This window comes from Chiloscyllium plagiosum, chromosome 4 (genome assembly GCF_004010195.1).
Source record: "Chiloscyllium plagiosum isolate BGI_BamShark_2017 chromosome 4, ASM401019v2, whole genome shotgun sequence".
Taxonomy (NCBI): Eukaryota; Metazoa; Chordata; class Chondrichthyes; order Orectolobiformes; family Hemiscylliidae; genus Chiloscyllium; species Chiloscyllium plagiosum.
Genome location: NC_057713.1, coordinates 36,726,945 through 36,799,033, shown reverse-complemented (window position 1 = coordinate 36,799,033; position 72,089 = coordinate 36,726,945). Strand labels below are relative to the sequence as shown.

Below are 72,089 nucleotides of genomic sequence, written 5' to 3'. Positions count from 1 at the left end.
TCTTTTTTGTTCCCTCAGCATCTGCTGCAGACCCAGTCTCATAGCTGCATCTTTTAGAACAACTCAGTTAGTAGGGGTGCTTTTAAGCCACTCTTGGTGATGCACATTAAAGTCCTCCACCTTGAGTATATTCTATGCTCTTCCCACCCCCTCAGTGCTTCCTACAAGAATGTTCAATTCGGAGGAGCACTGATTCATCAGCAGTGTGAGGGCTGATCAGTGGCAAATGGAATTTGATCCAGATAAATGTGAGGTGATGTTTTGGGCAGGCAAAGGAATATATGGTGAATAATAGGACCCTAGGAAACACTGAGGATCGGATGGACCTTGGTGTGCATGTATACTCATCTCTTAAAGTTTCATGACAGGTGGACAAAGTGGTTAAGAAGGCATATGGAATATTTGCCTTTATTGACTGAGGCATAAAGTTTATGAGCAGGGAGGTTCTTCTAGGAGTGTATAAAATGTGTAGGCCTGAGATAGAATGTTGTGTGCAGTTCTGTAATTCATATTTTAGGAAGGATGTAACTGCACTGAAGGGGGTAAAGGACATTTACTGGGATGTTGCCTGGGATAGACAGTTTCTGTAATGAAGACAGATTGGGGTTATTTTCCTTAGAAGAGAGGAGACTGAGAAGAGTAATTACCATAGAATTATTGTAGAATCCCTACAGTGTGGAAACAGATCATTTGGACCATTGAGTCCCATACCTACCCTCCGAAGAACATCCCAATCCCCACCCTACCCCTGTTACCCTGCATTTTCCTTGGCTAATCCTCCTAACCTGCATATCTTTGGACTATGGGAGGAAGTCAGAGCACCCTGAGGAACTTATGAAGACACAGGGAGAACGTGCAAACTTCACACAGTCATCTGAGGCTGGAATCAAACCTGGGTGCCTGGTGGTCTGGGGCAGCAGTGCTAACCACTGAGCCACCCCTAAGTAAAATCACCACAGAAGCAAGCTATCTAATAGACTGGTGGTGGCTTAACCCAAGTGACACCAGGTTTCAGGCAAGGGGAGAGGTTGTGAAGGAGAGTCCTTCATGGTAATCCCAGCCAGTGTGGGAATTGAACCCACACTGGTGGCAGTGCTCTGTATTGTAAACCAGCCATCCAACCAACTGAGCTAACCAACTCCCAATTGAGAGAGGACATGACTGAGATGTATATCTATGACAGGCATAGATAGGGTGTACAGGAAGAATCCTTTCATCTTGATGGAGGGATCAGTGACTGATGGTATCAATTTAAAGTAAGACGCAGAGGGTCTAGAGGAGATGTGAGGAAAAACAGGGTGGGGGAAATCTAGAACTTGCTGCCTTGAAGGTGATAGAAGCAAAATCCCTCGTAACATTTAAGAAAAGTTTAGAACCCAAACTGATAGGGTTATTAGGAAGCCGTATGGTGTTTTGGCTTTCATTAACAGAGGGATTGAGTTTAAGAGCCATGAGGTTTTGCTATAGTTTTGTAAAACCCTGGTTAGACCACCCTTAGAATATTGTGTCCAGTTCTGGTTGGCTCATTATAGGAAGGATGTAGATGCTTTAGAGAGGGTGCAGAGGAGATTTACCAGGATGCTGCCTGGATTGGAGGGCTTGTCTTATTAAGAGAGATTGACTGAGCTCGGCCTTTTCACAGTGGAGAGAAGAAGGAAGAGAGGTGACTTGATAGAGGTGTACAAGGTAATGAGAGGCATAGATAGAGTAGATAGCCAGCGACTTTTCCCCAGGGCAGAAATGACTGTCTGAAAATGTGTTGCTAGAAAAGCGCAGCAGGTCAGGCAGCATCCAAGGAACAGGAGAATCAACGTTTCAGGCATAAGCCCTTCTTCAGGAAGGGCTTATGCCCAAAACATCGATTCTCATGTTCCATAGATGCTAGCTGACCTGCTGCACTTTTCCAGCAACACATTTTCAGCTCTGATCTCCAGCATCTGCAGTCCTCACTTTCTCCTCAGAAATGACTGTCACAAGGGTCATAATTTTAAGGTGATTGGAGGAAGATATAGGGGAGATGTCAGAGGTAAGTTCTTTACGCAGAGAGTGGTGGGTGCATGGAATGCACCGCTAGCAGTGGTAGTAGAGTCAGAGACATTAGGGACATTTAAGTGACTGCTGGACAAGCACATGGATGGCAATAGGTTGAGGGGTGTCTAGGTTAGGTTGATCTTAGATTAAGGTAAATGCTCAGCACAACATCATGGGCTGAAGGGCCTGTACTGTGCTGTACTGTTCTATGTGCAATGTCAAGGCTATGGGCCATGTTCTGGAAATTGCAATTAAAACAGCTAGATGCTTTGGTTTGACGATCACCGACATGATGGGCTGAAGGACATTTTTCCTGTGCTGTAAATCTCTATGACATCACACGTAGGTCAGACCAAGCCAAATGTCCTAGATTAAACTGATGGATTTTTACAACAATTAACAGTAGCTGCATGGTGACAATTAGATTAGCTTTTCTGATTCCAAATTTAGTAACAATTCAAATTTCACCATTTGTTGTGGTGGGATTTGAACCAGCATCCCTAAAGTATTAGCCAATAGCTCTGGATTTCTAGTCCAGATACATAGCTATCCTGAGCAGAGGAGCCATATAAGGCAGGTACTTTCATTGACAGAGTTGAGGCTTCAGCTGTTCACCACATTTAAAAATGACTTAGATGATGGAAAAGAAAGACAGATTTCCTAATTTGCTGACAAACAGAGGCAGTATTTTAAGCAACATAGAATGAAGCTTAAATTACAGAAATATTGATAAATTAATTATTCCACAGGTTACCTGCAATGTTCTGGATGCTATGGCAACCTATTGTTGCTCATTAGGAAAGATTCTGCAAAACTCCAGAGAATCATTTTAAAATTTATTCTTGAAAGGTGAAAGTTGCTTGCCAAACCAGCATTTTCCTAATTCTTCTGAGAAGGTGCAGTGTGTTGTCTTATGAACCACTACACGTGCACAACCACAGAGCTGTTCGGAAAGCTATTCAGGATTTTGTCCCAGTGACAGTGAAGAGTGGCAATATAATTCAAGTCAAGCATAACTTCAGGATGCCAATCTAACTTTGCAGCCTGTATGATTTACCTTGGATCGACTCTTGCTTTTGACTCAACATTTTTATCTTCCAAGCAGTAACAAGAAGAGCAACAAAAATTTGCAATTAAGAAGTACCTCTAGCATATTGAAACTTCTCAAGGTTTTGCATAGGAAACTGCTCAAAGAACATTTGCCACCAAAGTACATGTTCTGCACGATATTTAGGCATCTTTGTTTGTATTCTTCTTATGCCATCAATTACTAATTAGATGCAAATCTAGATCTTTCACTGAAATTGTTAACTGACATGGTAATGACTAGTTTATCTGAGAGTCTGTTCCATTTGTTGGTCTGTGGAGACAGAAAAGGCCTTCTAATCTTCATGCTATATTTAGTGCTTGTTAATTTTAGAATCTGTCCTCTTGCTTTGTGCTCAGAGACCCAGTTAAATCATTTACTTGCATTTACATTCTTCTCATATACCAAAATAACTGGGATCATGTCTCCATCATCCACCTATTCTCTAGAATCAGTTCAATTCTGTGGGTCTCTCCTTACAACTTGAGAGCATTGAATCCAAGTCCCTGCACTCTCTGAACTCTGATATATGGAAGGTTTTCTCAAAGGCTAACATGTTCAAAACTGCACAGAACATCGGGTTCAAATATACATGTCCCAGGAAATCTTGCAGCATGAAAACACATTTCAAAAGGTTGAACCAGCCAGCCCTCGCAGCAGGATTAAGCTGAAGACGTAAACATTTTTAAGTCTCTTTCAGCTCAACGTGATGTCACATCAAAGTCATTTACAGACAGCTGGAATCATCAAAATGTTGGCACAAGATGCTTCTTCTCTCTCCTTCCCTCCTTCAGTATCTGTGACATGCCTGATGAAAGCTGTTTAAATAGCTTGTTTCATAAACTCAGACCAATTCTGGACTTCCCCCAGGAGGCACCTGGCATTTGTCCTCTGAAAGGCATTGAGATTGATGACAACAGTGGTTACTCCCCCACCCTCACTGCAAATGACCTTTGATTTTAAATAGAATATTCTAGACCTTATTCTGCCAACAGGTCTGTCTTGTCCAAAGAACTGAATAGATTGGAAGAAAAGAATTTAACACCGATAGATTCCTCCAGACTTTTTAAAATTATTTCTTACTTTTGTTGGTGCTATAGTTATAATTCCTCTGAGCTTTTTAATCCTGTTAAGTTTCAAATAGCTCAAGTCATAACTTCTGCTGTCTTTTTTAAGATAGCAGCTTATGTTAATGATTCTATTATTTTGCATTTATAACCCCTGTATACCTATATTTTCTTCTAGCAGCATCTGTGGCTAGACAATTATGACTGGCTAACTAATTAACTAACTGCAGCAACCCTTAGAGAATGAAACTTGTTTATCCTAGATTTCAACTGAGAGGAAATTAATTTTAACAGTAAATAGTATATTAATGCTAAGCACAAAGTTGTTGCGATGTTAGAGAGAGATTAATTTTTCCTAACAATACAAAACCCGTTAAAATTCCATTACTCCCTGAATTCCAAAGTTGACACTGTCCATTTGTACTTAGTGACCCTCATACTACAGCCTTCTGATTTCTAGATTCTCCCATGAATGGGATAATCCTATCTACCCTCTCAAGCCCATTCAAGATTTTATACGTTTCAATACAATCACCTCTCATTCTTCCAAATTCCACTAAGTTTAAGCCTATTGGTGCTCAAGCTTTCCTTATGAGACAAACCCCATACCCCAGGAATCAGCCTTGTGAACCTGTTTCCAGTTCAAGTGCAATATGTAATATGTTAAATCATTCACAGGACTTGGAAATTGCTGGATAGTACAGCATTTATTAACCATCTCCAGTTGCCCTTGAGAGGTGCTGCTGAGCTGCAGGATGGAGAAATGACAGATGGAGTTTAATCCAGGTAAGTGTGAGGTGCTTTTCAATCCACAATGCTTTTCAGTCCTGAACACTCCTTAAGGTAGCCAAAACTGCACTATAGGTGTGGTCTCACCAATGTCATGTGCAGTTGTTTTCCCTAACTTTATACCCCATCCTCTTATGAAAAGGCTAACTTACCATTTTCACTTCTTAATTATTTGTTGCATATGCATTTGTGATTCAAGTACAAGAACATGCAGGTTCCCCTATACTGCAGGACCCTGCAGTCCCTCTCCTTTTAAGAAATATTCTGCTTTTTTGTTTTTCGTGCATATTTTCCCACATTATACTCCATCTATCACTACTAATCAATCCCTTTGGTGACATTTTGTATCTTCTCACAATCTGTCAAGCAACCATCTCCTTTATATCCAAATTGACCCTGCTTCATCCTAGAAGAACTGCTAATGGGGAAAAAAGACCATTACATTCAAAAGTTAATCACATCATGAGGTCAATATTAGATAAGGAGGTGCTGTTATCACTGACTATTAGAAATGAAAGTGGAATGGGTATACAGATGGCCAAACTACCTGCATCTGCTGTGAGTGAAGAATCTTCTCTTATTCCATGATACTGAGTGACTTGATCAACAGCCAAGTCAGAAAGTGACACCATACACATTGCCTAATAAGGAAAGAAACTGTAAAGCTGTTAACTATGAAAGTTTGTTCAATTTGGTTTTGTGACTGAAAATACACTTGAAATAGTATCTAGTGCAGAAACAGAGCAGGAAAGGACATTGACAATTTATATTTATAGAGTGCATCTGGTGTCATAAAATGTCCCAAGGTGTTTTACAAGAATGTTATAAAACAAAATATGACACTGAGGTAGATAGGGAGATATTAGAAGTAAACAAGTTAGGTCTTTAGAGCTGAGGAAAGGAATGTCATACCATCTGCCCGGGAACAGAAGTGGTACATAATATAGCTCCAATCTCGACATAATCACTCTTGCTTAGACATTAAATGTACAAATTTGGGCTCTGTGTGCTGGCAGTTTTGAGTGTTTCCAGTGCCTTGCAGGGACCAAAACTACATTCAGTGTCTACGTGTCAGTAAGATTTCTGTCGGTAAGTGTCATACAATCGATATGGCTGTTGCAGCAGAATAGCTGGAAGTGTATGTGGGTTGTGAGATGAGTGTGTGGCTTGCAGCAGGGGTCCATGTGAAATGTATAAATGTCAGTTATCAGTCCTATTTGATAGAACGCTTTGGTAAGTGAGTGTGAATTGAATGGATTGAGGGTGCTGATGTAATTGATGGAATTTGGCATTTGAAGTTGCATTCACTGAACTCAACCATTTGTGTGAGCTCATTGTACTTCTAAGGAATTGTGAATGGAGTTGATATATCGTGCAATCAGCAGTGAGCAGTCTTACTCCTAATGAAGAGAGGCCATTGATGAAATAGTCAGTTATAGTTGTGCCATAGAAAATTAATCATTCTGCTTGTGATCCTGAAGCAAGAATTTAGAAGATGGATAATTGAACTGTACAGCACAAGAAATTGATCCTTGATGTTGTGAAGAACATTACACCAAATGAAACCAATTCCTTCTGCCTGCCCTTGGTCCATTCCTTGCATATTCATGTGCTAACCTAAAAGTCCCTTAAATGCCCTTATTGTTTCTGCCTCCACCATCAGCACATTCCAGTCTGTGTAATAAATCTGTCCCTTACAACTCCTTTGACCTTGCCCCCACTCACCTTAAATGCATATTAGACATTTCAACTCTGGGATAAAGATTCTGACCGTCAATCCTACCGATGCATCTCATCATTTTATAAACTTCTGTCAAGTCTCCCCTCAGCCTCCGCTGCTTAAGAGAAAACAATTTGCATTTTTCTAGTCTTTCCTTATAGCTTATACCCTCTAATTTAAGCAGCATCCTGGTAAATCTCTTCTGCACCCTTTCGATATCTTTCTTGTAATGTGGCGACCAGAACTGAATGCAATTCTCTAAGTATGGCCATACCAAACTCTGCTCAAGCTGCAACATGACATCCTGACTCTTGCACTCATTCCCTGACCACTAAAGGCAAGCATACCATACATCTTCTTTACCTCTCAATCTGCTTGCGTGGCCACTTTCAGGGAACTATGGACTTGAACCCCAAGATCCTTCCGTACATCAATATTGTTCAGAGGGCTGCCAGTAACTGTATACTTTTCCTTAACATTTGACCGCCCAAAGTGCAGCACCTCACACTGACCTGGATTAGACTCCATCTGCCATTTCTCCGCCCATATCTGCAACTGATCTATATCCTGCTGTATCCTTTAACAACCTTCTACACTATCCACAACTCCACTGATCTTTGTATCATCTGCAAATTTACTAAGACCACCCTACCTACATTTTCATCTCTAGGTCATTTATATATATCACAAACGGCAGAGGTCCCAGTACAGACCATTGCAGAACACCACTAGTGTTAGCCTGAAAAACACTATTCCACCATGACTCTCTTCTATGGGCAAGCCAATTCTGAAACCAGGTGGCCATGTCACTGTGGATTCCATGCATCTTAATCTTCTGGATGAGCCTACCATGAGGAGCCTTGTTGAAATTGTTACCAAAATCCATGTAAACAGCATCCACTGCTCTACCCTTATTGCCAACATTTGTCACCTCCTTGAAACATTTAATCAAGTTAGTAAGACATGACCTGCCTGCACAAAGCCATGCTGACTATCCCTAATTAGGCCATATTTTTCCAAATGTGCATAAATCCTTTCCCTAAGAATTCTCTCCAATAGCTTCCCAACCACCGATGTGAGACTCACTAGTCAATGTTTCCTGTATTATCCCTATTTCCATTCTTGAACAGAGGACCAACATTAGCTACTCACCATGCCTCTGGGACCTTTCCAGTGGCTAGTGAAGATACAAAGATCTTAGTCAAGACCCCAGCAATCTCTTCTCTTACCTCTCTCAATAGCCTAAGGTAGACACCATCAGGTACTGGGGACTCATCTACCTTAATGGTCTTCAAGAGATCCAACACCACTTCTTTCTTGACCTCAAATTGCCCTAACTATTAGCATGCTCCACAGAAATCTCACTATTCTCCATATCCATTTCCTGGGTGAATACCAATGCAAAGTACTGATTTAGAATCTCATCCACATCCTCTGCCTTCAAGCACAAGTTCCCTCTTTTATCCTTGAGTGGGTCCTATCTTCTCCCTAGTTATCCTTTATTTATGGTTGATGGGTGTTTATATGGCTGAAAAGTTGTTTGCAGTAGGGTCCCATGGGGTTAGTACTGGTTCACCTCAGTTTTGTGATTGATATCAAACATATTTTCTTAATATGGGGGGAGGATTAAGAATTTTGCAGATGACATAAAAATTGCTGTGTGGCTAATAATGAGGAATAAAGCTGTCAACTGCAAGAAGATAGAATAGAAATTTATTGTCACGTGTACAATACAGTGAAAAATACAGTGAAAAATTTTATAAGTCACCACAACATGGCACCTACATCAATGACAGAAGTCATACATAATAATAAGAAAAATGTAAAATTAAGACAAAGTTCATCACAGTTCAGTTAACAGCTCCTGGCTCAGGATAAGCCGACTGAGAAACAATGGAAGACCCTGAAGACATCAATCTTGAAGATATCAGTGGACTGGTCGGGTGGGCAGAAAGTGGTAGTCCCTGAGGGTAGCATGACAGGTCGATATTATTTCCTTTAATGGTTGATGCATATACTATAGCAGGAGAGGGGTTACTGTAAGACTGTATAAAACACAGTCAGGGTACTGCACACACCATGTGATCTGCTATGTATCAATTGTGTCCACTTGCTAACCAGAAGAACATAGATATTTTAATTGAGTGGCAAAGGTCTGGCAGATGGAATACAATGTTAATAAATGTGAAGTCATCCATTTTGGTAGGAGTAAGAGTAAAAGGGATTATTACTTGAATGGTAAAAAGTTGCAGCTTGCTGCTATGCAGAGGAACCTGGATGTCCTTGTGCATGAATTACAGAAGGTTGATCTGTAATTCATGTAATTACAACAAGTAATTCAGAAGGAAAATGAAATTTTGTCCTTCATTGCTAAAGGGATTAAGCTTAAAAGCAGGGAGGTAATCTTATAGCTGTACAAGGTGCTGGTGAGGTCACACCTGGAGTACTGTGTGCAGTTTTGGTCTCCTTACTTGAGAAATGATGTAGTGACACTAGAGAGGGTGCAGAGGAGGTTCACTAGGCTGATTCCGGAGTTGAGGGGGTTGGTTTATGAGGAGAAACTGAGTAGACTGGGATTATATTCATTGGAATTTAGAAGAATGAGGGAGGAGATCTTATAGGAACATATAGAATTATGAAGGGAATAGGTAAGATAGAAGTAGAGAGGATGTTTCCACTGACAGGTGAAGCTAGGTCAAGAGGGCATAGCCTCAAAATTAGGGGGAGCAGATTTAGGACTGAATTGAGAAAGAACTTCTTCACCCAGAGATTTGTAAATCTATGGAATTACCTGCTCAGTGAAGTAGTTGATGCTACTTCAGAAAACATTTTTAAAGCTAAGATAGCTTTTTTTGAACAATAAAGGAATTAAGGGGTACAGTGAGAGGTACAGTAAGTGGAGCTGAAGCCACAAAAAAATCAGCCATGATCTTACTGAGTGGCAGAGCAGACTCGAAGGGCCAGATGGCCTACTCCTGCTCCTAGTTCTTATGTTCTTATATTCAACAGCACTTTCTTCTCATACAGTGTTAGCACGTTGTTCCCCTTTGCATTGATATGTTTGTGAATTGTCTGATGAGTGTAAGACAAAACATTTTAACAAGAAGAACTGTAATATTGAACTTTTTAACTTTATGTCTTATTTTACCTTAATATTCTACATTTTGGTTTACTTTCTATGTTTTTAAGATGGCGCTGAATAGTGGTGACAGCACTTTAATAAATATGTGACAATAAATAAATCTATCAATCATCTGGACATACACGTATGTACATCAATCACTGGACAGTTATCCCTGACAAGACTTGACAATTATTTTATCCTGCCTGACTAAGGAGCTCTGAAAACTACTGTAGCTCAACAAAGGCGAGACTGAACAGGCCGGGGCTGTTTTCCCTGGAGCGTCGGAAGCTGAGGGGTGACCTTATAGAGGTTTACAAAATTATGAGGGGCATGGATAGGATAAATAGACAAAGTCTTTTCCCTGGGGTCGGAGAGTCCAGAACTAGAGGGCATAGGTTTAGGGTGAGGCGAATGATAGTTGGACCGAAGGGTCTGTTTCCATGCTGTACATCTCTATGACTCTATGACTCTAAAGGCAATACAGACCAGAAAATAGCGAGAGTTGACTTTTCCAGAAATTGCTGGATTGAACTTAACAGAACTGACAGCATCTGTGGAATAAAGAAGTAGAGTTAATATTTGAATTGAACCTAACTTTTGTAATTTCCAATAGTATGGTGGTTTTCATCACCTTTGGTATCTTAAAGATGTTTGCAGCCAGTAATGTAATATAATGTATCATACACAGAAAACATAACAGTCAATTTGAAATGAGAAAAACAATAAGAAATAGGAGAAGAAGTAGGTCATTTGGCCCTATGGGACTGCTCCACCATTCAATAAAGTCATGGCTCACTGTTTACCTCCATTCCACTTTCCTGCACAAGTAATACTGGTATCAACAAGCAACCGTGGTGTAACAGGTTAAGGCCCAATGCAGAAAAGATAAAGGTAGAATCTTATATGGTCTGAGTGACGTATGCTGTGGTGAGGTGTGTAGCAGAATCAAACAAGAAGTGAGGTGAGCCCCATTTTGACATTGGGAGGTTTTCACAACATATTTTGTGGGCGGCACAGTGGCACAGTGGTTAGCACTGCTGCCTCACAGCGCCAGAGACCCGGGTTCAATTCCCTCCTCAGGCGACCGACTGTGTGGAGTTTGCACATTCTCCCCGTGTCTGCGTGGGTTTCCTCCGGGCGCTCCGGTTTCCTCCCACACTCCAAAAATGTGCAGGTTAGGTGAATTGGCCACGCTAAATTGCCTGTAGTGTTAGGTGCAGGGGTAAATGTAGGGGAATGGGTCTGGGTGGGTGCGCTTCGGCGGGTCGGTGTGGACTTGTTGGGCCGAAGGGCCTGTTTTCACACTGTAAGTAATCTAATCTAATTTTCTGTTTCTTCACAAGTGGCATGCTGAGTTTTTCACCAGCCAACGGTGGGTTGCCAATTGATGATGATTATTGTTTGTAAAACACCTCGCTTAGAGCTCATCCAGTCTTACTAATATTCAGCCTCCCATCTTACCAAACTCACCAAATAAACTTGATAACTGGAAAACTCAAGACAGTTGCTCTGAACAATCTCCGTGTTGGAAACTGGGTATCAACATCCCTGGGCACAGTCCGTAAGCATCAACTAACACACATCCCACGTCCATGGACATTGGCATTTAACATGTGCCAGGCTCACACTTCTGCATCTTGATGCTGCACCAGCAACTGTCATTATAGTGCCACAACGAGGGCACTATGATTGGGGACACACACCCAGCTCCTGGACTGTACCAGGCTGCACCGTGGGCTCTTCACTTACTGTCATAGAGCACACTCACTCTAAGCCTACCTGGATGCTCACAGCTCCCCTGCCTCATGTTGCCTTGCCTTTTTACGCCTCGCCCCTTCAACCAGAGATACCGCCTCTTACTCCGGCTGTCCTGCTGTGCTGTGAAGCATAGATACAAAATCAGGAATATTGTTATGCTATCAGCAGTAATCAGTTAAACTAAGGGAGATAACCTTTACTCAGGAGGGAAGTCAAGGGCAGACTCCGATACCAGTCCATGGCCTTCTCAGGATGATTTGAGTTAGGATCTTCCCCAACTAAGAGGTCAGGAACCAATTGTCAGGCAACCCACCAGCTGTCTTGACTATTTCTATCCTACCCTGGACTCTTTACCTCCTGAGAGAGACAAATAATATGAAAGATGACAGCGGGTGGCACAGCTATTACTTTTGGTGCAGGTGAGGAGATGTCCTGAGCGAGTGGATAAGCAGCACAGAGAGCAGTGCTGTTGGTGTTGGGAAGACTGAGGTAGGTGTTGCAGGCAATAGAGAAACTGGTAGAGCATGAGCATAGGTGCAAAAGCTACAGGAGCAGCAATAGAGAGATTGGGAGGTATCAAAGAGAAGATGGTGGCACGTACATTGGCAGCATGGAGAAGGTCATTGACCTTCTTCCTACAGTGTGGGCATTCTTCCACTCAGCTGAGACCACTTTAATCTAGGTGGCACCTTCAGACTACACTGACATGGTCTGGTTGTGGTCTCCACTGCTGGTCCGGGGAGAGGAGAAAGTTCCGTATGTGCACCACCTGTTCAGCAGGACCTCCAAGACACTGCTAATGAAGTGGATGCAGATCTCCCCCACTATCTGTGGCATGGTGGCTCAGTGGTTAGCACCAGGGACTTGTGTTCGATTCCAGCCTTGGGCAACTGTCTGTGTGGAGTTTGCATATTCTTTCCATATCTGTGTGGGTGTCCTTCAAGTGCTCTGATTTCCTCCCACAGTCCAAAGGTTTGCAGGTTAGGTGGATTGGTTGTACTGAATTGCTTCATAGTATCCAGGGATGTGCAGGCTAGGTGATTCTGTGGGAAATGCAGGGTTACAGGAATACAGTAGGGGGTGGGTCTGAGTGGGACGCTCTTTGGAGGTCGGTATGGACTCAATGGGCTGAATGGCCTGCTTCCACACTGTAGGGGTTCTATGATTCTATGATCTGCCATGTCGATGGTAAATGTTAGGAACCATGCAGGGCAGCTCTGGACTGAAAGTGCTGTGGAGGTGTACTATTGAATTTCAAAGATGGAACAGGCTGAAGGGAAGCTGTTTTGTTTTGGTGGATATCTGCTGAGTGGTGAGTTACTCCAGGAGCAGTATGTGGTACGGTGGGATGAAAATCAGATGTGAAAAATGCCATTGGAGCATGATGGGTAATTAGTGATGTGAGCTTTGGCAAGAGGCGCCACAGCGAGAAACTCTCTAAAAGTCTTGATGCAACTCAGACATAGCCAAAAATATGTAAGCTTCATCTTGAAACCTGATTTATCCAGGTAATTCAACCTCTGTCTATGTTCAGCTAAAGCAGAATTTCTAAAGGTAGCCTAGCATCACTGGTGCATTTGTGTGCATGTATACTTGTGTGTTTTAACTACAAACTACACTGCTTTTAGATGAATTTGTTCCTCTTCAACTAACTTATCACCATATTTTATTGTAAATATTTCTGTTGAATCATCTTTGCTCCTCATCTACATTATGTGTGCATGGAAGTCTCACTATATGAAGGGTTTGTAAATCATCAACAAGGCTACATTTGATAGCGCTCCAAAACCATTCGGTTAATTAAAGAATGGACTCTTCTTTAGAGCTAAGAACATTTTGGGCATTATAACATGAAGGCCAACATCAAGAGGTAAAAATACAGAATGAGGCAATCCTTGGACACACAAAAAAACAATTTTGCTAATTGAACTTAGCCTTAGTATGGCCAAACAAATAACCGTCTTGTTCCCAAAAGGCAAAAGTTATGTCTTTCAAAGCAATAACATTGGAGGTACATTTCACCACTAAACTGTAACAGTATCATGACACATTTGGATGCTCAAGACTCACTATTCCGGGGTCATCACAAAACAGTCTACTGCCTGACAGATTCAGGTTAACAGAAAATACCGACCACGTTCCTGTGCTTATTTATTACAAAGCATCAGCTCTAACCACAGGAAAACAAATATGAATGAACTTATGAAGATCTGGACTCCTCCAGAGAGGCCCCCTTGGTTCGAGATTGGTCAAAAGAATCACTAGGAGTACCGTCTGTTTTAAAGCAAAGTTACCCAGTTTAATAAATTAAAGCAGCCTGGCACAGATTTGTCCAGCAACACGGATGTTAAAAGCTTCTGTGTTCTGTGGAGAAATGGCACAATTACATTTGAAAATTACACAGTATTTATATATTTTTAAAGAAATAGTACAGCCTTAATTACAAGAAAAGACCAATCACATATAATAAGGTGACATTATTGACAACAGACTAATCCAATGATATTTCCTGGGAAACAGATTGTTATACACACAGAATCACCCCATGTTTACTCGTTCAAGGTAGTTCAAATACCAAATCACTGTCTTATAATTCATATTATGAAAAATCCATTGTATTCTCTCATCTTCTATTTAGTTTAGCTCAGCAAAGCAGCAGCACAAATTCACAGAGTCAAATCATTACTTTCAGCCATTTTGTTGTGTTATTTTAAATTGAAAAGCCATTTTGTGGTTAATAAAAAATTACATATACTTGTTGCTTCTGACAACAGCCTAAATTCAAATTTTAGTTCCTCACTTATAACTCTGTTATCTTAAGATATATCTCCTTCCTAAATCCCTTGATACCCATACAGGAAGTCGCAGACAAACAAACATAGATGTTAGGGAGGGAGGCAAATAGTCCAGGGAAACAGTTCACTCGCACTAGTCCACAGGATTCAATTTGGTGTCACTTCCAAGTCCTTCTAATCTCTGATTCCCTTAGCTCCACATTCATTCAGTTCTTTGCTGAAGCTGCAGTGTGGTTAATACATAATTAATTGTTCAGATTTTCATGTCACAGTTTATAGCAAATGGCGGTATAGGATTCTGGGTTGCAGTTATTTCTGCTTTTTAAGTCTCACACCTCGAACTCCTGGACTCATTTCGGGAATGTGAAGTGAAAAGGGTAGTAGATGGTGTTTTCAGGGCAAAAGAATCTCTGAATTTATTTAAAATACAAAAGGTAATAATAATGTAAGAAATATAGGTAAATGTAATAAACAGGGAAATTGACGCAATCAACTGCACACAGGACATTACTAAATTGGCTAGATTAAACACTATTAGAAGCTAAAAACAACAGTTTAATTACAGAAACTTTAATCAGAATTCCTAGCTTTAGAACATAGAACAATACAGCACAGAACAGGCCCTTCGGCCCACGATGTTGTGCCGAACATTTGTCCTAGCTTAAGCACCCATCCATGTACCTATCCAATTGCCGCTTAAAGGTCACCAATGATTCTGACTCTGCCACTCCCACAGGCAGCACATTCCATGCCCCCACCACTCTCTGGGTAAAGAACCTACCCCTGACATCCCCCCTATATCTTCCACCCGTCACCTTAAATTTATGTCCCCTTGTAATACTCTTTGGGGTCCCAATGCACCGTCATCACCCTCCTTCCACTCCCTGCTGGCGAGGTTGGAAATTTGGGGGTCTCGGAAGTTTCAGCTCATCCCTGAGGAAAGCATCATTTTGAAATATGCTTGGCTGTTCTGGAGCCTGGAGGAAGACTTCAGACGGCGGAGGCTTTTCAGTTTGGGTTGAGTCTGCTGATGTATTGGATCTATTGGGTAAGTACCTAGTTTTCTTTACTTTCTGATGGTTTTGTGGGTCTGGTTTTCACCTCAGGATGTGTCTGAGGCCTGGTGGTCTTCGTCGGGTCAGTTAGTTATGGTCATCCTACCTAAGAAAGGATATATTGCCACAGGTGAAGTGCAGTGGAGGGTCACAACGCTGACACTGGGGACTGTTTTATAAAGAGAGATTGGTTTGACTGATCCTGTATTCAGTAGAGTTTAGAAAGTTGAGAAACATGTACATTTCTAAGAGGGCTGGGTAGTCTAAAAACAGGGTGGATGTTTTCCCTGTTTGGGAGTCTAGAACCAGGGGACAGTCTCAGGATGCAAGGTAAATCATTTAGGACTGACATGAGGAATGAATTCTTCACTCAAAGGGTAGTAAATCTATAGAATTCTCTACCACAGAAGGTTTTGGAGATCAATTCACAGAGTATATTCAAAAAAAGAGACAGATATTTCTTAGATTTTAATGGCATTAAGGGCTACAAGGAGAAGGGGGGAATATGCCATTGATGGGGAGGATCGGCCATGATCATAAGCTCAAAGGGCCAACTAGTTCCTAATTTCTGTGTTTCTAAAGGGAGCTTGAAAACGTTAAAAGTAACCAAGAGTTGGAGAGATCCAGCTGCCCTAAAGAAACAGCTGAACTACTCAACCCAGATAGCAGTCACACAATGCAGTCTCTGGGCCAACACAGCTGAAGTCTTGAGAACTTTTACCAGTCTATGAGACACAGCTGGGAAAACTGTGAGCTTTTCTTAGAATTCTGTGAGGAAAAAATCACTGAGTTATCCTGTACCTGTGTGTCTCATGGAGAGACATTTACAAAGAGAATCACATCTAGTAAATATGCAGAAAGTTGCTGAAAAGAAATGCTTGCAACATCAGCAATTGAGTAAGAAATTAAAAATTGAAGATAGGAGTGATACTTCACTGGCATTCCATCTAAAGGATATTGCTGGGAAATGGTCTAAATCCTTTTATTTGTTGTTTATGATAACATACTTTCAAATTGTCGATTTTTTTTCTTTTCCGTCTGTAAGAAATTTTAACAATGTACTTTTGTTAAAAGTACATTGGCAGCCTCATCTGAGTATGCTCAGTGACTGATCATCACAGTAAGCAAATTGCAATAATAACACAATCTGCTAAGCCAAGTTTCATTTTAGATCTTGAATTGTCCACTGTTCCTATGAGCTCAGATTATAAAGTATAGTTATTGGGTGTATCACAGAATTGTTAAGGTGCAGAAGGAGGCCATTCAATCCATTGTGTCTGTACCGGCTCTCTGAATGAACATTATTACTTAGTATTATTCTCCTGCCTTTTACCCATATTAGTGCACATTATTTGAATAAAAGCAATGATCAAATACCCTCTTGAAGCCTCAATTGAACCCGCCCCCTAGCACACTTCCAGGTAATACGGTCCAGACCCAACTACTCATTGAAAGAAAGAAGTTTTTCTCACATCGCATTTGATTCTTTTGCTAATGACTTTAAATGTGTAGCCCTTTATTATCAATCTTTTTACAAGTGGGAACAGTTTCTCTCTATCAACCCCATCCAGACCCCTTATGATATTGAAAATTTATAACAAACCTCCCTTCTTACCATCTCAGTTCTAACTTCTCCTGTCTCTTGTCATAACTGAATTTTCTCATTCCTGGAACCATACATTTAAATTTTTTCTTCACTGTCTCTAATGTATTCGCATCCTACCTGAACTGTGCAACCCAGAACAGTGTGTGTAACTAATATCTCATACAAGTTCAGCAGAACTCTCCTTGCTTCTACACTGTAAGCCCCCATTAGTAAATCCTACAATAGGTTATGCACTATTAACCACTTTTTCAATTTGTCCTGTTACTTCTAATGACTTATGTACAAATATAGCTCCATCTCTCTGGTCCTGTACACACTTTACAATAGTACCCTTGATCTTAAAGTGTCACCTTTTTTTTCTACCAAAATATATCAGTTCTCATTTCTTTGCATTAAACTCATCTGGCAACTCCACCAACATGTCTGTCCTTTTGAAGTCCTACACTGTTCTTTTCACAGTTTACAAAAATTTCAATTTTTGTACCATCCACAGACCTTGCTGACACAATTTCCAGTCTTACATGCTTCCACATCTTTGGGTGTATCTCACCCAGTCCAGATACCTTGTCAACCTTAAGTACTACCTACCTAATATCCCTTTCTTATCAATTTTGAATACTTCCAGTGACTGAATTCTCCTGGATCACCATGGCTTGGGTAGCTTCTGCTTCCTAAGTAAAGACGGATGCAAATACCTCAGCTATGCCCTACCACCCTTTGTTTTCATATGTGCATCCCCTTTTTAGACCCTAATCAGCCCATCTCCATCTTTTAGAGCCTTTTTCTATTTATGTGCCTATAGAAGACTTTCAGATTCCCTTTTATGTCTCCTGACAGTCTCTTTTCATAATCTATTTTTGCTTAGGTTCTTTATTTCACCTCCCTTCTGAACCTTTTGTATTCAGCTTGGTTCTCAGTTGTATTTTCTATCTTTTAATTTAAATTTCTACCTTTGTTTTCAACCAGATAACTTTGGATTTGTTTGGATTACCTTCCCCTTTTGAAAGAATATGCCTCGATTATGCCTGAACTCCCATCATTTCTTTGTTCAGCTACAGTTTTCCCTGCCAACCTTTAGTTCCAGCTAGTCTGCCCAGCTCTGTTCTTACCCCATCAAAGTTGGCTATTCCCAGGTAATTATTCATTCTCTGGACCATTCTTTGCTCTTTACAAGGACCTGAAGCATCCTAAATACCTCCCCACTGACACTTGATCTACTTGACCCACCTCATTCCTAAGAATCAAATCTAGCAATGTCTCCTATCTCATTGGCCCATATTGTGCTCGAAAATTCTCCTGAACATAATTAAAGAACAGAATAAAAATTGCATGGCATAAGATGCATATTTTTAAAGAATAAAGGGATCTGCTTTACACATACCTCATAGCCATTCGAAAATGCATCAAAACAAAGCACAGGAAAGAAAGTATGGTTTGTTCTTGAAGCAAACAAAATGCTTTTGGTTTAAAAGGGGGAATCAGCGTAATACATTCATGTATCATGTAAATGAGATATCAGAGTTAGTACAGTATGCAACGAGGCAAGAAACTTAAAAGTGATTTGGCTGTTCTTTGTCTTTATTTGTACCAATAAATATCTGAGAGTAGCAAAGAAATGTGAATAACTGACATCTTCTGGCAGAATATGGTCATTGCAACATCATGTGTGATTTGTAATGAAGTGATCAGGTGCATACTGATCACAGGCGAAAGTGAGGACTGCAGATGCTGGAAATGAGAGTCGAGAGTGCAGTGCTGGAAAAACACAGCAGGTCAGTTAGCACCAGAGGAGCAGGAGAATCAACGTTTCAAGCAAAAGCCCTTCATAACAAGTAACTTTATTTGCTCTATGAGCTTTGCCATGGCATAATTGCAATGTTTTAGTCAAAATGTTTTAGTTGGCGAAGATATTGCCTGTTTTCTCATCATATCACACCCCTTGGTGTGTACATTTCCTATATTTCCATGTTGTAATCTGGTGTTATTTACAAAATCTGTAATTGATTAGATACTGGCCTTTCACTCCTGTATTTAAATCCAGTCTACATAACAAATATCTTGGCAATTTTCAGTAAGGGATTTGGAGATTTTGAGAGTTGGAACTGTCAATCCATTCCTGAGAGTACAAATTTTGATCCTACATCAAACCAACTAGTAATTCTTTCAGGAACCAAAGAACAGTGGGTGAGAGAAAAATTGGAACAGGTCTGAAAAGTGAACACTCTTCTCAAACTATGATAGGACACATTGCTGGAACAATGTAGTTTAACCCTTGCTGTACCTGGCGTGGAATATTTTATCAAGCAGTGTACTAAGAGTTCTACTTTGTATCTAAGCTGCACTGTGCCTGGCTGGGAACATTACATAATGCTTTCAGCTGGAGGATTAAAAGAGATACATTCTAAGAATAATTAGGGAAGACCGAGGGGCTAATCAGCTGCAACTGAACTCAGAACTGTAATACATTGCTACTTTTACTTGCTGTGCACGTTAGTTAATAAATACTATAAAGCTGTATGTAGCAACTTCATTCCTGGCACAGACACAAAGCTCCAAGTTTGTTTTTCTAGCACTTTACTGCATTGTGAATGGACTCATTACATTTTGTCACCACTGATTTGCCATACCTTCTGCAGTTCTTCCAACTTCTAGGGGAGAAAAATATTTATGTACAAGTACCTTTTATCAGTACCTCTAGAAAGGACTGTTAGTCTATATCCCAATCTAGCACGCTCACTCATGACTTTAAAGATTATCCATGAATTTAGCCTCAACATATTTTGTGTTCATAAACCCTTAGCACAGAAACAGGTGCAAATTCTCAATTGGAAGATTGAGATCAGAATTAGAGTCATACGTAACAACTTGTATTAATATAACATTGTTAAAATGCCCAAGCCAGGAGCGTCAGAAAACAAATTTGACAGCTTGCTACTATTTCTTATTCACATGGGCATTGTTGGCTGGACTAGCATTTATTTCTGGCCCTAGTTACCCTTGAGAAGGTGATGCTGAATTGACTTCTTGAGCCAGTGGAATCCATATGCAGTAGGTAGACCCATACTGCCATTAGGGAAGGAATTCCACGATTTTGACTCTACATCACTGCAGGAGGGGAACTTGGAAGTCGTGGGTGTTCCTTGTACCTGCTGCTGTTACTCTTCCAGCTAGCAATGGTCATGGGTTTAGAACATTCTGTCTCAGGATCTCTGAAGAATTTCTGCCGTGCATCTTGTACATCTAGGCAAGTGGGGAGCATTCCAACATAGTCCTTGCTTCTGCCTTGTAGATAGTGGAAAGGCTTTAGGGAATCAAGAGGGGAGTTACTCATTGCAGTATTCATACTCTGAATGCTCTTGTAGCCACTGTATTTATGTGGCGAGTCCTGTTGAGTTTCTGTCAATGGTAACCCCAGATGCTGATAGTGAGGGATTGAGTGATGATATCACCACTGAATGTCAAGGAGTGATGGTAAGATTGCCTCTTATTGGAGATGGTCATTGGCTTACACTTATCTCACACAAATATTACTTGTCACTTTTCACACCAGATCTTTGTACATTGAGACATGAACAGCTTGAGTATCTGAGTCGTCATGAATAGTGCTGAGCATTCCACAATCATTGGCAAATATCCCCACTCCTGACCTCATGCCAGAGGGAAGGTCATTGATGAAGGAGCTGAAGATGGACACTACCGTGGGTGTCACTGAGGCTATTACTGAACAGGTGCTGCTTGACAACACTGTTGCTGATACCTTCCAAACTTTTACTGATGATTAAGAGTAGACTAATGGGGCAGTAATTACCAGCTTGGATTTGCCCTGCTTGTGTACAGGACATACTTGGGTGATTTTCACATTGTCAGGTAGATGCCAATCAAGAACAGCTTGGCAAATGGTGCAGCAAGTCTTGGAGCACAAGTCTTCAGTTTTATTGCTGAAGTATTATTAGGGACTGTAGTTTTTCCAGTATCAGTGCCTCTAATTATTTCTTGATATTACATGGAGCAAATAAAACTGGCTGAAGACTGACGTCTGTGATGCTGGTCACCTCTTGAGGTGGATCATCCACTCAGCCTGCCTAAATGAAATTATGAATGCTTCAACTTTACCATACAAAGGTGGCCAAAACTTTGATCAAAGAGAGACTTTTTTAGGAGCTTTCTCAAAGAAAGGAGATAAAGAGAAAGATGCAGGGAGGGAATTCCAGAATATAGGCAGCTCTACCAAAGGTTAAATGATTAAAATGAATGAGTTCACAAAGTCAGAATTAAATGTACACAGGTATTTAAGGGTTGTAGGGGTAGAAGAGGTTTCAAAGAGAGGTTTGGATCATGGAAGGATGTACAAAGCCAGTATATTTACAACAGAACTCCTTGACAGGAAGTTATTCCCATGGTTGCTAACCTGCATTATGAGTGACTGAAATCAGAGTGCCACTAAGGACACATTCAGTAGCTGTCTCGAGTATACAGAAGGTTACATGTGGAGAACAGTCAGGGTTATGTTGGAATAGTCAAATCCAGAATTAATTAAGCCATGAATAGATGTTGCAATAGATGAGGCAGAACCAGAGTAATGTTACAAAATGTATACATTGGACATAGAGATGATGTGGATGGGTGGTCAGAAACTCATCAAGATCTAATAAGATAACAAGGTGGTACTCCTGCAAAAAGAATGAATTACAAAGCTAGATGCAAATCGAAATAAATAACGTTTGTTAATTCTTCAAAAAATACACTGCAACATGTTTTATTGTTTAATGTTAGTTGAAATCTTGTACAATAATGAAAGAACAAAATGGCTGAAAATGCCCACGAAGAAATGTACTAGAATGTCTCTCCACTAGCCTGATCTTGAAAAGATTACAACAGAATCAATCCTTGAAATTCATCGGAATGCTCTAAAATGACAATAGCAATCACTAGTTGCAGCTGCTTTATACAACAAAAATATCTAGTCTTGCAAAGAATCAGGGTTCTGAATTTCCTGTGGTTCAACAGTGTCCAAAACGAAAGCCAACATTATGCCTCAATGACATAAGGGTGAAACCAATGAAAATTTGGCATACCTAGCAATTAAATGCTAAAAAAATACAGAATATTCAAGTCAAATGGACCGGGAAATGATATACAGAGGAGGAATGATGCTAAAATTAAAACACCTAAAATGATCCAGAGTGAAATCCTTATGGTGTTATTATAGTGCCATAATCAACATGATTCAAGAGGGATTCAATGAACTTTTTATGACAAATGCCAAAGATAATAACTTTAATTTTTAAAATGTTATAATTGTACAAATAGTGTAGAACTACTTCATTAAATAACATTTAACACTGCTTCAATTTAGACTACCAGTGATATGGTTTTTGTCACTGTTCAAATGGAGACCATCTAGACCAATACTAGTGGTTCACATTTTACACAACATATATGTTGGTCCTGTCTTTGGAAGAATTTCTTGAAGCTTCAAAACATTGGCTTCAATGTTGTCATCTCTGGTAAATAACTAAAATAAATATGATAGAAAACTGATAGAGGCCCACTGTACAAGTCACCAGTTAATGTTGTTGTGTAGATCTATTGGTGAATTATAAGAACAAATCACAAGCAGCATGTCTCCGAGAGTTCTGGAGAGAGAAGGAAGAGCATCTTGGATCCAAAACTAGCTCAGTGGCAAGAAGCAAATAGTAACTCTGATTGGAAGGATTATGTACTGAGGGATGCAGTAAATATTGGGTCAACTTCCAATAAAGATCAATAGAATCCCTACATTGTGAAAGCAGGCCATTTGGCCCATTGAGTCCTCAAAGATCAGCTCACTCCCCTGTAACCCTGCATTCCCCACGGCTAAGCCACAGCCCGCACACCTTTGGACTGTGGGAGGAAACCCACGCAGACACAGAGAACATGCAAACTCCACACAGGCAGTTGTCCAAGGTTGGAATTGAACCAGAGTCCTTGGCACTGTGAGACAACAGTGCTGACCACTGAGCCACCATGCTGCCCCAAACCAAAGTTTTTGAGAAATGACCTGCAAACACAACTACATCATAGGCAGTAGTGGGATTTGAACCCATGCTTCTAATCGTGATCAGAACTTGAATCCAGTGCCTTAGACCGCTCAGCCAAGTCACCGACAGGCAGACAGAGACAGGTAGACACAAAATATGGAATGGAAACCATGGCAAACAAGAATAAATATTATAAACTGTAATAAGTGTAGTGAAACACCAAAGAGTCCCACATCCGTGTTGAATGAAACTGATCTTTGTAGCTTTGGACAAGAGATGTATTCTTAATCAGTAACATTTTTTTGAAAAAAAAACTAAACTGGAGGGCTGTTTCCAGTGAGACACTGCAAAACCGTCATAAATTCCTTACTTTCAGACAATGATTTAAACTCATTACTGAGCACAATTTTAAAATTTGCATATGATAATCATAAAATAAATACATAATAAAATGCTAGGATACTAAAAAACAGGAAGAGATATTGGAGTGTGCAGCTACAGATTCCTGAAGGTAGCAGGTTGCAATAAGTAGATAAATTAAAGCAAGCACACATTTTCCTTGAATAGTTAGCCACAGAATTGTATAAAGCATTACTTAAGTCACAGCAAGTATACTGTATACAGTTGGTCACTGCAATACTGGAAGAATACAAACTGTACAGAAGAGTGCTGCCAGGAATGGAGAATTTTAACTATAAGGAAAGATTGTGGAGTTTGGAAGTCTGAAAATAAAACATGTTTTTTGAACAGAGGAATTAGAGGAGATATACCTATGGCAAGAGAGGCCTAGAAAGTGTGGATAGTATTTTCCTTAACAAATAATCAGGGATACAAAGAAGGATTACAGGAGCACTGAGCACCTTTTTCACCCAAACGGTGGTGGAAGTTTGGAATTCACTACTTGAAAGGACAGTAGAGCAGATACCCTCTTCACCTTTAAAAGAAAATTATTGGGTATACCCTGGATATATTATTTGCAGACAACACAGACATTGGCCAAATAGGCTCCTTCTTAGGTGTAATTTTTTAAATGAAATTCATGGCACTGCACATGCGTGATGCAATCGGTGTGCAGAAATTGATATACAGCTGACTATCAGGCAGTAATGTTGGGCATATCTTGTAGCCTCGCAGCTACATTGCAGAGTCAGCAACTAAAGTTGCAACATGACCCACCTAACCAGCAAATGGCATAAAAGGCAAAGTCGTTAACATGATAACATCAACAGAGTACTTTGTGTTTTTGAAGCTCAAACACAACCTTCAAAGTAAGTTACTCCAAAGGTTGTGAGTTAGAGTGTCATAAAACCACTGAAAATTAGGAACTTTGTTCTGCTATTTTTGATACCAAAGGTATACATGAGCACTGTAAGAGGCAAGCAGTCACATGTAGACCTCTGCAGGTATTTTGTAAGTTGTATACAATGGGAGAATATTCAACTTTTAACTTAATCAACAAGAAAGTCCAATTAACTGGTTGGCTTCACAGTCTTGGTAACTTCCACGTATTGATAACTTCCACATATTTATAAATGAAATGCAAACTCTGAATCGGTTCTGTAGGAATGTACATAATTTAATACAACTTTACATTAAAAACATTCAAGTGTTCCAAAGTAACCTGGTAATAAAATATTGTGTACACTTCAGAGACAGCACATAGAATATGTACCACTGATACACAAAGGTTCGACCTATCACTTACTGTAACAGATGGATGGATAGAAGTAGATTTTCATGATTACCTGTTTTCTGATAGTAATCTACACAAGGGGTTGAATGGCCAACTCCTGTGTCTTATTCTTGCCAAGTTAGGAATCTAGGTTTCACATTTGATATTGTAAAAAGGATAGATATCTAGGGGCTCAATTCTCCTCCTTTCCTTCCCCTATTAGAATAATGATTCTTCTGTGGAGAGAGAGTCAGCCTAACAGTTTTAAGTTAATGTCAAAGACCTAGCCAGCATAAATCATCTCATGGCAATAACCATTGCCTATAACAAGTTGCATTTATGTAGTACCATGAATAGAAACAATGTCCAAAGCTGTAGAGCTCAAATTCAAAATTCAGGACATTTGAGGAGGGCAGGACAAACTTAAAAGGACTTGGATGCACTGATTCTTCACCAATCCCAATGGAGCCAAACAGAAATCAATCTCATAACTGGGGCTTAGTGGAAATTACTTTGGGACACTGCCTCTTCTTTACTTATATTAAGAGACAAAGTACTCAAGAAACTGGCTCACAGGGTTTAAACTGAAGAACACATATATAGATTCCCCAAGTCTGTGATAAGCATATGTTTTAGCTGATTAAACAAGTGCAGCTGGGATTCTCAGACAGATTTGGAGACAACATTCTGGCTTCACATCAGAAATCAATTTGTGCAGAAAATGAGCACCATTCAATCAGTGGATTTGATATATGATCTCTTGGCTTGGTAATTGGTTCCAGGAATAATTCAGCAGACAGCAAATGCTTTACTTCCCCAGTTATTCCACATTGCTGTGACTTTGGCAGACGTTTTACCCCACTTTGTTTTTTGGGACAGTGAAACAGTTTCAGATTTTTTAACTGACCAGTAAAGTGAATGAGCGAGCCTGTGCCATTGAAGTCATGTTGACTAAATAAATAATTTGTTTCTAATTTTTGTTTTATTTGGGAATTAAGTTTATAAATTGGAGAAAAAAATATACATGGGTCTAGTAAAAGAGCAGGGCAGTGGGTCAAGAGCAGAAAAATCCATACTGGGGCAAATGGCATGCTTCATTGGTGCAAGATTTTGAAAAAAGTGATATTATTCAACAATGCAGTATTTGGCTGTAGTTTATTTAAATATGGCTCAGTTAACTCATTCAAGCATCATAACCTGGAACACATGACCCATGTAGTGTAAATTAATTATATTTCTAGCCCTCCCTAATGAGTCATTAAAACACGAGCACTCCGGTTTCTCAGTTGTGCCAGCAGTAGGAGCCTGCAGTTACCTCAGTACTATTATAATAGGGAGATGGCTATCCATTGATTTCTGCTGTAAAATGTCAAGGAGCAGGAGAACAGAATATGCTTCCACATCAAATAATCAGGTGAGATTTAATTCCTACATACATAATTAATGGTTACTTGTTGATAATAGTAGATTACAGTTTCTAATTAGAGAACTGTACTACACAGAAAACCAACTGTAAAGCAAGGAGAATAGCACACAAAAGCAATTTCAACACAACTTCATTTGCAGCTCTCAGTCTGGATGCTACGTAAAACATGTGCACCTTCTGGTTCATTTCTCTGGGTACCCATTATATTCTATGGACTATATAAACAGAGAATCCTCTTGCCTTACATTCCAGTCAACGAATCAATGTCAGGTGTCTGCTATGCTACACTGGAATCTAATTACGTGTTCAATCTTAACACACCCCAAATCATCTTTTCGATTCTAGCTTGTATTTCCATCTTGGATCTTTATTACTCTACTTACATAAAAAAAATTCACGGTGAGATTCTATTCTCCAACTGACTCCTAGGTGTCTTTTATTCTATATGCAAACTGTGCAAACCCCAACACCGTCCCCAGCTAAATGTCTACCCAGTAAATGACATTTATAGTTTATTAACATACAGTAGCTACCAACATAATATTGAGAATAAAATGTCATTTTAAATCACATTTAATATTGTGCAATACTTTCCTTCTGTCACACTCCCAAAGGCAAACCCACATCAACCAACATTTCACTGTTCAGATCAATGCTGTCTTCAATTGCTTGGAAGAACAAAATTGTACAGTTTGGTGTTCTCCATGGTGCAGCAGGCAGACTTTACACATTCCCCCAGTTGTGGCATAACCACTAATTGCATTCTGTAATTCTCTCCCAGATATCCATTACTCTTGATAAACAAAGTACTGATAAGTAAAGACCCACATCACCAGCAGGTAGTCTCCCTACCTTGATTACCGTAAACTTTAAAAAAAAAAATCACGATATTATAATTATGTCTATAAGCTCCTAAGGACAAACAGCACTTGGAAGGAGAGAATGTAGAATAAGGAGCAGGACCAGGAGGAAAATGACCAGAAGGAGTGGTTTTACCTGGGTTGGAAACAGCAGCAAACTGCACTATCATAGTATACAAAGAACGATTATACCGTCCTGGAAATGTAAAACCATTAGAACTTTTCATATTCATACACTCACTCAACTATCCCAAGACAAAGTACTATTCAACACATTACTTAGACCAATAAGAAGATAAATATACACATTGACTGATCAGCCTTGCAGGAATGGTAGACAGGCCACCAAGTAGGCCATGAAGCGAATGCTCGACCTGGTCTTTACAGCCAGGTGAGGGGTTGTTAATTCCAGGAACACTCCTTTTGCAGACATCTAGTTCCAGCAGCAAGTACTCAAGAACAAGGTGCATAGATCAGATGCAAAACAATGTACAACAGGACTGTCAGTATCTCAGCTTTCTATTTTCACACATTAAAATCTACATCCCAATGGTGAAAGGGAAGTCCCTAACTCATGGTAACACTCAGTCAGACACTGGCTTTTACTGATATGCTGATGTGAATTTGGTTAATCATGGACACAAACTATTAAAAACACCTGGTTATTTATGAAAGTGTAATATATAAAGTACTTATAATTTTAATTAAAGGGCTGCCTTTAAAAATACCACAGATTCTACTGATAGTGACAGAGTACTGATAAGTTACCAGTCTCTGTTGGAAAGACGTAATTGTCACTGTGTCATCTTTGGCCACGGACAATGATCAACAGACACTGAAAACTGGGCTCCCATAAATATACCATTGTTTCCATATTTCTACTAAATGCTCGAATTCCCCGACGAGGGGAACGATGACTGTCTTACACACTGAGGAGGGGAATGCACCCTACACCAACCCCACCTTCATGACACACCATGGGGGCCATAAACGTCCAGCGATTTGTATCAACGTCATACATCTCCATTGAGTTCAAGTTGTACTGTCCATCATAGCCACCGATGGCATAGAGGCGGCCACAGCTTGACACGAGAGACACCCGGCTGCGACGAGTATTCATAGGAACAAGTGGATACCACTGGTCCGAAGAAGAATTGTAAACTTCCACAATACTCAAGAAACCCGAGCCATCGTAACCACCGCAGACGTACATCTGGCTGCCTAGTGATGCAGCCCCATGCCGACAGCGTTTATTCAGCATACTCGGCACGGGGTACCAGGTAGTGGTGTGATGATTATAACATTCAACCTGTTTCCAAAAAAAAAGTGAATTTAAGAACAAAATTAAAACAAGTACATGTCATTTGGTCCATTTTACTGTGCTCATCTAGATTGAACTTGAACTCAACTCATTACCCAGATCATCGGTAAACGGTTTAATTCTTTGCCTGCACAAAGAGTCCCTGGTGTGGAGAATCTCACGTTTGTCAAACTATGATTTTTACATTCATTTCTGGTATATCCAAGCTGATGATAAGACTAACAATCATTGCTTATCCCTAGTTTCCCACAAAAAGGTGGTAGTTGTGGTTTTTTTTTGAAACGAGTCAAGGATTTTACTCCAGTAGCTATGAAAGAACAGTGATACTTGTTCAAATCAGGTGGTGTGCACCTTGGAACTGATGCTACTTTCATGCATCAGCTTATCCTGATCTTTATAGTTTTTGAAGATTGAGAGTTTCCAAGTTAACACCAGAAAATCTTCAGGTGACTTGCTACATTGTACACTCCATTCCACCCTTACCAACAGGCCAGGGATCAACCTTGGTTTGAAGAGGAGTGCAGGAGGGCATGCCAGGAGTGGCATTAGTCCTATCTAAAACAGAGATGTCAACCTGGTGAAGCTACAAAACAGAACTTCATAATCTTATACATCTTATGAGGTCCCTCCCTGCCTTCTCTGCTCTAAAAGGAAACAATCCAAGCTTATACAACTTGCCAAGTTAGCTTATCAGTTTCCCACATTGGACCTTGTCAAAGACTTTGCTGAAGTCCACAAACTACATCAACTGCACTACCCTCATCTGCATACCTCAAAAATTCAATCAAATTTGTTAGGCGTGACCTCTTCTCAGGATGTCACTCACTGATCTTTAACTTGCTGGTTTATCTCCAAAACCCTAATTGTTGCATTAGCTGTTGTCCAGTCTAAGACCATAAGAAATAGTAACAGCAGTAGGCCATTCGGCCCTCGAGTCTGCTCCATCATTCAATAGGATCATGGCTGATCTGACATTCTTCACATCCACTTTAGTGTGCTTTCCCCGTAACACTCTACTCACCTACTGATCAACAATCTATCTCAGTCTTAAATAAACACCAGGGCTCTTCCCCCATAGCTCTGTAACAAGGAGTTCCAAAGACACTCAAACTTCTGAGAGGAGAAATTCCTCCTCAACTCGGTCTTAAATTGGTGCCCCTTGATCTGTGACTGTGCCCTCTGGTCCTAGACACTTGCATGAGTGGAAACATCCTGTCAGCATTTACCCCTTAAGAATCCTACATGTTTCAACGAGATCACCTCTCATTCTTCTAAACTGCAGTGAGTACAGTCCAAATCTGTTTAGCATTTGTTCACCCCTTCACAACTTCCCTGAACTGCCTCTAACGATATGATATCTGTTCTTAAATAAGGGACCCAAAACTGCTCATAGTAGTCTAGATGCGGTCTCACCAGCACCTTACACAGTTGCAGTAAGACACCCCTTATTCTTTTACTTCAACTCGATTGAAATAAGGGCCAATATTCCATTAGTCTTCCAGATTACCTGCTGCACCTGTGTGCTAGCTGTCTGTATTTCACGCACATACACCCCCCAAGTCTCTTTATGTTGCAGCTTTCTGCAGCTTTTCTCCATTTAAATAATCTGTTCTTTTGTTTCCCTATCAAAATAAATAAGTTTGCATTTGTCAACGTTATACTCCATTTACCAACTTTTTGCCAGCTTTTTAATCTATCTCTATCTCTCAGACGACCTGTCTTTCCATCTGTTTTGATGTCATTTGCAAATGTAGCTACAGTACATTTGTTTCCTTCCTCCAAGTTATTAATATATTTTGTAAACAGTTGTGGTTCCAGCACTGACCCCTGTGAAACCCTACTAATCACAGGTTGCCCACCTAAAAAGAGAACTCCTTAACCCCACTGACTGTTTCCTGTCAATGAGCCAATTCTCTATCCATGCCAATATACTACCTTCCATACACTTTACCTATGATTTAATCAATCCTTTGGCAACTCCCATGGCCAGAAAGGAATTAAAGACTTGAGTCATAACCCCTGTAATTTTCACCCTCATCTCCTGCAGCAGTCTGGGATGCAACTCATCAAGACCCAGGGACTTTTCCACTTTTCAATTCACCAAACTTCCGATACCTCTTCACTTCCTATTTCAAGATTGACCTTGAACCACAGTCCCCATCCTCAAATTCTGTATCTACATCTTCCTTCTCCAAAGACAGAAGTGAAATACTCATTTAACATCCTACCAATGTTCTCTGGCTCCAAGTACAGATTGAATCCTTGGCCCCTAACGGTCCTGACTCTCTCTGGTTATTCTCTTCCCCTTAGAATATCTTGGATTTCTCCCTAATCTTGCCTGTCAGTGTTTTGTCATGACCCCTCTTTGCATTTCTAATTGCTTTCTTTAATTCTCCTCTGCACTTTCTATATTGTCCTAGGACTACTTTTGATTAGCTCCCTTTGTAAGTGTTAAAAACCTCTCTTTCCTTCTTACCAAGTCTGAATATACCTGGGCAGCCAGAGATCTCTGGGCTTGTTGCTCCTACATTTCACCCTAAAGGGAACACACTTGGCTTTCACTCTCACCAATCCCATCCTGAATATCCCTCACTACCCTTGGCAACATGCTGTATGACTCTACAAATCCATAACTCTAAGTGTTCAACTGTAGATTTACACAGAAGTAACTGTTCTCATTCTACTTTGGCTAGATCGTAACTACTTACATACCAAGGAGCATGTGCAGTTAAGTGATAGTCAGGGCGAAGTGATTCCACAACTGACAAATCAGATCTCAACTCTGTAGTTCTGTCAAATCCAGGTGAGAATAGAGGTGGACAATTAAACAACTCACTGGAACAGAAAGTTCCACAAATATCCCCATCTTCAATAATGGAAGAGTCCAGCACATCAGTACAAAAGATAAAAGGTGAAACATTCACAACAATTGTCAGCCAGAAGTGCCGAGCGGATGATCCACCTTGGCCTCCTGCAGAAGTCACTGGGATCATAGATTAGTGTCTTCAGTTAGATTCACTCCAGGAGGTATCAAGAAATGGTTGGAGACACTGGATATGACAAAGGCTATGGACTCTGACAACATTCCAACAGAAGTCTTGACCTCACGATTTTGCCACGCCCCGAACTAAGTAATTCTAGCACAGCATCTACCCAACAATATGGAAAATTGTTTTGGTATGCCCTGTACACAAAATATAGGACAAATCTTAGCCAATTACTATCCCACTAGTCTACTCTCAATTATCAGTAAAGGTGATGGAAGCTGTCATCAATAGTGGTATCAAGCGGCACTTGCTAAGCAATAAACCGCTCTTTGGATGCCCAGTTTCAATTCCATCTGGGCCACTCAGCTTCTGGTCTCAATATAGCCTTGGCTCAAAAATGTACAAAAAAGCTAAATTCTAGAGGTGAAGAGAAAGTGACAGCTAATGACATCAAGCTGGCATTTGACGAAGTGCAGCAAAGAAGCATTAAAAAAGCCAGAGACAATGAGAAACAGAGGTCAACTTTCTGCTGGTTAAAGTCATACAAGGCAAAAAAAGGATTGTGGTTGTAGAAGGTCAGTCATCTCAGCTTCAGGACATCTCTGCAGGAGTTTCTCAGAGGAGTATCCTCGGCCCAACCATGACTTTGTTAATGACTCTCTCTTCATCAGAAGGTTAGAAGTTGGGATCGTTTGCTGATGATTGCATAATTTTCAACACCATTCGTAACTCCTCAGATACTGAAGCAGCCCACGTCCAAATCCAGCAAGACCTGGACAATATCCACGTTTGGGCTGAGAAGTGACACTTAACATCTGCGACACAAAAACCTGGCTATGACCCTCTCCAACAAAAGAGAATTTTATCATTGCTCTTGACATTCAATAGCATTACTATTACTGAGTCTACCACCATCAACATCTTGGGGGTTACCATTTACTAGTAACTGAACTTGGACTAGCCATGCAAATACTGTGGCTAAAAGAACAGGTCAGAGACTTGGAGGCCAGCAGTCACCTCTCGACTCCACACATCCTATCGCTGATCCAGAAAGCCCAATCAGGAGTGTGATGAATACTCCTCATTTACTTGAGGTGGTGAAGTTCCAATAACACTAGAGCTTGTCACCATCTAGGACAGATCACCATTTGGTTGGCAACACATCATCAAGGTTAGTCCTTTCACTTCAGCTCTAGAATTCAGCTCTTTTGTACATTTTTGAACCAAGGCTGAAATTCAGGCAGGTGAGTGGCACAGGTGAAATCCAAACGGAGTGTCAACAAACAGGTTATTGCCAAGCATGCACTGCTTAATGCTGCCCATATTCAAATGAGTGAATTTTAAAAACTTGATAGCAAAAGTGAGCATCATGAAAAAGAGGTGAGGAAATTATTTAATATGCCATAGTTGTGCTCTAGCTGCTTGCTGTCTTCTTACGAAATGCTATCACATGGATTTAGAACTGCGTTGTTCATGCACAACTCTGTTCCCTTTATTCCAAGCTTGAACTTGTTTTCAAATGAATCCCAGAACGTACCGTATTAAATATTTGCAGCCCATCATGCCCTCCAGAGACATAGATCCTCCCTTCAAACACGGTGACCCCTGCAGCACTGCGGCAGGCACTCATTGGAGTCACAGACACCCATCTGTTGGGAATCAGGGCAAAGAAATGGGTTAGCAAAATCATTTCCTTGAACTTCTCATTGTTGCTGTTACTTTTAAATCAGTTAAATTAATTGAATTATTTAATCTTCCTCAGCTTACCAAAACTTATAGTGTTTTTAAAACTGATGTCTTGGTTAAAGTTTTAGTTGCCCTCAATATTTAACAATCTTTTCAGACGATTGCTTTGGGATTTTGCAAATTAAATGTACACCCCTGTTGATATCATTTTAGTGAATCTCTTCTGACAACAGCTGTGCTCAGTTTGCATCATTCTTATCTTGAGTCAGAAGGCAGGACACTTGAGGTTTGAACACAAAATCTAGGCTAACACACCCAGTGCAGTATTGAGAAAGTGCTGCACTGTCTTTCAGGTGTGACGTTTAGCTAAGATTTGCATTCTCTCTCAGCTAAGTACAAAGACACCCCCACAGCATCATACAAAGAGAAGGGGACTTCTCCTTCATGGTCTAGCCAATATTTAAGCCGGAAACAAGATTATATATTCATTATCTTATGGCTTGTAGGATTCTCACACAATTTGACCACCTCATTTCATTCTATTTGAATAGTGACTACATTTTAAAAATAATTCTTGATTGTGAAGTATCACATTTTGGGAGATCATGAAATATGTTAAAGTAACTCATTTCTGCAGGCTTTCCGTGGTCTTACTTTAAGAGTAAGTTAATGAGATCCAAATAATAATTTGTGTTTCCTTTTTCCTCCTATATTCTATGCACTCTTTATAAAAATATGATGTCAGGTTTATTAAAGTTCCCTCACTTTTAAAAGATTTGTGTCCCTGAACATCCAATTCCTCAGTTTTCCCATTTAGTGCACATTTTGGCTTCTTCCTTCTAATATTAATCACCTCAATTTTCCTACATTGACCAGTCAAATGAAAGATTCTACTACCATTTATTCCATTCTTAAAAGGTCCCCATTTGATGCGGAGATAAGGAGGAACTGTGTGTTTTTTTAATCTTGAGAGAACAGTAAAGGTAGAATCTTTGAATATTTTTAAGGCAGTAGAGAACAGATTATTCACTGACAAGGACTGACTAAGGGGGTGGATATTTATTGGGGGTAGGTGGGAATGTGGAATTCAGGCCACAATTAGATCAGCCATGATCCCATTGAATGGCAGGCTAAAAAGGGGCCAAAAGACCTCCGTAAGCTCCTAATTCAAACATTTATATGTTTGTTTGTATGTTCATATTTTTTGAATTATAAAAGTTCCCAATGCAGGTTTTTGGGGAGCCAGAGGGAAGGTGATCACAACTGTAATTCTTTTTTTAAAAAGCTTCCCTTGTATAGTTTTCCAAGAGCATAGCATTTCCCAAACTGTTTTCAATGAAGGGAATATTTTTGAAAGGCATTTGCTGTTGCAATAACATTGAAAATCAACAGCACAGGGAACCATTCTGCCCAATATGTTTGAGCTATGAGTGATCTGATTTAATTTCATTTCTTGCTCTTGATCAGTTTTGTACCAGCATTAGAGTTCTTCAAGTTGATGTACAAGCAACTTTTAAATACATTGAGCATTTCTGCCTCAACGCCATTAAATTTATCATATACTACTTGCTTTTTAAAAAATCCACATCATGTCTTTAATTAACTCATTGCATTCTGGATTAGCATTTATTTATTCCATTGTAAATTAATGATTTCTAGACATTTACAAAGACAGGTTGACCAGAATGCAGAACCTTTTTGTATTAGGGTGGCACGGTGGCTCAGTGGTTAGCATTGCTGCTTCACAGTACCAGGGTCCCAGGTTCGATTCCAGCCTAGGGCGACTGTCTGTGTGGAGTTTACACATTCTCCCCATGTCTGCGTAGGTTTCCTCTGGGTGCTCCAGTTTCCTCCCACAGTCCAAAGGTGATCAGGTCAGGTGAATTGACTATGCTAAATTGCCCAAAGTGTTAGGTGCATTAGTCAGAGGGAAATGGGTCTGGGTGGGTTTCTCTTCGGAGGGTCAGTGTGGACTGGTTGGGCTGAAGGGCCTGTTTCCACACTGTAGGGAATCTAATCTACATGGATGTGTTATAATAGTGGACTCTGCGGTCCACTGGTATATTATCAAGATGAAATGTTAGACCCTCTACTATTTCTTGTAGATTCTCTTAATGTTCTGATGCAGCCTTTTCCATTATGGAGGTCCAGCATTCTCAACATTCCATCCTTAACTATTGATTCATTAATCCACACTTCCAATTCTTTCCTACCATCATATTCTTCCATAAAAAAATTAGGCAAAGTGCTCATGCATCGCCAACATTTCATCATAATTGACATATGGTTATAAAAATAATAAGATAGTATTAACAATACTTACTTGTCAGCTTCTGGACTGTAACATTCCACAGAGTTGAGGGAGGAGATTCCATCATATCCACCACAAACATAGATGTGTCCATCCATGACAGCTGTTCCCATTGCACTGAAACAAATAGAGACAATTTGAGTTGCTGGTTGTAGAACTCCCTCCAGTAAACAGTCAGTGTCCATTCACATGTAAGGAAAAACAGATTTTCCATTGTATGGATGAACTTGAATGATACATCCACTCAGGGTACAAATTTAGCTATTTGTTAAATTGTACCAAGGTCAGACCTCCAGTGTTTTATAGGGAGTCCATCCCACCTGCTGGATCACTGATTCAAGAATTTCTTGACATCAATCCTAAATTTATTCTTCACTGGTTTGAAGCTGTACTCTTTTGCTTGTCACAGTTAAATTAAGGTTCCAGATTTACCTTTCCATTATCATTTTCTATTCCTTTATAAGATCACCCATCAGCCACCTTCATTCAAGCTTAAAATCCCAAGTCTCTATAATCCTTTCTCACAATTCACTAAATTGATTTCTGCATATAGCCATGCATGCATAACATTTTTACATTTCTATATGGACATCTTACAACAGTGAACTATGCAGTCCACTGGCACATTATAAAGGTAATGAAACAATGTTAAATCTTCTACTCCTTCTTGTAGATTCTCTGAGTGTTCTTTGGCACGTACAAGGTAACACAATATGGATCCATTTCAAGAAATAAAATAGAAGCAAGACTAGATATTTGGCTCTCCAAATCTGCTCCTCCATTCATTAAATCACAACTCCACTTTCCCCATATCCTTCATTATTCAAAAATCTACAGATCTGTGCCTTGAATATACTCAATGTTCTGTATCTAAAGCACACTGGGGTAGAGAATTCCAAAGATTCACAACTCTGAGTGAAGAAATTTCTGTTCATATTAGCCCTAAATGGCCAATCCTTTATTCAGATTCCACAGCTCAGGAAGCATCTTTAAGTTTTACTTCATCAAGCTCCCTAGACGTTTAACATGGTTCAATTAGATTATTCCTTACTTTTGTGAACTCCGGGATATATATTTGCAGCCCACGCAACTATACCCGTATCCCAAGATCCAGTCGAATGATACTTTGTTGCATTCCCACTAGGACAAGCATGTCCTTTCACGGGACACAGTACTCCAGTTATAGTTTCATTGATACCCGCTACGTGTAGTAAAAAAAAATCAAATTGATGAAAAGGATTACAGCTGTAACGAGAGAGGTTTCTTCGATATTGCCACCCTCTCTGACGCACAGGGCTCTGGGTGCCTTCTTAAATTTTGCTTAAGTGACCAGACTTAACCACTATTCTGGTTAACACCAGCACTGGCTTGGGACCCTCCTAATCCTAGTGGTTCAATACTGCATATTCTGACAATACTGTCACTCAATAATCTACTGAGGACATCTAGTTTACAGCTTTACTGTCATACCAAATCAACAATAATAATGGCAACACTAGCAAACCACTAAAATAAAGCAACAAAGCAATTTTATTCAGTAAAAATATGGATATTCTAATCAGATTCAACTTTTATATATGTCATGTTGTTCCAGAGACAATAAGTATTTAATGTTTTAACTTCACAGAAAATGCACCTTCTCAAATTGCGAATCATTAGTTGAGCTCTATCAAGGTGTTCAGGGAAATAGACCCTTTCTTAGTACAGGTCATTATAATAGTGGAAGCTGAAACTAAGGTCAATTCCATTTTTGTTAGTCAAGAGATGGAGATGACAGGTCATTGGATCATGCCTGGTTAGTGAGACTACTGAACTCAGTACCGGGCAGGAGTTCACTCTGAAACCTTCTTGGCACAAAAGACACAGAAATATCAATGAACAAGCAAGTTTTATTATACAGGAACAGGATGAGGTCATTAAAGCCTTCAAGGAAATTCAGCCACTTGATCAGATTATGGCAAATCTAGACTTGTATTCCATTTACCATCTTCTGCATTGCTCAAAAAAGACAGAAAACCTGACTGGTTAAAATTTAAATAAAACCTGGTAGTTAGCTATTGATCAACATCAGCGTTTTGGTTGTGGGGTGGGGGGGGGGGGGGGGTGTTGAAGAGATATTCTGGGACAGGAGAGAGAAACAGGCAGACACACACCGATCAAGGGACAGAGAGCAACAGAAGGATATTTAGATTTCAACAGGCATCAAATCAGGTCAGTCTTTGATTTAAAAATTGAACTGGTTATTGGTGAGAATACTTTGGAAGATAAATTGCAATGAAGGTGCAAGGGTATTCAAATTCAGCAATATAGAGCTGGTAAATGGGAGGGTCAAATTTAGCCCAGTACAGTATAAAGTGGAGAATGTGATGTTTGTCAGGAAGAATCAATAAAGAGACTTCAGTTTAACTGGGGAGATGTTGCAGATGTCTGGAGGTACAGAGGGAGCTGGGTGTCCTGGCATATGAGTCACATTGGGTTAGTCTACAAGAGCAGCAAGCATTGAGAAGGCAAAGGGTTTTTTTTCTCATTCATTCACAGGATGTGAGCATCACTGTCTGGGCCAGTATTGATTCCTATCAGCCATGAGGAGATGGTAGTGAGCTGCAGTATTGAACCACTGCATTCCATAAAACCAATTTCTTTAGAGAACAGAATGTAGCAGAAATTAAACTGCAGCTTTCTCTGGTTCTGGTCCCAGTTCAACATTTGCTTTATACTCAGTTAGAGACTGGAATTTAATTGTTCTCAGCAAGTTTATATATATGATATAACATAATGGGGAGTGAGTTACAGAATGTAAACTAAGCGAGTGTCTCAGGGCTTTTATATTAACATAACACATACTGGGGAGTGAGTTACAGTCTGAAATCTAATGGAGGCATTTGGTGTGGTTTATATACAGACTAACAGGTACCAGGCAGTGAGTTACAGACAGAAGTATAGTCCAGGACTTCAGTGCAGATTATATAACAAATAACTGATACCGGGAAGTGAGTTACAGACTGGAATCTAATAGAGGAAATCAGGGATGGTTAATGTAGAGAATAATAGATATCTGGGATAAGTTACACATAGGAATCTATTCGAGGGACAGATGGGCCAAATGGGTTGAAGAGTGGCAGACTGTGTTTAATTTAGATAAATGTGATGAGTTGTATTTTGGTAAAGACTTATGTTTAATGGTAGTTGCCAAAAAAAAAGAAACCTGGGGACGCACATGTACAGTTCCTCGAAAGTGGAGTCGCAGGTAGACAGGTAGAGAAGGGAGCTTTTGGCATGCTTGCCTTCATTAGACAGTGCATTGAGTATAGGAGCTGGAATGTCATATTGCTACTGTACAGGACATTTTTTAGATTAGATTAGATTACTTTACAGTGTGGAAACAGGCCCTTCGGCCCAACCAGTCCACACCGACCCGCCGAAGCACAAACCACCCATACCCCTACATTTACCTCTTACCTAACACTACGAACAACTTAGCATGGCCAATTCACCTGACCTGCACATCTTTGGACTGTGGGAGGAAACCGGAGCACCCGGAGGAAACCCACACAGACACGGGGAGAATGTGCAAACTCCACACAGTCGGTCGCCTGAGGCGGGAATTGAACCCGGGTCTCTGGCGCTGTGAGGCAGCAGTGCTAACCACTGTGCCACCGTGCCGCCATTTATTAGGTCACTTTTAGAATATGGCATTCAATTTTAGTCTCCCTAGTATCAGGAAGATGTTGAACATGGAAGTGTTCAGAAAAGATATCGAAGAATGCTGCCAGATTTGGAGGGCTTGAGCTATGGATAGCGTGAGCAGCCAAGGTCTTTTTCCCGAGGGAGAGGCATCCAAAACTAGAAGGCATAGGTTTAAGGTGAGAGGGAAAGATATAAGAGAGACTTTAGGGGCAACTTTTTCATACAGAGAGTGGTGTGTGTATGGAACGAGGTGACAAAGAGTGGTGGAGGTTGGTAAAATTACAACATTTAGAAGGGTACATGAACAGGAAGAGTTGAGGGATATGGACCAAATGCTGGCAAATGGGGCTAGATTAATTTTGGATATCTGGTCAGCATGGATGAATTAAACTGAAGGGTCAGTTGCCATGCTGTATGTCTCTATTAATGGGCATTTTTTCCATGGCAATTCTTCTACCAGAATCCAAATGCCAACCAAGCAGCACCAGTTTTGCCCTGGAATTAGTATTCTTGCAAATTATCCTGATGAGTGCAAAATGAAAAGCTTTGACAAAACATGTATATGTGCAGCCACGTTCAAGTTGTGTATTACCAAATTTGTTAAGCACTGGGTAGCAGATGGGAAGACACAGAGATGGTCGAGTGAGGAGATAGAATACAATGTGAAAGAAAGGGGATGGCAAATGCAGGTTTGGCATTGCGCAAACAGTCCTACCTGCGCTTACTGTTCATGCTGGCCACTTTGGTCCACTTGTCTGTCTCTGGGTTATAAACTTCCACTGTGTTTAACCTCGATTGCCCATCAAACCCGCCTATTGCATACAACAGCCCATTGACCATGGCCACACCCACACGACTCCGAGAGGTTGTCATCTCCTGACACCGCTCCCATCGATTGGCAATGGGATCAAACACCTCTGCCACATTCAGAGAGTCACCTATAAAGGCAAACGTGGCAGGAAGGGCAGTTAGAATGGGAGACAGGCAGCATTTGTAGTACAGACCAGTAACAGCTTTATAAATGTTAGAGAGTGAATCACTGTCTTAACTATCCATCAATGTCTTAATATTCAGTAACAGCTCTACAGAATTTATAACATCTAGTAAACATCCAGTCACAAGCATGAATGGGGTCAGGGATAAGAATATTAAGTAATACATCCACCGCAAAAGGAAATTACTGTTTAGGTTTGCTCCAAGTTGACAGCTTTCCTTTTATAGATAAGATAACTGTGAAGGTGTTTTGTGGACTCCACTGAATCCAATGACAATACACTGAGATGCAAAACACATTTCCCTTTTAACGTGTTATGGACCAGGCCTGACCCCCTCAAAACATTTCAAGAAAGTAGCCCAGACCGTAACTTTGCTAGTTGTTTAAAGCAGGTGTAATACAGCTATCCCAGGAGTGACGCAGCTGGTCAAACCACTTTGTTTTAAACAAAACAGAATTCATTTACAAGATTACCAAGTGAAACACAAACAAAAGAGAATAGAATAACAACCTATCCGAAAACCAAACAGATTATACCAACCTAATGGTGCTGTTCCAAATACATGCGACAAATCCCACAAACACCTCTTCACACAAAAGGTAAAAATCAAATACAGGGTCTTACAGGAGAGAAGTCAAAGAGAGATCCATATAGACCTGCTTCTTTGGGTCCAGCAGCTTTTACAACTACTGCTAAAAACCAAACCAAACCAGAGAAAAACTGAGCTGGGAGAACTGGCCACTCCTCTTTCAATATTAAAAACTTTTTAAAAAAAGTTTGAAACTTTTTGCCTGAGGCAGTGTCTGTTAGCTATAATCAAACTGGCCATAAGATCCATCAACTTAAGACTTTTGAAGTCCGTGTCTTTGATGACCTCTCTGAAAAGACCCATGGACAATATAACCTTGTTAAAGGAGCAGCATTGTCACAAGTGACCCACTAATGCCAATCAACCTTTGGTTAAATCATCTAATTTTTTTTGTTGTTTTAAAAAATCTTTCCTAAGAGCCCTTGGTCAGATTCTGGAATATGAGCAGTGCCTCTACTATTATCTTGCTCATTCTTCATTAAAAGAGTCTCTGCAGTAGATATCTCAGGGTAATGCATTATAAAGCACATCACAGCCTTGCCACATCTGTCTCTCACTCAGAAGCCCTTGCTAGAAAACACATACAGGAGCAGAGAGTGATTTTCCAAACCACACATGCAGGGCACTGAAGAAAATTGGTTCCTTGACTGGAATCAGCTACAGCTAAAGCTTGGATTGACCACTAAGCTGACTGGTTACATAAAGCAATATCCCAACCCAGGGGATAGAGGTGCGTGGGAGTGCAAGGCTAATACTTCTGGAACAAGGAAGGAAAATAAGAAGCAACAAATATCTGAGACCAACAATTCGAATCTGGATAGTAATTTTCTCTTCAAAGTTTCACTGTCTCTTTCCTTACATACTTTTCACCCACTTAACCCCTAATGTAATGCTAATGCTATACACACATAATGAGATTATGCTTTGTATGCTATTTGGTTTTGAACAACACACAGGTGTACATGTTCAAGTTTTGTGGAGCAATGAAATCAATCAGGTAAACCACACAATTTGTTGGGAAGCTGAAGTGAAGGAGAGGGATTGGCAAAGTTTCTTGAAGAGCCATTTGGTGAAAGTTGCCTCCATTCGATAATGCATTGAGAGAAAGGCTTATTTTCAGCAGGAGGTTCATCTGCAACTCAATGCAGGCCTTTTTCACTTGATGGAAATTGCTTTTTGAATGCAATAATCCTCTCCTATTTTCAGACAAGTACAAAAACATTAAAATGTGGTCATAAAATTTCCCTTAATTTCCCTAATCCAGATCATTGGAACAGTGAGTTAACACACCGGCAGAATTGAGGCCTCCCACTGCGTAGATCAAGCCAGCAATGGAGGTGCAGCATCGTGGCCGGGTCTTGAAGGACGGCAGATGAGGACGGCGCTCGGGCATGAGGTGATAGTCCTTTGCCTCATCAACAAGGTCCCTGAAAAACAAAATGTGAGCCCTGAAGCACACACATAAGCAACTCTCCTGCTTCCAGAATCTTCTTTGATCTTGATTAACTCAAACTCATGACAGAGACACACCTAAGCGGTCATGCCAGATCATAAAGAACTACAAGTGCTACCATCTAATGACCACTGCCAGGAAGGTCAGAATCACAGATGAGACCGATGTGGGCCTTAACAAAGCACTTTCCAGCAGATATGAATAGATGGTAGTCTGGAGCAGGAACTCTGCCTGTTCCTCCATTACTTCCTTTCCTTGCCCATGAAGGTCAACTTACACATCCTCAATAAATAAGCAAAGGTAGGCTCTTCCTCATTCACTATTCAAATTCACTGTATCAAACAGTCCCCACTCACCAAATAAACAAGATCATAAAAGAAAGATAAACTTGCAATTACACAGAACCTTTCAAGAAACTGTTGAAATGGTAGTGCATCCAGATCAGAACATTGTTTGCTCAAATTAATCAAGTCCATGAGCTTCACTGCAGCTCAAAGTACTGGATTTTAAAATGTAGTCGTGGTAGTACAGTAGTAAGGAGCTGACCTCTGGGCCAGAAGGTCCAAATTCATGTCCCACCTGTCCGAGACCTGAACAGACAATTGACTAAAAGCATTACAGAATCATTCACAATTCGGGATTTCCCAAATATAGATAGCAAATTATGCAACCTCAAAGGACAAAACGTGTCAGCCAATTAGGGCATAGCAAGTGTCCACACATGATGAAATAACAACCAAATAATCTGGAGATCTAGGCATTAATATCTGGTTTAAAAAAAAAAGGGAAAAAGACCTCTAACTTGGTTTAATATTTCATCTGGAAGACAGTAATTCAGCCAGTGAAGCTCTCCACTATTGTTCTACTAAGACATCAGTCGGAATTTTATGCTCAGGTTTTTACCTTTTTAACTCAAGACTAAGTGCTATTATTGGAGGTTACCTGCACAAGAACCACTGAAAATGGAGGAGATGCAGGCTGCGACTTAGCTTAAGAACCCCATACTGACATGGCCATCAGGGCTGCCTCACCCTTGGAGCTACCTGCTTTCTTCCACCACATCTGGTCCAGGGATGCTTTCCCTTCACCAGAATTTTCATACTCTCTTCCACTGCTCTTCTGCTTTAACTATCCACGCTTCCTCACAATCCACAGATAAAAAGACAAAAATGCTAGAAATACTCAGCAGGTCAGGCAGCACCTGTTGGCAGAAACTAAGTCAGTTTCAACGTGATGATACAGAGTTGCCCAGTCAAGCTGAACCTTGTTTCCTGTTGAGGAACATTGTGGGGGAATTACCATGATGTCCCACCATCTTACCTGCACTTATGGCAGCAGCGAACTAAATCATCCTGCTGAACCCTGTCTGTTAGGAATTGTGGTCGACAGAGAGGCAGGCGCACTCTAGTTAGCAGCTGAGGCAAATACTCCTCACGGCTCTCCCGATCAAATCTTACCCAAGCAAGGGCCGCCTCAAATACCTGGCAAAGGGAACAAACGTAGGAATTAGGAGCAGGAATCGTCTTGCTATTCCACAAGCTTGCTCCATAATTTAAATGAGAGCAGGTTGATCCGATTACTCCACATCTCCATCTACCCACTTGTTTATCAGGAATCTAATTACCTCTACCTTAACAACATTCAAAGACACTGCTTTCACCACCTTTTGAGAAAGAGTTCCAAATCCACTCAGCGATCTGCAAAAATAAATTTTTCCTATCTGTCTTACATAAGTGACACCTTATTTTAAATAGTTACTCCTAGTTCTAGAATTGCCCAAATGGATAAACATCATTTCTATGTCAACTCAGTTAAGACTCCCCCCAGGATCTTATGTTTTTCAATCAATCTGCCTCTTACTCTTCTAGACTGCAGTAGATGCAAGCCCATCCAGTCCAGCCTTTCCTCATAAGATGATACATCTTCCCATATTATTAGTCTGGTAAATCTTCCCTGAAATGTTTGCAATGCATTTACAACCCTTCTTAAAGAAACCAAAACTGTACTCAGTACACTATATAAGGTCATAAGCATCCTATGTAAGTGAAGCATAACTTTTCTACTTTTGTATTTAATTCTCCTCACTATGAATGGTTACATTCTATTTCATTTAATGTACCTGCAACTAACCACTGAGATTCACGCATAAGGACACTCATCCCTCTGCATCTCAGATTTTTGCAATCTCTCATCACTTAGGGAGCAGACATTTTTTATTCTTTCTGCCAAAAAGACAATTACATATCTTCCCACATTATACTCCATTTATCATATCTTTGCTCACTCTCAATATTTTATAGTCTCTCATGTCCTCTTCACAACTTACTTTCCTAGCTATTTTTGTGTCATCAGCAAATTTGGCAATCATACGTTCATTAGGTCATTTATATAAATTATCGTGAGTTGAGGTCCCAGCACCAATCCCTGTAAGACACCAGTTGTTACGTCTTGCTAACCCGAAAAAAAATCCATTTATGCCTACTCTTGGCTTCCTTTTAGCCAACCCATCTTATATCAGGCCAATATGTTATCCCCTACACCATAAATATTAATGTGGCACTTCACCAAATGTCTTCTGGAAATGTAAGTGTATTACATCAACAGTTACTTTTGTACACATCACATGCTCCTTCATCAAAAAACTTCAACAGATTGGCTAAACGTGACTTCCCTTCCATAAAACAATTCTGACTCTGCCCGATTTCGTTGAATTTTTCCAAATATCCTGCTCTAACTTCTTTATTAATGGTGTCAATTATCTTCATTATGACAGATTTTAAGCCAACTGTCCTGTAGTGTTTTGCTGCCTTCCCTTTCTTTTAAAATTACTTACATTTTCTATCTTCCAATTTAATGGACCTTTCCTAAATCAAGGCAGTTTCCGAAATTTAAAATCACAACAGAACTTATTTAAATCCCATCCCATCCATACTACGGTTCTGTTTCCGATAGTATTTCATTCCTTTCGTCCATCCTATCATTTCTACATCATTCCCTCCTCTTCCTATGCTATTTCCATTCCATTCCTCCTACACATTTTAATTTATTTTGTTATCAGAAAGGATTTGCAGTTGTTATTTTTAAGTGGTTTGAAAACAAAGTAACATTATCAAAGTTTCATAAAGCCACAGAATAGTCTCAGGCTATGTTGTTGTTGATGGTCAATGATGTGATCAACAGTAACTTAAAATTTGTTGTTTTCTGGAAGAGATTGGGAATAATCCAGATCATGTTTCTTACTAAGATTTTAAATCAACAACGATCTCTAATACTATCAACGTAAACACCTTCCCTCTAGTCTCACTACCAATTGTCCCAACTCAAACGCTCACAGTAAACCCATCATACCTGTTCTTCAGACTTTACATTGAGCTCATCCCGAGCAACAAGCTCAAACACCTCCTCAAAGGGCAATGCAAGGAACTCCTCAGACATGGATACCTCCACAAAGTGTTGATGGATGAAACTGTTGGATGCATCATAAAGGACTGTACACATCATTGTCTCTGCAAACTGACGCACTCCAAGGCAGTTTTTAGGATGCAGTCTATAAAAAAATGAGAAGGGTAACAGAACAGAAGTAACAAAGAAGATTGATGAGGGCAGAGCAGTAGATGTGATCAATATGGACTTCAGTAAGGCATTCGACAAGGTTCTCCATGGGAGACTGATAAGCAAGGTTAGATCTCATGGAATACAGGGAGAACTAGCCATTTGGATACAGAACTGGCTCAAAGGTAGAAGACAGAAGGTGGTGGTGGAGGGTTGTTTTTCAGACTGGAGGCCTGTGACCAGTGGAGTGCCACAAGGATCGGTGCTGGGCCCTCTACTTTTTGTCATTTACATAAATGATTTGGAGCATCCTTGGATGTTGCCTGACCTGCTGCGCTTTTCCAGCAACACATTTTTCAGCTCTAATCTCCAGCACCTGCAGTCCTCACTTTCTTCTCATAAATGATTTGGATGCGAGCATTAGAGGTACAGTTAGTAAGTTTGCATATGACACCAAAATTGGAGGTGTAGTGGACAGCAAAGAGGGTTACCTCAATACAACAGGATCTGGACCAGATAGGCCAATGGGTTGAGAAGTGGCAGATGGAGTTTAATTCAGATAAATGCGAGGTGCTGCATTTTGGGAAAGCAATTCTTAGCAGGATGTATACACTTAATGGTAAGGTCCTAGGGAGTGTTGCTGAACAAAGAGACCTTGGAGTGCAGGTTCATAGCTCCTTGAAAGTGGAGTTGCAAGTAGATAGGATAGTGAAGGCGGCGTGCTTTCCTTTATTGGTCAGAGTATTGAGTACAGGAGTTGGGAGGTCATGTTGCAGCTGTACAGGACATTGGTTAGACCACGGTTGGAATATCGTGTGCAATTCTGGTCTCCCTCCTATCGGAAAGATGTTGTGAAACTTGAAAGGTTTCAATAAAGATTTACAAGGATGTTGCCAGAGTTGGAGGATCTGAGCTACAGGGAGAGACTGAACAGGCTGGGGCTGTTTTCCCTGGAGCGTTGGAGGCTGAGGGGTGACCTTATAGAGGTTTACAAAATTATGAGGGGCATGGATAGGATAAATAGACAAAGTCTTTTCCCCCAGAACTAGAGGGCATAGGTTTAGGGTAAGAGGGGAAAGATATAAAAGAGACCTAAGGGGCAACTTTTTCACGCAGAGGATGTGGTGGAGGTACAATTTCAACATTTAAGAGACATTTGGATGGGTATATGAATAGGAAGGGTTTGGAGGGATATGGGCCGGGTGCTGGCAGGTGGAGCTAGATTGGTTGGGATATCTGGCCGGCATGGACGGGTTGGGCCGAAGGGTCTGTTTCCATGCTGTACATCTCTATGACTCGTTAGTGGAAACTTTCTAAAAACTAGAATTGATCACTATGACTAATCCTTCTATATTGGAAATCATTAGGAAACAGATTTTGTTATTATCCATGAATACAGGAGTTAGTTACAAGCCAAACATAATTGAGGAAATTGTTACACCAACCTGATATAGCAATGTGAAATCAAAACACAAAATGCTGGAGAAACTCAGTATATTTGGAGAGAAACAGTTATCATTTTGAGTCCGATATGATTCTATTAATAATTGTATGACAAATTTAAATTGAATCAATATTTACAGTCTTTTAAAAAAAAGGTACAGGTTCCAAATTTTTGCCACCACTGAAACTAGTAATTCTTCTCAATTCCCCTCATTTTTAAAAGATATTCCCTAGCAGAGGAAACACTTGCTCTCTTCTTATTGCACAGAGACTAAATGTGGCACTGTGATGGTCAGCTGTCTGAGCTCATTGAAAGCAGACTCTGGGACTGAAACTAAAAACCTCCTGATCGATGCAGTTAAGCACCAGAGGGCCAAGTACCTTCTTCAGTCTTATCACCACAATCACCTTAATACCATACCACTGCGTACAGTCTAACCAGTGCAATCTTCCACCCCAGATTAGTTTTCAAATCATGGTTTCTTCCCCTGAAGGCACAGACTTCTGCCAGGGTTCAGTTCTGGATTTAAACACCCTGAAATATTTTTCCCCAATGGTCTGCATTAGTTAGTCTCTCAACACAGTTCAATTTCCATTTATTCAATTATCAGAAAGTCATTAAGTCTCTAGTGCATCACAGCTAAGTTGAATCATATCCTCTAAATATCCGATGAGATAAATACTTCAGCAGGAAACAAAAGAACAATCAGAAAGCAGAACTCTAGCTTGTCTCTTTCTCCTCCTGTGACCAAGGAATAAAACATCAATTAAAGTGGTCAAATTTCACTTCATGCTGGGATCGGTTCTGTCAAGATTGGACCCTCCCTGGCCAGTGTGCACTGTATTGACATACTGAGGTCTGGAAGCAACACTTCCGAATTATGATTGCATTTTTCTCCCCCACTCCCAACACTCACCGCTCTCTCAGGAAGGTGCAGCATACATCCTTTACATTCTGAAGCTGCAAGAAACTGGCACCAATTAGCAACGACTGCACGTTCTGCTGGTCTATTGCCAGCCGGCCATTATAGGCGAAGTTAATGAGCGCTTCCAAAGCACTGTGAGAATACAAGACAGGTTCATTTCAGAATTTATCACCTTTACACTTCTCAAAGCTACACAAAAATGACAAAAATCCCATCAATATTTTGTTTTACGCATGCTCTCATTCACCTCATGGTTGGAGTACTGCACTACAATGCTACAGTCATTTAATCCAGATTCATTGGTAAGACATTGGTCATCTTGCTTATTCCCTAGAAGTACTGACTTATATTAATGTTTAACTTCAGAACTTGGGAACATAGGAGCAAGTGTAGGCGATTCAGCCTGTCAAGCCTGTTCCACCGTTCAAGAGACGATTAATATCTTGAAGACTTCAAATCAAATCATTGCTTATCATTCTAAAGAAAACGACTTTGTATAATCTCACCTCATAACTCCTGAAGTCCAGATATCATTCTTGTAAACCCACGTTGTACTCCTCCTAAGACCAATACATCTTTCCTAAGATGTGGTGCCCTGATCTGCTCACAATACTAAGTGAGGTCTAACCAGCGTTTTATATAATTGCAACATAACTTTTGAATCCTTGTTAACCAGAGCGGTTAACCATCCTTCAGCAACTTGTCCATGATTAGTAAAATGTAGTCACCACTGTACATTGAGATGCATTTGCCCTAATATGATTCTTCAACAATGTATAGTTCATAGAAAGTTCATTGGATTAAACCAAGTCAAAGGTTGTAGCAGAGATTGACCTGATCCTATATTAAATATTTTAGCTGATTGAACTAACTGGAAAGTCTTTTTATTGATTTGTTCCTTTCATTTATTATGTGGGTATTGATGGCCATTTATTGCCCATCCTTAATTGCCCTGCAACGGGTTATAGTGAGCTGCTAAGTCGTTGTCATCTGTTCACATTGTTAACAACTACAGTTTCAATCAGCTAATAACTGTACAGTGAGATTAGTTTCACTGTTACCATGTCTTGGTTCTATTGGTACGTCTCTGGATTCTAACATCCAACTATATTCCTGATGGAGGGCTTTTGCCTGAAACATCGATTTTCCTGCTCCTTGGATGCTGCCTGAACTGCTGTGTTTTTCCAGCACCACTCTAATCGAGAATCTGGTTTCCAGCATCTGCAGTCATTGTTTTTACCTATAAACATTGTTGACTGGATACAGGTATACATACACGATAACCTTTTAAAAATTAGCAGGTTAAAAATAACTACAGAATATAACAGGTGTTCAGAACACCTGTTAAAGTGGATCCATTGTAATTTATAGGCAAAAGTGAGGATTGCAGATGGTGGAGATTAGAGTCAAGCAGGTCAGGCAGCATCCGAGGAGCAGGAAAATCGACATTTCAGGCAAAAGCCTTCTGATGTCTATTCTGATCATAACATTTTCCAAAAGGTAGATGATTGACTGTGATTACTACAAATGGTGTAAACATTGGAGACTGGCTATACCTTGCTCTTCTCCTCAATGTTGAGGTGAGATGGTAGGGAAAAATCATGAAAAAAAGTTCCAAACCTTTCCAAAAACAATACAGAACATATCACATATTAAAATACTTCATTGAATTCAATGACAAAGAAAACCATAAGAGCCATATACCAGTGCATTCCACAAATATTATGAAGGTAGTTTCATTTGTTTTGGTGCATGAGGAGGAACATTCGAACAAAACACCATGGTGTTTAAACAGTGGCACAGGATACTTAAAATCCACCATAGTTTCATATACTGTTCTTCGGGCAACGTCTTTGCAGATGGAGCAACCTCCACCCCCAGCACGCATTGACGCTGCACAGAACAAGAAGCGACAAAATAAATGGGAATAGCTCAGTATCTGTAAATGACAGAGAGTAGGATGTGAGCTCTTCCTACCTGGGGTCCATTCCCTGCATGACAATCTCATCCTGCTTGCATTCGATCATGTCGTTTGTAAACATGGCATGGAAGTAGGGAATAGATGCAGCCAGCACAATGCGATGTGCAGTGTACTTGTGGTCACCAACCTGCAAAAGGCCAGATTTATTTAAAGACCCACGAGTCAATAAGGAGTCCCCCGGACACGAAACTAACTCGACAGCATGGGGTTAGTGAGAGAGGGTGTGGGGCTGCCCGGCCTTACCCGCAGGGTCACGTCGCAGAGTTTGCCCTGCCGCCGGATCTCCTCCATCAGGCCGTAGCCACGAACCGGCAGGTCACTGACACTGAAAAGCAGCAAATCCTCCTCCGGGTCCGCCATCTTACTCAGGGGCTAACACCTTACTTCCGGTTCCGGGTCACGGCCTTTTCATCCGCCTTTAATTTTTCACTTCCGGATCCTGTCCTTGACGCTCCCCTCCGCGAGGGAGCGTCAGAAAATTCCGTACCCGGTGAAAAACGCAAAATGGAGCTGGATTCAGGTGGATCCAGGGAGTTTGGAGTTCTGTGCCCTTGCTCCCTTCATTCTGTTGTTACTAAACTGCTGATCACCTACCCACCCCTCTCGGTCCACTTGGCTATATATTATTCCTTCCCCTCAGCAGTTAATAATTGCCATTGTCCATTGGAAGCACTGTCTCATTTTAAGCCTCTTGCCCACTTCTTATGCCAACATCAGGACAGTTTCTTCATGTACAGTGCATTGTCAGAAACGAAGCTCACTGCCAAATAATTTTAGCCCGAGTCAAATTCCGAAGCAGTCTTTATTCATATGTGCTTGCCAGCTCGGGTGAGCACAAAGTAGGCATACTTCTGAATAATAATATTGCACATTTATGCAGTTTTCTATGAGCCTCTCTGTACCTTCCCTTTTACCTCATATGTGACAGTTGTATTGCTCTGTGCAGCTGCTAATCTAACCGGCTTACCACATCTGTCTGTGGCCTGTTGTTAGCGTGCAACCCCTTCCCCCCCCCCCCCCTTGATAGCTGAGTCTTTATGACTTCTGAGTACCTGACTTCTGCAGAAGCAACACTTAGACACATTTTCCACAACATTGATAACACCCAGCACTGTCTCACCACCATCTTATTGACTCCTTCACTGTGTCTGCTTAAAGATATTTAGTTCTATATAATACACTATTTCTTGTTGTTAAACATTAGGCTCAGACAATTTTGTGAATTTTGATCTTACCAAGCTGTGTATTCTCACCATTAATAATACAGCTCCTCATTGTGACAGAGATATCAACATGAATGAATGATCTCATTGTCATACATATCTAGGAAGATATGGTGAAAAGTGGTTGCCAAAATGTAGTGCCATTTTGATTTACAAAAAGAGAAAAAAGAAATTACTTAAATAGGGTTCAGCTCTGTTCAAACTGGTTCCAGGGCCACTGCAATGTGTTAGGCCTTCAGGAAAATGGACTTGAACAGTTACAACTCTGTCAGAGGATTCAGGAATAATAATAGAGTCACTCTGAACTTTGAATGATTCTGCAGCTGCTGTTATTTCATGGGAGAGGGGATGTTTGGGATAAATTAGTGGCATCAAAGATGCATACAAATGATATGAGTAAATTTGATCAGTTTACAGCACTAGCCAAAGAGCAACCCTCTGCTGCTTCTGGATTTTATGTTGTCCTATATCTTTGCTACCATCTTTCTACTCCTACAAGGGACTTAACACCTCCTGAATCCTTATTTCCAAAAAAATACCTGTGTGTTCCCTGATGTTCTGCCTTCAAACAGCTTCTCGACTCCGCTAGCTTCACCTATCTCCAAGCACCTTATTGATGCCTCTTTTTGACTCCATCTTATTTCACCAATAACTCACCTCAAACACTATTATTTAACCCTGAACTCCTTCCTGTTATTTCCTATATACTTTCAGGTCTTTATGTATTCAGATTTTTATTTAACCAGGCCATTAAAACTTGAGTTTTCCTTGTCTATGTATTACATATGTATTTTGACTGCACTACAGACATGAACACAGCTCATCCAGTTGCAATTTTTCTTTTTTCTCACCTCATTCGCTGATTCATCTCTTCTTATAATATGTTTCATTTCTCCACTCTGCGGTATTCTGCCTTCCCAATTCTCTGCTAGAATTCAGCAGTACTGCTTGTGTTACCCAAACTCCTCACCTACCTGACCCGCCAATGTACCAGAATTCACCTGTGAATTAAGCCTATAGCTTCCCTCTGTGCTTCTTAGGCATGCTCAGAAGATTGTTGAAACTTTATTGCTGGAACAGCACAGCAGGTCAGGCAGCATCCAGGGAACAGGAGATTCGACGTTTCGGGCACAGGCCCTTCTTCAGGACTGAGCAGAGAGTGTTCAGCAGGAGAAGATAAAAGGTAGGGAGGAGGGACTTGGAGGAGGGGCGTTGGAAATGTGATAGGTGGAAAGAGGTCAAGGTGAGGGTGATAGGTCGGAGTAGGGTGGGGGCGGAGAGGTCAAGAAGAAGACTGTAGGTCAGGAAGGCGGTGCCGGGCTGGAGGGATTCGGCTGAGACAAGGTGGGGGGAGGGGGGATGAAGAAACTGGTGAAGTCCAAGTTCATCCCCTGTGGTTGGAGTGTTCCCAGTCGGAAGATAAGACGCTCCTCCTCCGACCGTCGGGTTGTTGTGGTTTGGCGGTGGATGAGTCCAATGACCTGCATATCCTCGGTGGAGTGGGAGGGGGAGTTGAAATGCTGTGCTACAGGTTGGTTGGGTTGGTTCGTCCGGGTGGCCCAGAGGTGCTCTCTGAATCGCTCCGCAAGTAGGCGGCCTGTTTCCCCAATATAGAGGAGGCCACACCGTCTGCAGCGGATGCAGTAGATAATGTGGTGGAGGTGCAGGTGAATCTGTGGCGGATGTGGAAGTTTCCTTTGGGGCCTTGGAGAGGAGTGAGGGGGGAGGTGTGGGCGCAAGTGTTGCACCTCCTGCGGTTGCAAGGGAAGGTGCCGGGAGTGGAGGTGCCGGGAGTGCTCAGAAGATCTCATTTAAGCACTTGGCACTACCTCATTGTGAACAGCTATACAAATCACTTCATTCTACTTTATCACTGATCTTCATTCCTCACCAGAACTGGTAAAAAATTCACAGATCTGAAACAGTAACTGTATCTCTCTCCATGGATATTGCATAAGTTTTAACAGAATGTTCTGTCTTAATTCAATGTTTGAATCTTCCAATTAGATTTCCTTCCACCCCACAGTCCCAAGTAGCTCTTAGCAAAACAACAAATGACATGTGATCGTGACCAAGGTAAATTATTCCTCTTATCCATTTTGACTTTCAGTTTGACACAGTTGACCACATCATCCTCCTTCAATGCTTTTCTAGTACCATCCAGTTGAATAGCACTATACTTGCATGGTTCCATTCCTATCTATCTATGACAATGCTGCTCCTTTAAAAAGGTTAGAGAACATAGAAAAGTACAGCAAAGAACAGGCCCTTTGGCCCATGATATTGTGCCAAAATTTAATCCTAATGTAAAATATAGTAACTTAATCTACCCACCCCTCAACTTACTGCTATCCATGTGCATGTCCAGCAGTTGCTTAAGTGTCCCCAATGACTCTGCTTCCACCACCACAGCTGGCAACGCATTCCATGCATTCATAACTCTCTGCGTAAAGAACCTTCCTCTGACATCTCCTCTTTACCTTCCTCCTAATATCTTCAAACTATGACTTCTCATACCAGTTCATCCTGCCCTGGGGAAAAGTCTCTGACTATTGACTCTATCTATTCCTCTCATTATTTTGTACACCTCGATCAGGTCTCCTCTCTTCCTCCTTCTCTCCAGAGAGAAAAGTCCAAGTTATTCAACCTTTCTTCATAAGGCAAGTGCTCCAGTCCAGGCAGCATCGTGGTAAACCTTCTTTGCACCCTCTCCAAAGCCTGTATAGTAGGGGGACCAGAACTGGACACAATATTCCAAGTGTGGTCTCACCAGGGATTTGTAGAGCTGCAGCAAAACCTTGCGGCTCTTAAACTCGATCCCCTTTTTTAATGAAAGCTAAAACACCATATACTTTCTTAACAACCCTATCCACTTGAGTGGCAACTTTGAGGGATCTACGTACTTGCACACCCAGATCCCTCTGTTCCTCCACACTACCAAGAATCCTGTCTTTAATCCTATATTCAGCATTCGAGTTCGACCTTCCAAAATGTATCACTTTGCATTTATCTAGGTTGAACTCCATCTGCCATTTCTCAGCCCAGCTCTGCAACCAGTCTATGTTGTGCTGCAGCCTGCAGTATCGATGACACCTCCAACCTTTGTGTCATCTGAAAATTTACTTACCCACCCCTCAACCTCCTCATTCAAGTCATTTATAAAAACTACAAAGAGCAGAGGCCCAAGAACAGAGCCCTGTGGGATCCCACTCAACACGGTCCTCCATGCAGAATACTTTCCATCTACAACCACTCTCTGCCTTCTGTCAGCCAGCCAATATTGAATCCAGATAGCCAAATCTCCCTGTATCCCATACTTCCTGACTTTATGAATGAGCCTACCATGGGGTACCCTATCAAATGCCTTGCTGAAGTCCATATGCTGTCCTTGGCTTTTCTCAGAGAGGTTGTAAAAACAGCGATTCCGAAAGGTCTAGGTTTGAAGAGTTTGAGCCAATTTGATTATAGCTAACAGATACTGCTTCAGGCAAAAGGCTTTTAAAAATAGAACACTTGTACAATGAAAGGGGAGTGGCCAGTTTCCCAGCTCAGCTTTTCTCTAGTTTGGTTTGGTTTTAGCAAGCAGTCATTGTGAAGCTGCTGGACCCAAAGAAGCAGGTCCATGCTGATCCTCCCTCTTTGACATCTCTCCCGTAAGACCCTGTGTTTGATTTTATCTTTTTTGCCGAAAGTTGTTTATGGGAATTGTTGTGTAAGTATTTGGAATAGCATCATTTTGCAGGAAGATGACAGGAAGATAGAAAGACCTATCTGGTATTTCTCCAGGAAATTGAGTATCCATCAACAGAAATGTTCGACAGTTGAGAAGGAGACTTTGAGCTTGTGTTGGCGTTACAACATTTATTGTTTATGTTAAACCAGTGATATATCTGAGACAATCATATTCACTGATCATAACCCATTGAAGTTTGTGGAGAAATTTAAGGATAAAAATGCCCGACTGTTTAGATGGAGCTTGTTGTTACAGCCATTCAATTTGAAAATTGTGCATGTGGCAGGTCAAGAAAACATGATTGCCATTGCCTTGTCGAGACACGAATGTCGTCCCTCTCTCTAACATCTCTCTTGTAAGACCCTGTGTTTGATTTTACCTTTTTTGCTGAGGGGTGTTTATGGGGATTGTTGTAAGTATTTGGAACAGCGTCATTAAGATGGGATAACCTGTTGGGTCTTTGGTTAGGTTAAGTTATTCTATATTCTGTATTCTGTTCCCTTTTGTATGTGTTTCACTTGGTAATCTTGCAAATAAAATCTGTTTTGTTTAAAACGAAGTGTTTTGACCAGATGCATCACTCCTGGAATATCCACTGTACACCTGCTTAAAACAACTAGCAAAGTTAGGGTCTGGGCTACTTCCTTGAAATAGTTTACCAAACTAAACTGACCACCACATCTACATGACCTACAGCATGGAGTAGACTGTAGCATTGTTTCCCACTCTGCATCAGATTTGTAAACCACACTTGATCTCACTAAAGAGACTTGCATACAAGAGACTTCTATCCATGAACGTTGTCAAGGATAGGTCAAATATTCAACCTGGAGACGAAAGGTGTGGTGCTGGAAAAGCAGGTCAGTCAGCATCCAAGGAGCAGGAGAGTTGACATTTCGGGCATAAGCCCTTCATCAGGAATGCGTCAAATATTCAACCTCCCATGTAAGTTGAAGGAGACACTCTGAAATATATTGAACACTGCCCATGCCTTAGCAGCCACTCCTCAATGAGACGATGCAACACAGGATCAGTTCCACCAGCTCAGCCGTCTACCAACTGAGTCTTTGACAACAAAGATGTCCACAAATCAACACAAGTCTAAGTGTACAGAACAGTTGTCAATACAGCTGTTTTGGAGTGAAACCTAGATTGTGTATCAGTGCCACATAAGATTAGATTAGATTAGATTACATTACAGTGTGGAAACAGGCCCTTCGGCCCAACAAGTCACATAAGAGTACTAGAGAAATTCTACCGGTAATGCTTCTGTCGCAGTTACTGGATTCAAATGCAATACAGTCAAAGAACTCCTGATGTCCTTTTTGAACCCAGCTCTGTGAGCATCCGAGTGAAACTCTTTCAAAATTAACCACAGTGGATAGGACACTGTCTGGATATAGGAAAACTGGCCCTACTTTCACAACTTTCAATGTCAAATGTTCCAGAGCAGAACAAGGAAAATGCTACACATACATTAACACTCTTTTTCAAATGTGGCAGCATTGACATTAATGACCAGGAGGAGTTTGTTACCAATTGTTCAAAATAGTGGCAACTTGAACATCAAGCTGCATCATGGTTTGAGTCAAAACACCTTAATGACAAGCCTGAAAAAGGAGCAAATTCTGCACGCTGGATCCCTCTACTTCCTGGGACATCCTTCCCCATGTGGCCAAAGATCTGCAGGTTAACAATCAGCCTGTTCAGTTACATGAAGATCCACAGCAGGAACTCACAGCACAACCCCAAGTAGATGTCAACCTCAAACCGGCAGCACAACAATTAGTTATTCCAGAAGCAATACCGCTAGGAGTTTAACTGTTCATTTGTTGTTATTTGTGGAATCCAGCTGTCATCTCATTTCTTTAAATTCAGCCTTTTTTCATTTTTATGCAATTTGTGGATGATCCCTTCAACTGTTGAACATTGACCCTGAATGAAGCCGCACTTTCAGCAAACTCTAAGAGGAAAGAAGTGAAAAGGTAATTCACCAAGAAAATTGGTTTCGTAAAAATAACACCTAACCTTTTTTTAAAGATGGTTGCATGTCTTTTGGATGTGTAAGACTATATTTGATGAAATGTTTCTGTTTGTGTCCTAATCCTCACTGAGATATGATTTGCATAGTGATCACATACTGAACCAAGTGTCAACCATGCATGGTTTAAATCTGATAGAGATCATTAATCATGGGAAACATCAGAGCTGACTCAGATCCTGTCTTCATATGGGTATGATTTTGCAAGGATCACTGGTGAACAATGCTAATGCCTTATGTCTTGCGGGCTTATTTACAGAAAGAGAATGGGGTTGAGAAACGTATCAACTATGATTGAATGGCAGAATAGACTCAATGGGCTGAATAGCCTAATTTTTGCATCTTTGTCTTATGGTCTTATGGTCTAATTGGATTTAAGCTTAAGACATAAGATTGAGAATGTATTGACTAAAACATCCGGGTTCAATTCCCGCCTCAGGCGGCTCTGTGTGTGGAGTTTGCACATTCTCCCCGTGTCTGCGTGGGTTTCCTTTGTGTGCTCCGGTTTCCTCCCACAATCCAAAAAAAATGTGCAGGTTAGGTGAATTGGCCATGCTAAATTGCCCGTAGTGTTAGGTGAAGGGGTAAATGTAGGGGAATGGGTCTGGGTGGGTTGCGCTTCAGTGGGTCGGTGTGGACTTGTTGGGCTGAAGGGCTTGTTTCCACACTGTAAGTAATCTAATCTAATCCTCCAACAGTTCCCTTCACATATATATCCCAGACAATTAAGCAATTAACATCAGGGGATCCAAGATGGCGGCGAGCTGAAAGGTCTGCCTTGCTGTGCTCTGCACCCCAACCCAGGTGCAGTGGTGTTTTTACCCACCCCCACTTAAGTTTTTTTTCAGAAAAAATAGTTGTTAAACACTTGTCGAACTGTTTAAATCTTGTTTTGGTAAGCAAGAATGACTAAAGGGAAAAATTCGACTAAGTCCCAACACATGGGACACATTTGCCAACAGCATTGGGCATGCCGGTGACTACGACTGCGATGGAATCAGCTACCCAACAGACCATGGAGATGATCTAGGTGCCGATCGAGGAGTGTCGTACTTGGCTGGAGCCGATCTCGACCATGCTGCACAAGCACGAGCAGGAGCTTGTGCTTGGAAAGTGAATGGAAGAGGTTGAGCGGCGGACTGCAATGTCGGAGACCGTGATCGAGTTCTCAACGGAGTGGATCCAGGCCCTCGAGAAACAGGTCTGAACCTTAATCGAACAGGTCGACGACCTCGAAAACAGAGGTAGGAGAAAGAATATCCATGTCATTGGGCTGCCGGAGGGAGTGGAATGCGAGCAGCCAGCAAGCTTTTTTGAAGACTGACTGCTGCGATTTCTTGGTTGGGAGGCCAAGGCAGGCAGTGTGAACATCGACAGAACTCACTGGGTTTGTTGTGCACAGGTCCAGTTTGGACCAGCACCCCCACTCAGTCTTGGTGTGATTCCAGTGCTACAGGGACAAGCAGAGAGTTATGGAAGCTTCCAGAATGCTGGGGAAGGATCCACAGGCCTTGATTTACAAGGGATCCAGGATGATGTGCTTCCAGGACTTTTCTGCGGCCATGATCCGTAAAAGGAAGTCATTTGATGAGGTTAAGAGAAAACTGAGGGACCTTGGTATTCAATATTCTGTAAGGTACCCAGCGGTGCTTCGTTTTACTCATGAGGGCACTGTAAAATCATTTGATTCCTCAGAAAAAGCGAAAATTTTTCTGGAGACTTTAAATTAGAATGGATGGACTATAGGATATGCACAGTAATGCTTTTTTTCCTTGGCTTTCTGTACTCCTATCTTTTCCTTAAAGAAAACGTTATTGGAGTATTTTTTCCCGATGTTAATTGGTGTTCAGGTATAGTTGAGGATGGGCAGAGTGTTCATCCTTTTTTAAATGTATTTGTTTGCATTACCACTTTTTTTCTCTCTTTCTTTTGCTTGGGTTTGGGGTGCGGCTCAAGTTGGAAGGAGAAATGGAGGTGTATGTGGCAGGTGTAAGTGCTCCTGTGGGCAGGGGCTAGAATCTCCCATCAAGTACCTTTCATGATTGGTACTTGGTTTAGTTTTTTAGTGTTTTTGTAGATGTAGTATTGTAGTTATAGTGTAGATGTAGATGTTAGGTATTGTAGTTATAGTGCGTGCAGTTTTTGGACTGTTTTTATTTATGCTCAGCGTTTTCTAAGTCGAATTCTTCCTTTTGGGAGTCCAAAGTTTGTTGTCGGGGGTCATGGCTAACTGTGTTATTAAATAATGGACTTGGAACATTAAGGGAGTCACTTGCCGGTCAAGAGAAAAAAGGTACTGTCGAATCTTAAAAAGGAGAAGATGGATATTGCCCGATTGCAGGCGACTCACCTTGATGATAAGAAATTTGAAGTCACAGCAGGGTGGGTTTGATCGGGTGTTTTCCTCGTCCATTTTCCCCTTAAATTTTTGATTGATGCATTTTCCAAATTGATGGCCCTTGGGTCATGGCATATCATTATGTGTGTGTGTGGAGGGGGGGGGGGGATTTTTAACTGCCTTATGGGCCCTATGGCGGATGGAATGCCCAAAGGCCCCCAAAACTGTCTCCACAATCTAAGCAGCTACTTGATTTCTGTGTGGAACTGGGGCTGGTCGATGTTTGGAGACAGCTCCACCCTATAGGTAGGGACTTACATTTTTTTTCTAATCTGCATAAGCGTCGTGCAAGGATTGATCTTTTCCTAACCTCAGTTACTTTTTTGGATTTGGTGATACCCTGCGCAATTGGGAATATTGCCACCTCCAATCATGCAGCAGTATATTTAGTGGTTGAGATTAAGGACAATGTAACAGGTTCACGGCACTGGCAAATGGATCCCTTTATTCTCAACGTCAGTAAGCTCGTTGAGTGTTTCTCTAACAAGTTTAAAGCATTCTTGGCCATCAGTTCAAATACGGCTAGTAACCCATCTGTTCCCTGGGAGACTGCTCAGGTTTATGCTAGAGGGATAATTATTTCTTATTCTGCCAGTTGGAAGTGGCAGAAGGGAGAGCAGCAGCGTCTGCTGAGGCATGACTGAAGGCAGCAGAGTCGGCATATTTTAAGAGGCCATCGGTGGTTAAGTTGCAGCAGGTCACAGCTCTTCGGTCAACCTTTAATTCCATGCTTCCCCAGACAGCAAGGAAGAAACTTTTCTTTGAGGAGCAAAGGTTGTTTGAACATGGTGATAGGCTGGGCAAATATTTAGCATATCTGGCTCTGAAAAAGAATGCTCAACAATCTATTGCCTCAATTAGGAAAGGGACTGGGATTCTCACTTGTGATTCTAAAAAGATCAGTGCTGTACTTCAGAGGTTTTACTCTGAAGTATACCAGTCAGAACACTGTGAAATAGATGGGAAAAGATGGAGTTCTTTTTTAAGAACCTAAATCTTCCAGGCGGGACCTCCAAACAGGCACCTCTCCTTAATGCCCCTTTAACAGTGCAAGAGATACAGGAGGCGGTGAAGCACCTTCAAAGTAGAAAGGCACCCGGCCCTGATGGTCTTCCTAGTGAATTTTACAAAGAATTTATAAATATATTGTCAGGGCCGATGTTGGACATGTACAACTACTCGTACAGTCATGATTGCCTCCCGCCACCCTTGAGAGAGGCTAGTATCTCTCTCATTCTTAAGAAAGGGAAGAGCCTGGAGGACTGTGCTTCTTGTAGAGCCATCTTGCTTTTAAATTCTGATTTTAAAATTCTGTCCAAGACTCTTGCATTAAGGCTGGAATGGTGTTGCCTTCCATTGTCCAAGGGGACCAGACTGGTTTTGTAAAGGGCCGCAGATCCTTCAACAATGTTAGGAGGTTACTCAATATGATTCAAGCGTGTCAGCAGCAATTGGTTCAGGGATAAGTGATTTCTGTAATTTCTGTAGATGCAGAAAAGGCATTTGATTGGGTGGAGTGGCCATATCTTTTTTATACCCTGGAACGGTTTGGTCTCGGTGAAGTCTTTACCAGGTGGGTAAGGATCCTTCATAGTGATGCTCTGGCGGCGGTTCTCACCAATGGTGTAAGATCTAGTAATTTTAATACTTGTAGGGGCAGTCGGCAAGGTTGTCCCCTATCACCTCTACATTTTACGCTGGTGATTGAGCCGCTGGCAGAGGCTATTTGTAGGGATCCTAACATAGCCGCCCCAGAAGTGGGATCAAAGGCACATAAGATTACATTATTTGCAGATTTTGTTCTTATTTTTCTTTTGAACCCAGCAGTTTTTGTGCCTCTTTTTGGGGTTACAAGATTAATCTTTCAAAATTGGAGGCTATGTCTACGGTGGGGGTGGGGTGGGAGTGGATCTTAGGGGAATACCAGACGTCGAGGGTGAGTCACGGTTTCCCTTTCAGTGGTCACAGGGAGGTCTCTCTACCTAGGCCTTTTAGTTACTCCCAGCTTCGATCAGCTATTTAAGGCTAATTTTGTCCACTTGTTTGACAAGATTAAACAAGATCTTCAAAGATGGGAGGCCCTTCAATATCTTGGTTAGGTCGAGTAGCTCTTATTGAAATGTATGTCCTTCCTTGTTTGCTAAACCCTATGCAGATGCTTCCATTGGTTTTTCCCAGAGACTTAATGGTTGGTTTAGCTCTTTTATCTGGCACCATAGGTGACCCTTTATTAAGCTCGTGAAATTGCAATTACCCCAAGGACTGGGAGGAGTTGACCTCCTGGATATTAAAAGATATCAATTAAGCTCCCTTTTATCTTTTGTAAGTGACTGGGTTTGTGAGGACCCGGTAGCAATATGGTTGGATATTGAGGTCTCCCAGGTAAAGTGTCCTCTTCTTAGCTTATTATCTCTAGACAAAATGAAGACAGTTGTGGAAAATTAGTGTAATCCAATAATTATTAATACTGTCAAAGTGTGGAGGGCAATGTGGCAGAGTGAGTAATACATCTAAAACATCTTTTCTTACCCCTACTATTGGTATGCTGGGTTCCCAGCCAGGGACAATGGACCCTGGGTTTAAACTCTGGGCAGCTAGGGGAGTTTCCTGTTTGGATGATTTATTTGAGGGGAAAATAATGATGTCTTTTGACCAAATAATCCTTAAGAATGGATTATCTAGCAGATACCTATTTCGTTTTTTCCAGATTAGAGATTTTATCCAAAAAGAAGCTGTACTTTTGACTGACTTCTACAGATCTGATGTAGAGAATAGGGTGCTTCATGCCAAGAGCACTCTTAGTGAGTACTCTTTATCATCTGTTGGGGGTGGTCCCTCGGATGATATTGAATGACTACATGAGTTGAGATCTCTTCTGAGGCATGGGAGAATATTTGTGAGAATGCGAAAAAGATTTACATTTCTAATAGGACCCATGCCATGCAATTGAAGAGTCTTCATAGGGTCCATTTGGCCTTAGATTGTCTCTCAAAATTTAAGATATCCTCAATGTGTCCCAAGTGTAAAATAAATATGGATACTCTCACTCACTGCCTGGGGTCCTGCCACAGGCTTTGTACGTATTGGAATGCTGTGGGAGGAGTAATAGAGAGGGTCTTGTGGACCAACGTTAAGATGGACCCGCTCTGTCTTCTCCTGGACCTGCCCAATTTAGCTTCTTCAGATACACATGGAGAAGGAAAGACATTTTGACGTGCTGGGTGTCTGAAAACCTCTCGTGCCTGTCTGATTGGTGCAAGCCTATCATGGAACATATTCCCCTGGACTTTCTCACAAATATGGTGCACCAAAAAATCCGAAGGCGTGGTAGCCCTTTTTGGCTTACCTTGAAGCAGATTTTTCTGACATTTTAATTTGGGCCTTTGTATAGCCATGATGGTTTGGTTTTGTGAACTTGGTGTCACAAGAGGAAGAACTTCAAACAAATGCAGGTGTAATATTTAATGCTGTCAAAGGTCAGGAGCTATTGTTTCGTGGCACTGAGCTGTGTTATTTGTTTATTACTTTGACTGATTTGTTTATCTTGGCCATGAGTATAGTTTTGTTCTGTTTGTGTTGTTGTTCTTTTGTTTTACATAGAGTAGTGTGGTTGTTGGTTTATTGTTATAATTCTGTAGTTTTGTAATTTTATAAAAAATAAATCTTTACAATAAAAATATTTTATAAAAACAATTAATATCCACTTATTTCTCTCAACTTTAATAATTTGCTAAAGTAATAGACCACACTCTTCTTATAATAAAACCTTTGGTGACATAGAGATTACCTTCAAACAAACTAATAAAAAAGAAGAGGAAACTTTTTATTTTCATCTTCCATGTCTTAGATTGCATGCACTTTCGTAAAATCTATTTTCCATATAATAGTATCATTAACAAGTGTTTTAATAATACAATGAATCTTTCAAATTGCCCAGTCTTTCTTTTTACAAAAACTAGAATATTTAATTAGAAAGAATTCTAACAAAAATTGAACATTGTTCTTGAAACTTCCAGCAACAGCACTTTCAAGATCATCCAGATATTTTGGATAAAATACTTCTGTAAAACAATGAGAATTGGTAACTAGTGTCAACAACTTTACATTAAATATGTCTTTTTTTCATATATATTTTCTGTTTACTAGCATGTCTGGTTGGATTCCAACTCCTTAACTCAGATACAAAGTTCCTTGACCTGCAAACTTATTAAAGATAAATTTGCTTTGAATCAGTTTAGTATCCAGCCTTCTACATGCTACAGCAACAGCACATTACTCATCAATATTGTATTTTGTTTAATTTATTATCTGATTAATCTCATATCCCTGCTTTTTACACTTGAAGAATCCTCTGATCTTTATGTTATCAATTTTTTAATTAGAAGCTGGAAGGTTTAGGCAAAAGTGATCAAACACCACATACTCTTCCTTCACTTACCTCCTTGAAGCACTCAACTGTGACATTCTATTATAAGTTGCCTCCAGACATGCTAAGTCACACCAAGTTGGCTACTTATATATATTCAACATAAATGGCCAATCAGAGTCACTTAATGAGGATCCAGTTTCAGCTGGTTCTTTATTCAACTGCCCTTTCATTGGAACCGTTGAGAAAATTAAAACCCTGTCTAAGAGTGGCAACTACAGAATTTAAATTGTAGCCTTCAGTTCAATGGCAACTACAAACTATGAACTACTTTTGTACAAAGTAAAAATTCAGACTTTTTAACCTAGGACTGAGTGCATGCATTGTTGAATAAGACTGACTTTCCTAAGTGAATGGTTCCAGATATTTCAGTTATGAAGAAAGTTTGGAGATGCGATTGTTTTCCTTGGAGAGAAGAAGGCTAAGAGGAGACTTGAAACAAGTGTTCAACATCACTGAGAGGCCTGGACAGAGTAGATAGGCAGAAACTGTTCCTGCTCAAAAGTGGTTTGAGAATAAGAGAGCAACGTTTCAAAATGTTTTGTGAAAGTGGCAAATGTGCGTTAAGAAAAAAGTATTTTTCATACATGGAGTAGTTAGGGTTTGGAATAGACCAAACTCCAATCTGCGGAGAGAGAAACTTAACGTTACATGAACTTTATTTTTCTCTTCCTTCCAATGACACCCTAGGTCTAGGTGCTGCCTGAATGACTAACCCAAGACTGGGCTTTCATCTCACAAGTTCGCCATGGCTTCTGTAGCATCAGTTCAGCAACTCTTGACCCCTGCATTCACCGTTGATATCCAGAAAGTTGAAAATAATGCAAAACGAATGATTGAGCGATGTCAGGCCCTGGGAGTTCGTCTCCGACCACACATGAAGACTCATAAAACTGTGTAAGTGGCTCAGATTTCTTCTTTAATTTTCTCTTCTGCTCTTGCAAGTGTTGTTCATGAGTTGCTGAGGCTGTTCAATTGTGTATTCCACTGTTGAGCCAAGAATTACACACACATACATACATTCAAATATGCTTGGAGACATGCTTACCTGTGGGCACACATAGGCATACACAAACACATGCATTCATACATGTTTGCATGCACACACACACAGGGACATGCATACAGATGAGCACATATGCAACCACATACATACAGAAATGCACCAGTGATGGTGCTATTGGAAAATTTCTATCTCACAAGTCACCCTGGTTTAGCACAGTATGAAGTACAAATTGGAGAAATTCCGATAAGAATTGAATTTGGAGAAATTTCTAGATAGGTTATTCCAACATACATTCACACAGCACAGTGAAGTACAGGTAGACAAACATGTAACTGACAGCCAGCAACATAAGGGGTATTTATTTGAGGCAAAGAAAGGGGAACCACAGAAATTGACCTGACCAACATGTATAATGTACTTGTCATTTATGTGGATAAAGAAGAATGTTAATCTAGGCATTATGAAGCAGGAATTAGTCTATAGGGTTGTAAATGGCAGATTGGAAAGATTTTCATTGTAAGGCATTGAATAATTAGGATAGACCATTTTCCCTTCTAAGAACCAACCGGGTATGTTGCCTACCAGCTACTAGGGTAAAGGATGGAAAGGAACTTGAAAAAGGTGAAATAACCATTGTTATAATTCATCTTGGAACCAATTACATAGGGATAAACCGTTCCACCTAATGGAGTTTCATAAGCATGCACTAATTTAAAATCAGGAACTTGAGTAAGATAATCTCAGGATTGCTACTCAAACATCATGAGAATTGCCATAATCGCAAGTTGCCTTGTTATTTGAATGTGTCCATCATCTCTGTGAGTCCTCTCCTGATTGGCCACCTTCAGACTCTTGGCCGTTCAAACCAAGGAGGATTCAGCCACCTCTGAAAAGATGACCTTCAGCATGTCAGAGCCATTGACCCACAGATGACCCTGGGGTTGCCTGATTAAATCTTCAAGGCCATCAGTCTCCACTGCTAAGCAAGTTTCCTCCATCCAAGCTGCAGAATCTAGGACAAGACTGAGGCACACTGAGAGAAAGAGTCCCTTTTGGATACTTTGGTGGCACAGGTGACATTGCTTATAAAGTATCATGTTTCTATAAATGTGAATGGTTTTGTAGTGTATCCATTTGTTTGAGACTCTGTGAAATCCTGAATGTAACAGTGCCAACCTGATGCCTAACTTCATTCACTTGGCATGAAGGAAGGGGCCAGCAATGTCCAGGGCAGGGAGTGTGTACAGCACACAGGGACACAATGCAATAAGAATCACCAGAAATTAGGGGGCTCCGATGTCTGTATCCAGAACAGTGCATGGATATGTGCATCTCGCATCACTGGGTCCTACACCCCTCTCACTCATGGTTCGAGATACTCTGCCCACTCCAGGTGTGGTCACTTTCAGTTCATTTCCTACTGCAGTTTGTGCATTTCTGTTATCATTGAAGATGATAGTGAGTAAATTTTAGACAGTGCTTTCCAGCCTCTGCCTCTAAGTACCCAAAGAGGCCTCAAACATCCAGTTCCCCTTCCCGATAGCTCTCCCATGAACTCCCTCAGCTTTGCATCCAGCCAGTCCATAAAAGTCTGCACCTACTCACTTTACCCTCCCAACTCCCTGATAACCCACATCACTGGGTGGCAATGCCAGAAATGATCAGATACTAATACCTGTGACCCCCACTGCCGCTCCTTGAAGCCAGAATGCTGTTGACCATTTACCATCCCACTTCCCACATTAACTCATTCCTATCCATGCTTTATTAAATCCCCCTTTACAAATACTGTTGCCCCCCCTTTTATAATTATTATTCCCCCACCACCCCCTTAACCCTTATTCACCAGAAATAAATTCCCAAGTCTCCTTCCCATGGCAGCTAGTAATTGGTAACCACAGCCCCTCTCAGTTTCTGTGAATGGTTCCAATGGACTGACCGTGGTCCACACTGTTAAATGACCTTGAGTCTTGGACCCCTGACTGGTGGCTGCTTATCTCCCCGATCGTGTTAGCCCTAATCCCCTTGGATTGGCCACGTTGGAGCCACACGATCCACTCCAAGACTCCAGAGACATGGACCCCCTGACCAATAGCACCCTGACCTGACCATGGCCAATCCCTTAGACTGGTGTGAGAGGCTCCTGCTGTCGTACTATGCCAACACTTCTGACTAACAGGTGCCTCCGTGGACTTCTGTGCGGACTACATCCCTCAGAGTTTGAGACATGGCTGCTTGCTTGCTGCATGTACAGTGAAGGTCACTGGCACATGGTGCAGGTGTGAGATTAGTGTTGCGCGGTGCTATGCAGCAAAATGTATGCCCCTTATTCACCAATAAAGTTGTGTGATTACGTTAATAGGTAAGGCAAGGCAGAGAAGCAGTGAGGATCCAGGTAGCACTAAGGGAGCAAGTGAGCAGCCCTGAGATACATTCTAGTCCAATGTCTGAGCCTGGTGCCTGTCCTGCATATAAATGTCCTTGCTGCAGCATTTTAGGTGTGTCCTGAAATGCAGGTTTCAACTTCCTGCGTATCTTCAAGCAGATTGGAAAGGGGCCATGAGGATCCGGAAGGTTTGGTAGTCATTAGATGTCAATGTTCGTGGATGAGCGATGCATTCAGCAGGTGCCCATGAATCGTGTCCTGAGATGCTGTTATGTGTGATCGACATAGCCAGCCAGCGGTGAGCTGACATTGCCAGATAACATCCATCTTGAGATTTCTTGGCATCTAGTTTGCGCATGGCAGATTTTTGGCGAGATAAGATTTTAATCAGGTAAGATGTGCAGTTAATAAGATTATAAACAAGAAATGTTGCCTTAATAGGCAACACGCTGCTGCCTAGCAATAATCTCACCTGGAACTTATTTAGAAAATGCAGCAAGTTGCTCCTGACCCCAAGCTAGGCCTTGATAGACTTCTTACAAAATTCTGCCACATTTCTCGCCATAGCCCACATTGTTCAGCTCCCTATCAACCTTCACCTTTTATCTGCAGGAATAGTAAAGAGATAAAAGAAACCTTAACAAAAAGCATTATAAAAAAAGAGGGTGTTGAAAACTCTCTTCTGCTTCTATGGCATCTTTATAGTTTTGATAATGGGAGGCTGAAGCTTCTTCATTGCCATGAATTGCACGTGAATACTTAGTTTCGAAATGATCAAAAGTCACCCTTAAGAAAGGCTGTGATTAGAAGCTTTTCTGCTGGTTATAGAAGGCAGCAACATTAACAAAACCTGCTGGATGGAATAAACAGCAGTTCTCTCTCAACACCCTTTTTTCAAACTTGGATTCTATCTCTATTACAAGTTTGAATACATCAAAGTGACAGAGAATTTAAAAATATAAGGTACTTCAAATGCCAGGCCACCTTTTTGAGAAAACGTCTGATTGTGTTTAGAGAATTTGCCTTCAAAAGGACAACCAGCTTACATCTGTCACAACACCACTGGGCTTTCTGAGAACTAAAGGAACATTGGAACATACAATTCTTATACTTTTTTCAACTTCATTTCCCTACACTGTAACTTGTTCTGTTTGCTTTTGTGCTTGAGTGTGTGTATGTTGCAGGATTTGGCATAGGCTTCAACAATTGACAATGATTCCATGTTTTAAATAAGTGAGTGTGTTTAAAATAATAAAACAGATTCCTTACTCGCTAGCTCAAGCACTGTGAATTACTTTGTAGCTTTACGTGTGGTGAAGTACAGATTGAATTGAAGGTAGCTCAACTTTTTTAAAAAAATCAAGTTTTGTTATACCAACCTCTGGAGTTAAAATAGAGGCATTTATTCACCTTTCTGGATTTGGTCACAGCACAAAAAGAAGTGATTAAAAATAAAGAAATTACATTGCTGATCCAGTAATCCAGCAAACACATTATAGTACATAACAGCAGAAAACAGTTAACCAAATAAAAATTCTGTAAAAGAATTTACATAGTCTAAGAAACTAAATAATTGCGTTAGAAACACAAATTCAGCTTCGATTCATGCTAGATAATGATTGTGAACTAATACTCCAAGTTATTAAATCTTTAGAAAGATTAGGTCAAATGGGAAATCAGCAGGAATATAGACCAAAGGAACAATTACTGTGATAAAAGGGATTTGAAGGAGAGGGTGACCAGGCCATGCAAACACTGGAATTGAGTTTACAAACAGCAAAGAATAAATATGACTCTAGCATGCATAGTCTACAGCTTTCCTGATATTAGTCATTAAGTGTGAGGGAGGAGCGTTGTACAAATATGGAGATTATGAAAGTCTGCAGCAAAAGCAGTTTAGATGTGGCAGTATTTTTCTTTTTCATGTAACTTAAAAGAAACAGAGTAGCTCAAATAGGACAGGTACCAAGATTCTTCGAGCTTTTTTTTATCTCAGCCTGCCCGGGGAATGGCAGAATGGGCAAGGGGTGTGGGGACTGATTTAAATGGTGACCTGTGGAAACTGTTGCATAGCTCCAGGGTTCCCACTATTTAAACCCCTGGACCTCTGTTTGACACAGGAATACCCGATAATTAAAATGTGAATCATGCATCCTGATGATGTGCTGGGGCTATAATGTGATTTTTATTGAAAATCATAGGAGTTGTATTGGGGCAAAGTCAGTGACAGAACCAGAGTTTGCTAAGAGCAGAAGAGACGAAGTAAGAATTTAAATTGATCTTTCCTCAGGGGCCTGGAGAAACTGGAATGTTTCATTTGGATCTACCTACAGAGAATTTTTGGGCATTCCCTACACTTTCCTTGTCTGTGTTTTCCAGCATCAACACTCCCTCAGCCCCTTTCTTCCCAGCATTAACTTCATGCTGGTGACCATTCCTTTGGGATTTAACATCCTGGGGCTTTCGGCCCAGTTCCTGCTCCAGCCATAATCCAAGATTTAAATTAGCTTTCAAATTGAAATAACCCAGGCCTTTGGCTAAATTCACTACGGGGACCCTCTGTTCCACTCTGCATTTCACCCGTGTGCAATATACTCTGAGATAAAATCCATGAAAATAGATTCAGGATGAACTTAGAAATAAAGCGACTGAAAAAATCTAGTTACATTTTTTCTTGAGAAGTTCACTGACATAGTAACAGAGAAGTGTCAATGAATCTTGCCAATAGGGATTATAGCAAGATCTACGCACAACAAATTATCATTCACCACCCCAACTTCAAACATATCCCAGTTCCTCTAGTGTCTCTGGTTTGAACTCCTCAAATTCCTCCCTAAGGGCATTGTGGAGAAAGTGAGGTCTGCAGATGCTGGAGATCAGAGATGGAAATGTGTTGCTGGAAAAGCGCAGCAGGTCAGGCAGCATCTAGGGAACAGGAGAATCGACGTTTCGGGCATTAGTCCTTCTTAAGGGCATTGTGGGTCAACCTACGGCATATGGATTGCAGTGGTTTAAGAAGGCAGCTCACCACCAAAAACTTCTCAAGTGCAACTAGGGATGGGTAATAAATTCTGGCCCAGCCACCCACATTCTGAAAATAAATTCTTAAAAATTAATAGATGTGACCAAGAAACAAGAGTAGGCCATTCAGCCCTTTGTGACTACTCCCCCTTTCAGTAAGATCATAATCTAATTTTAACCTCAATTCTACATTCCTGTATGCCCGCAATAATCTTTAATCTTGCAAACATGAAAACACATAGATTTGCAGGTGACCTCGCGACGTGTGCTGAATTGGTTGAGAAATTGGAGTCAGAGTGTTAGAATAAAGGGATTGGAAGGAGGTACTTGCACTGAATTACTCTTGCTGCTGAGCTTGTGCCTTTTCTTTTCTCAATTTCAGGGAATGTGCGGATATTATGACGGGGGGCTCTCGAAGGTGCATCGTTGTCTCCACACTGGCTGAAGCACGTTTCTACACTGACCACGGCTTTGATGATATCCTGTATGCTTATCCGCTTCCTTTTGACAAAGTGGACATCTGTGCTGAGCTGGCAGAACGCCTGGAGATGTTCCATGTGTTGATTGACAATGAACTGGCCCTGGCAGAGCTCAAAAAGAGGCGACTGAAAAATGGGAAGTCATGGCTGGTCTGGCAGAAGATAGACTGCAACAATAGAAGAGGTAAGCTAATGTGGAATATTGCATGCACTGGGAAAGAAAATAAGAAAGAAACTGATATTCTATAGCAACTTTTGTAATCCAAGTGTTTCATAGTCAACTGAGTCAATTAAGTGAGGTTGGTTGAGGGATAAATGTTTGCCAGGACACTGGGAGAACACTCCTCCTCATCTTCAAATATGCCATGGGATCTTTTACGTACAAATGACATTAATAGCTTGGCCTCTCTCCATCCCTACAGTATCTGCAACCCTACAATTCTCTGATATTATCCTTATATATTATTGTACAATATACAATCTGGACTCCTGAGCATCTCCAATTTTAAACACTCAACCATTGATGAAAGAATATTGGGGATATGCAAGAAGGGAGAGTTGAGGATAGAATCAGGTCAGCTATGATCTTATTTAATGGCAGAGCCAGCTCAGAGGTCTGAGTGACCCACTATTGTTCCTTGTTCGTGTGTTCATGTTGCCTACAACTGCTAATACTCTAGGATTTGGAGTTACTTTTCTGAAAAACTCTGTCTCTCTAACTTTCTTTTCACCTTTAATACAATATTCTTTGAAATCTGTTGCTTTGACTAAAGGAGAGTCAGGATACTAGAAAGGTGAATTTTCATGTGGAATAAGGATACTAGATCAATGAAGTTCCAAGAGGAAAATTAAGGCATTGTGGTAGTAAGCCTCGGTTCCATGGTAGTGCTTTAATCTCCACATCAGAAACTAGTGTGTTCACCCTCACTCCAGAGACTTGAATATATAATTCAGTGTCATACTTCATTGCAGTCCTGCAATGGGCTTTTGCATGAGACATTAGACTGAAGACCAGTTTCTCCATTTAGGTGGGTCTAAGATTCTGTGGCATATTTAAAGAAAGTTGCCTTGACCTACATCTGTCCCTCAGGCAACATCAATCAGATTATTATCACATTGTTTACGGGGCATATGGTATACAGATAGGCTGTTGCATTTCCCTACAGACTGTTAGGTGCTGTTCTTCGAGCTTCTGCTGAGGCTCACTGGAACACGGTAGCAAGCCTTTTCCCTCCACAACAATGATAGGGACCTCACATCCTCACCAGCCTCCACATCCAAAGGATCGTAAACCATCATTTCTTTCACCTCTAGTGGAATGCCATGCACAGACACATATTCCCCTCCCCTACTTTGTCAGCATTCCTCCTAGATTATTCCTTCTACTCCTCCTTCATTCCCAACAGCTTCCTAAGTAAATCCAGACTGCTGGGAG

General features: G+C 40.9%; 2 protein-coding genes across 4 annotated transcripts in view; one reads left to right on the top strand and one right to left on the bottom strand.

Annotated features, from left to right (window-relative positions):
- Window positions 1–13,868: 13,868 nt before the first annotated feature.
- klhl18 (kelch-like family member 18) lies at window positions 13,869–50,559 on the bottom strand. Of its 2 annotated transcripts, none has more exons than XM_043687981.1 (10): window positions 50,185–50,557; window positions 49,938–50,068; window positions 47,952–48,092; window positions 45,388–45,586; window positions 43,360–43,520; window positions 41,877–42,013; window positions 39,718–39,940; window positions 35,328–35,432; window positions 32,856–32,967; window positions 13,869–13,940 (listed from the first exon to the last, which is right to left on the bottom strand). In XM_043687981.1, exons 1-10 carry the CDS (start codon window positions 50,299–50,301, stop codon window positions 13,884–13,886), a joined length of 1,383 nt encoding a protein of 460 aa, XP_043543916.1. In that variant the 5' UTR covers window positions 50,302–50,557; the 3' UTR covers window positions 13,869–13,883. The 2 variants fall into 2 exon arrangements, with proteins under 2 accessions (XP_043543916.1, XP_043543915.1); XM_043687980.1 differs by lacking the exon at window positions 13,869–13,940 and adding an exon at window positions 24,611–28,319 and having other exon boundaries at window positions 50,185–50,559.
- A 6,209-nt stretch (window positions 50,560–56,768) lies between these two features.
- zgc:162816 (uncharacterized protein LOC571260 homolog) overlaps window positions 56,769–72,089 on the top strand; it is a 58,971-nt gene continuing 43,650 nt past the window's right edge. The window contains exons 1-3 of one of the 2 annotated variants that reach the window (XM_043687978.1): window positions 56,769–56,882; window positions 64,453–64,659; window positions 70,558–70,838. In XM_043687978.1, the coding sequence (XP_043543913.1) occupies window positions 64,511–64,659; window positions 70,558–70,838 (430 nt within the window). In that variant the 5' untranslated portion in view covers window positions 56,769–56,882; window positions 64,453–64,510. Of the gene's footprint in view, window positions 56,883–57,074; window positions 57,132–64,452; window positions 64,660–70,557; window positions 70,839–72,089 lie in introns of those variants that run through there. The other variant, XM_043687979.1, reaches the window with a different exon arrangement.

Coding starts and splice junctions, on each gene's coding strand:
- klhl18 (XM_043687980.1), bottom strand. CDS start 50,301: ATGGCGGACCCGGAGGAGGATTTGCTGCTTTTCAGTGTCAGTGACCTG. Junction 50,069..50,184: donor TCTGCGACGTGACCCTGCGG/GTAAGGCCGGGC, acceptor GGCCTTTTGCAG/GTTGGTGACCACAAGTACAC. Junction 48,093..49,937: donor ATGCAGGGAATGGACCCCAG/GTAGGAAGAGCT, acceptor GTATTCTCACAG/TGCTTTGGAAGCGCTCATTA.